This window comes from Varanus komodoensis, unplaced genomic scaffold (genome assembly GCF_004798865.1).
Source record: "Varanus komodoensis strain SLA01 unplaced genomic scaffold, ASM479886v1 scaffold3, whole genome shotgun sequence".
NCBI lineage: Eukaryota > Metazoa > Chordata > Lepidosauria > Squamata > Varanidae > Varanus > Varanus komodoensis.
Window position 1 is genome coordinate 28,182,894 of NW_025335761.1, and position 72,089 is coordinate 28,254,982.

A 72,089-nucleotide genomic window follows, 5' to 3' on the forward strand; every position below is an offset into this window, starting at 1 on the left:
TAATAAATTAACAGTTAAAATAACTTTTAAATAAAAAGGTCTTCACCTGGCACCAAATAATGACGGCGCCAGGCAGACCTCTCAAGTTGTGGGCTCTCCCTCACTGGAGACATTCAGAAAGCATTTGGATGTCATCTGAATGGGAAATGAAATGGGATGGTGTAATTTAGTGTCCTTCAACAGCAGAGGGTTGGACCCAATGGCCTTCTGGCTCCTTCCAGTCCTACTATTCTAAGATTCTATGTCTAAACTCTGTTTTAATTTTAAGTAGTAATTACAGGCACAGCAAGGAAGGATAAGAAATAAGAAATTGCCAGAAATAAGAGAGAAAAAGAAGGAGAGAGGGTGAGGGCAGACAGCGAACTCCAGCCAGAGAATGAAGAGAGCTTATCAGCACAACCTAAATAAATAGCATTTGTGGTGCAACTGTGGTGCAACTGTAGCCCAGGGAGAGGAGGGAAAGAAATTTGTCTTTCTTAACCCAACGGTTCAAAACTGAAACTTCAGAGGAGCAATCAAAAGTTCTCCCTCATGAAAGCATCCCACTGTGATTTGAACTCAATGAGGTTTGCTTATTTATATATTTGATTTTTATCCCACCCCGTTAGCCATAAATTTCCTTTCACCAATAACTTTTCTAGGCAAAGTATTCAAAAACTTCCCCTCTGAAAACTATTGCTGATTTGCACAGCTAGATGTAGTTTTCAAGCATACAGTACTTAAGTATTCTGATTTCGGCAGTTAAAGTGCTTCCTCTGTGTTACAGTACTTTTCCTTACAAGATACACTTCACCTCATAACTTCTCTGTTCAGCTGACCGCCATTTTGTTTCTTAGAATAGTAATTAGCCACCTCAGAAGTATGGGGTGGAAGTATAATACCTTTGGGGCATATTCTGGGTTTAGATTTCCTGTAGTTGAGTTTTCTAGCTGGTTCCTACATATGTTATCACAGCCTCCATATTTATCTTTCTAACAACACTTTGGGCTCCTTCTTTTATGGACAATGCAGGAGTCCTACCACAAGGCAGAAGGAGGTGGGTTTCTTAGTGGAGGCCGGGTATGGTGGCAAACATTGGAGGACAGAGCAATGTGTGCAATAGAGGTCGCCTTGCATCTCCAAGCTCACCTGTGCAGCGGGCATGCATTCTCTGTCATCACCATGTCGCAGTAAAGACAGCTGCTGATCACATGGACTTCTGCATGTGGAATGGAGCAGTGGAAGATTCCACCGTTGCCACAGGCAGCCTGACATCTTGGGCTGGTCCTGCAGTGGTGCTCACTGCTCTTACATACACCTTCCTTGGAAAAGCATGCCATGCTTAGATTAGAGTTTGTCCTGTTCAGGACATCTTTGTCTCTGCACATCTCTTCTTTTCCACTGGGCCTTGTACCTAAGGGAGAAATGGCTCAGGAGCTTGGTCCTTAACTTCTTGTTATTGAGGAGCCCTTGAGCGTTGTTCTCCATATTATTCTTCTCTACTTGCAATATTATTAAACTGAGAGCAAAGAAGTTGCTAGAAAATGGTGTGATATGTGGATTTTTGTAACCAAGGCAGACTCTGCCATTTGGAAAGGTGATATATATGGTGTTGCTTGATACATTTGTGAGGATCATTAAGATACAGCAGTGCATAATTATATGAGGTACAATACTGTGCATGTTTAGGAAGCAAAGATGTACAGCTCCTGGAAATGCTGGGAGCTATAGCCCTTTCTCCTGTCTAAGCATACATAGGCTTGCATTCTTGGTTTATTATTATAGACCATTTTATTATTCTAGGCCTTACACATTTCAGTCTGACCTTTGAGCTGGAATTTGGAATGCTGCCTCCTTACTGCTAGCATGGAAAGACCATGCTGGCGGCTCTCTGGGGTTGGGGAAGCAACCTCCAGAAGGGATTAAACAGGGTATGGAAGGGAGAGAGGAAAGGACTGGTAAAGCCAGGTTGGGTATCCTGCATGGGACCTCCAGCTGCCTTTGGTCCCCTCCTGAGGCACCCCAGTCAGATAGCTGAAAATACTCATCTAGCAAGAATGCAGAAGAGGTGCAGGGAAGCAAAGATCTGTAATGAATTCAGCAATCTCTCCACAAAAGATCCTAATTATTCTTTCAGAGAATTCAGGCTATCTCATGGCCCCCCACACAATGTTTAGAGGTCGTTGCCTTATTCCTTTAATTTTTGGTAGCAGAGATTCATGTTTTCTTTTGTAACCAACCTTTAAAATGTTTAGGGGGGCAGCATTTCTTATTTCATCCTTTTTAAAGTCCAAGATAAAGATGTACATCCATAAATATGATGCTTTATTAGCATGTCTGATATCACTGGGAGGGGGACTATCTTCCTTTATTGGCAATATGCCTTCAGTTACTCTGCAGCTTCCCCCACAACATAGTATATGCCATGCAGTTTGCCTGTAGTGATCCATGTGTTACATCTAGATGCCTTCATCAGTGGACTCCATAGTTTCCACTTTGTAATGTTGCCTGTACTGAATGGATTGAACTGAATGGATAGACAGATAATAGAAAGTTAGAAAACCATCTCTCCATCACAGTTTAAGGCTGGTAATATAGGAAGTAAACCTGCTTATTTTCCAGGTTACATGGTGTTTCAGCCTGGAAAAGGTGTTTTTTGGAGATTATATGGCATAGCTTGTGACCTACAAAAGTTGGAGAATTTTAGCTGTGATTGTGCATTTGAAATCTATCCTTCAATGTCTTCAGGCAGATTTGGGACACCAAATACATTTGGATTCATACTGCTAGCTCTCACTGCATATTGATTTACATGATCTTTACAAATAAAAGACAAGAAGACAGACTACAGTGCAAAATGCACTTGTTATTTATATTTAAACTCATTGTTGATCATTCTACATGTTTTATCCAAATGGCTACTGCAGTACATTCTATTCTGTTTCATGGAAACCATGAGATCCCCAAAGAGCGGCATTTTTCTCTGTATTGTGAAGATTGTGCCATATCTACAATAGTATACTGTATTTTTATATACTGTATTATGAAGATTGTACTGAATATACTCCATAGTTTTTATGGTGGTTATAAGCACTGCTGCAAATGTGAACATGCTGCCATTGCTTTCAAATGGACTGATACTGGGACTCAATGCAAAACTTAGCTCAACAGTCCAGTAATTAAATCTTAGTAGAGCCTTACAACGCTCTGGTGTGGGGCAAAGCAACTGCAAGGCCAGAGGGTTGTCAGGTGGTCTGTAGCTGGAAGAAACCAGCCAGGGTAAGTGGGCAGGGACATCTAGACAACCTAGCAGGGCTGGGCTGTGAGCCTGGAAGGCCAGGTGGGCCTCCAGGCCTAAGCAGACAGCACAGAGCTCTTGGTGAATATCACAGCCATTGTAAAGAGGATTTATAAGACGAACCAAGTAGCATGTAGGAAGTTGAGGGTGCCAAGCTTTTGTGATTGTCCCCCTCTATGAGGATTTGCTTCCTACCTTTGTGGATAAACTACAACCAATGAAGCACAGAGACTTAATCCCCCTTTAAAATAAAATTAGACATGTAATTCCTATACAGGACTGTTAATTATCTATTTTTTTCTCCCAGCTCTCATCTCTCCCAAAGTTAACTGTACTAGAAGTGGTACATCTGCTCATACACACATTTTGACGGCTAATGATTCCTAGCAACATCTGTTAGACTGTTACTGAGCAGTTGTGGCTTCTTTAAGGAGACTCGGGGGACTAGGCCTGCACCACTTCAATCTCGGTGCTGCTTTTTGGAAATCTTGAGAAATACGCCATTAGGAGTGATCTACGCGCACTGTCTTCACACACACATACCCAGGTTACCAGTAACCATTTCACTGGTTATTTTCAGAATTGTCAGCATCATCTCCCATTACATGCAGCTTTGGCTAATTTACATTTTTGTTTAACAACTTACCGTTAGTCACTGAATATAAAGATGGTAAGACACAAATTTTGTACTGAAATGGAGTAAACACTGAACCATGGATAAATACTTGACATAGAAGGAGGGAAACAGGGAAGGAGAGAGATGCAGGCAAGGCAAGGCAAGGCAAGGCAAGGCAAGGCAAGGCAAGGCAAGGCAAGGCAAGGCAAGGCAAGGCAAGGCAAGGCAAGGCAGCTCCAGGAATTGGTATTCATTTGTAAGATAATGTCTCAACAGTAACTCATAGCAGAGAAATAGATTTACAAGCAGGAGCGGAAAAAGACCAAATGTGCATACAAACAAGACAACATTTTGTGAAAACAGTCTCATAAAAGGTGGATGGTTGTGTACACAATGATTCAGTCAACCAATACTGCTCGGATTTGCTTCTCCAAACTGATAGAAATTCTCTTCTCCTATGAAATGTATTTAGTTATCCAAAACTTTTATACCCCACTTTTCCTCCAAGCAATTCTTAGCATTGCCCCATTTTGCCTTCATAACAAAGCTCGTGGGGGGGAGAGGTCAGAGTGAGAGATTTTGCTCAACCCAAGGTGGCTCAGGGGAGCAATCCGATGAAAGTTTAGAGAGAGAGAGAAGTCCTACAACTCCCAACATCCCTCATATAGCATGCTGACAGTTATAGGCTCTTTTTTCAAACTAAATGTACATAGGATTGCATCCATTGTGAGCCTTATGGATGAAAGTAATTTTTTTTTTCCTGGTTCTCTTTGCGATTGAGAATGACAGCCACTCTAAGCCTTCAGTTATCCAGATGATTCTCTTACATCGGCACTCTGCTGGTTTCCTTCTGTCCCTGTTGAATTTAAGAAAATTCCGTATGTCAAAAAGAAATCACATTAGCAATTTTGTGAGCTTCTTAACTAAAAATAGATAAAAAATAAAAAAGATTTCCTTGTAGAAATTATGCAGGATTCACTGTTTGTTGTTGTAGTAAATATTTAACTTCTTCACAGACTGTTTGTTCCATATTCTGCTTAGTTACAGATGGCAGCCCTGAAATACTCCCATAACAACTTCTCATTTATTTCCCATTCTTTTGTATATTGTTGCAAAGGTATTTTCCATGTTGATTTATCCTACTATAGTTTCCAAAATGGAAGTGCAAGACTATGGTCCTGAGGCAGCATCTGGAGGACCATGGGATTTTTTCAGAATGCCTGCTCCAATGTTGGGAAATAGCTGTAACTTCGGGAATTTGTTGCAGTGTTGGAAGCAACTCTTATCTTGGAGCTGGGACTTGTTTCAGAGTGTCCTGCCCCTTTACAGCCAGTGTGAAAAGAAACATTCCCACCATTTCTCCAAGGTCACAAAAGTGACTCCAAAGAAGGGGGTTAGTGCACATTCTGGGGGAAAGCAGGAGAGGACTGGTGGTACTAGGGGATCTGTTGGTGACACATAGGTACATGAGGGGGTGTCACAGAGGTGGGTAGAGACCTGTTCTCCTCTGCAGAGGAAGGCAAGATGTGTTCCAACAGAGCCAAGCTCAGGGAACCAAGGTTCAATATAGATGCCAGAAAGTACTTCCTGACAGTTAGGACCCCGAGGGTATGGAATGGGCTTCCATCGGGTGGTTGAAGTCCCATCAGTGAGGGTGTTCAAGGATAGGCTAGACATGCATATGGTAGGCATATCATGAGTGGAGTTGACTGGAGCCAGGGGTCAGACTAGATGACCCAGGAGACCCCCTTCTGACGTACTCTATGTTTCTGTGTTAGTGGAATATGACATACTCTGGCATCATGCCATCCTTTTGCCCACTTAAATGCTGCATTTAGGCTGCTGAAATTGGCTCTCTGGCTGTCTTGCAGGCCAGGAGGGGCATGGAAGTAGCCTTTGCTTCAATATTCTTCCTATTTTTGTAGCTCTTGCCATGTCCCAGGGAATGCATGAGCTGTTGAGGCAGCAACACCAAAGGACAGGCTGATTGATCAAGAAAGCAAGGCACATGGGGAGTGTGAGCCTAAATTCCAAGTGGAAGGCTGCTTATGGAAATTTTCCAAATATGTGGAAGGCTGATTCCACTTCTTGATTAATGGCTGCTTTGTTGGCATCATCCCTTCTTCGGTGACTGGTTTTTGTAGCATAAGTATGTTCTAGAGAAAGAGTGAACTGAAGAAATTCAGATGAAAATGATGTGCAGCTTATGGTAATTTTCTGTTTGCTAAGTTTAGGGAGAATATGTAATACTCTCTTTTCAAAAATTTCAAGTACGAAACAATATTGAAATTTTCTCTAGAGGAAGGAATCATCTTATAATCTAGAACATAATTGGCTATTTTGTCTTGTTCGTCTTACTAGTACATGACTGAACATATATAATATTTAGGAAGTGGATTTTTCCTGTCCTATTAGTTTTCATAGCATATTATATATAAAATTAAGAGGAATGGTCTATAAAGTTCCTGAAAAAGGCTAAAGTTAGTTGGAATGGTAATGGACCAGGCTACCATTGTTTGATATGAGACTTATGTCAGATACATGTATTTACTTTGGAACTGCATATCGCATCTGGCATTTGATGTGTCCTATTTCTCATTGCTCATTTCTTTTAATTTAATATATATTAATTAACTGCAGTTTTATAATTGCACCATTCCTCAACCAAATTTAAAGAAACAAAAATATGGATACTACTTCAGGTAGCTTAATGTTTTGAGGCTGCCATGCAGGAAAACATAAATAAGAGGAAGATGTATTTGAGGGATGTTTTTTACATAATTTCTGGCCCAGAGCTACACCCATTACAAGAAAGTACTTTATACTGAGTCAGACCATTGTTCCATCTAGCTCAATGTGGTTTATTTTGACTGGAAAAAAATGCTTCATGTTTTTCAGAGAGGAGATTTCCCCAACCCTACCTGGAGATGCTGAGGACGGAAAACTGGGGGTTTTAACATCAAAATCATGCAGTGCAACATGCAATTGCACCTTTCCCAAAACTAGGCAAAGCCCCTCTTTCTTGTGGGCCATAGCAGATTCCATTACTGTAGACTGCAACACTTTCCATTGGCAGACATTACCCTACACTACACTACAATGTTAGCAGTCAAAGAAAAATTGAAAGTTTTAAAGTATGTCTCTGAATTTTCTCCATGATGAATTTATTGTGCATTCACCATTTCCTACTCATGGTTGTTTCAAGGTTCTTTAGATGACATCTCTCAAGCAGACAAATGTGGTATTATTTAAGGAAAACAAATGAAAATGCGAATTCCACTTGCATATTTGTACTGTTCTGCTATACCACAGCGCCACTTAGAGGTTAGTTAGCAGAAAAGCAGGAAATGAAATCCTGTATTGCTTGTGTCTCAATTCTGCTGTTACTGAGAGTTACAAGATTAACAGCCTCTGTAACAACCCTCTTTATCAACATCTCTGGTATTCTAGAGAACCCTGGATGTACAGATTTTTATAGGTCTAGGGAGAAAGAAAAACAATGCTCAGTTTCTTGATTTTCTAACATTCGTAGCTGAGATCTTATGGAGAGGTTGCTAATTCCTTCTCTCCCCACAGATACTAATTAATTTGGACATAAGGAAAAAGCATCTAAGAACTCACATCATACAAGCAGTTCATCTGTAGTTTGTTAACTAAATTAAATGACAGCTAATCTGGTTACAGTCTCTATCCTGTGTATAATGTAATTATATGACTTGGCATGAAGTTAAGAGCTAAACGTTTTTCATCCTCCCACCAAGTTGTTCAATAAAAGTGATATTATACTATTAGATTAATAGGGCAATTATGGGAATCTACTTGAAGGTTTACTTAGAGATTCTGGTACAGAAAGTGAATGGAATAAATTAAAGGAAACTTTGAGGTGGGGAAAATTTGACTTAATGAGGAAAAATGGAGGTGATTTTTGGAGGTAGGGTGGGGAACTATGTGCTAAAATAATCTAGAATAAGATTCCCAGTCAGCAACAAAGCTCACTGGTTGTGACTGGACCTGTCACTAGGTCTCACCCTTACCTACTTTACCATTTAGCCGTGAGGATATTGGAGCATTTAGCAAGATCCAGAAAAGGAAAACAGAATGACGAAGAGGCTGACACCACTTCCCTGTGGACATGACTTCTGCAGTGAAGCCAATAAATGCAAAAATCCACAATCTCAAATGGAGGGCGTTTGTTCATAGGGTGACCATAAGTCAGATAGGACTTGATGTCACATAACAACAGCAAGGGAAAACATGCTAGATCTGTACAAAATGATGCATAATGTGAACAGCATGGATAGAGAGACTTTTTTCCCTCTTTCATGCTACTAGATCACATGAAGCTGTGGGGCAATCAGGGCAAATGAAAGGAAAGTACTTATTCACATGATTAAACAATGGAATTCACTTCCACAGGATCTAGTGATGACCAGCAATTGGGATTGTTTGAAAGGGGCATTGTAAAAACCCATGGAGGATACTAGTCACGGACACTAGTACAGATGGCTGCATGCTACTTTAGATGCAGTATTCCAGTGCACACCCCTTGCTAGAGAACATAGGCAGGAGGCTGCTCTTGTACTCATATCTCACTTGCAGTGTTCCTGCAGGCATCTGGCTGGCCATGGTGTGACCGTACCCAGAATGTTCAGCTGGGTAAAACCCAAGTCTGACTCAGCAGGGCTCTTCTGTTCTTATGACTGTTGTAAAGATATAGGAGGAGCCAGGAGAACTGCACATGCCAGCTTGAGCTCCCTGGAGTCTAAATGTGTGGCCGATAAATTATAGGCCAAGACCACTTAGGTATCAATGTCTTTATTTGTATCTTGCATCACAAGGTATGATGGAGGCATAACTACTGCAGTGAAGCCAACAAATGCAAGAATCCACAATCTCAAATGGAAAAATCACAGAAGAACCAGGAAGAAGAGGTGGGTCAGGAATCCAACTGAGTCGAAATTAAATGACATTAATGTAGCACGCACACTGAGGGGCCTCGGTGTGACTTGTGTGGAATTAATATTGCAGCCATGCAGGCATCTGTGTTTCTTATTAAGATATGGATAGACATTTGCACTTCTGAAATCCTCACATGCTGAATAAAATAGTAGATTCTTAATTTTGACCCTTTCTGCACTCAACCTTTCTCTAAATTGCTTGTTTTACATCAATGTGTCAGGAACCAAGTGTACACTCAATGTATATGGTAAAAGCAGTATTCATTAAATGGATCTAATTTATTTGGACATTTTAAAGGCCTTTGATATAGTCCTTTACAAGAAGGCTATTCAGGAAACTTGGCCTTAATGGGGTGAGAGATAAAGTCCTCTTGTGGATTAGAATATAGCTGCAGAGAGGGAAACAAAGAAGAGAGCACAAATGTTTAATTTTCAGCATGGAAGGAGGTTAATAATGGGGCACATGAAGGATCCCTGCTATAGCTGCACGTACTTAGTATACGTATTAACGGTCTGGGAAAGAGGCTGAACAGCGAGAGGGAAAATGGCAAGAGAATGAAGATGCATGCCATGTTTGGGAAGAGCTCAAGAACACATCCGGTTTGAGCATGGCGGCATAGATCTACAAATAACTCCTGTGAGAACAGCTTTGGTTCTGTGCTTGGGCGCATGCTTTGCATTTAAAACTTCCAAGGTTCAGTCTCTGACATCTTCAGGGCTGGAAAAGACCCAGTTGTAATTTGTAATTTGCTCACCAAGTTACAAATCCAACATTCTCATTTAGGACTAAGAGTCCATGTAATTACCAGATTGCAAAGTAATACCAATGTTGACTTTAGTTTGACACTATTTTCTTCAAGCTTTTTAAAAGTAAATGTCTCTCAAAGAAGTCTAGTATGATTGCAAAGGTAAGTGGAGGAATGAGGGGCAAAGTCATTATTTCCTTGGAAATGCTGCTATGTATGATATTTCTAGCATCTCTGGAGGAAATGAAGGCCTTCTCTACACACCCAGAGATGGGTGGTCCTCCTTTCTTTCTGTAGTACTCTGGGAAACCCATGGCATGATCAATGGTTTGAAAGTGCATGGAAAGAATAATACTTCCTCATCTCTTGGAGAGCCTTTTAACTTTCAAGATTTCTAGTTTGTTTCACTGAACAAAATGGTTTAATATGATTTAATAGTCTTCAGACCCCTTCATATTATTGCAAGTTTGCTAGTGATTCTTCCTCTGCCTCCAACATATAGAGAATATAAACTCACTTAGCTTGAATTATGAAAAAGAGAAGTTTTCTGGTTCCAGGTCAGGACTGTTTCAGAATTATGAACAGGCCAGACTTGATATGCTTGAGTTTTAGGAAGCAGAGTAGAAAACTTTCCTACTTGCAATGCTAGAAAAGTCCAGCTGCTGCTTTGCATAGACTCCCCTGAGCCAGGTGGCCCAGTGCTCTGATTGGTGTAAGGCAGCTTCCTGCTTTGAGAGAATACAGCTCTTTCCAGGTATTAGTTAACATGCATGGGGATCATGGAGATGTCAGATCTGCCCTTATTCATTAGATGCAATGCATAGCATACATACAGATGCATCCATGGAGTGCATAGGTTGGGGGATAAGCATGCCCCTGAAGTTCCATTGCTTCCACTTGCGTCCTTTTGCATGAATCCAATGTTGTGAAGGGCTGGGGGGGGGGGGGGAGGAAAGCCCCTTTCACACATTGGGACTCCCCTCTCCTTTCCCTACTGCAGGATCTGGAAACCCCATAAAACCCACTCTAGAAAATATGGGGCATTTCTGAATAGCATGCTGTTGGAAGGGAGCATTGCTCAAAATCAACCAAGAAGCCTTCTGTAATCCGATAGATGAATAATGATAGATGAGTATAAGAGAGATTCAAAAATAGATAGATGAATAGGTAGGTAGGTAGGTAGGTAGGTAGATAATGTTGAGAGTCATAATGGGGCATGCAAGAGGTGAAGAATCTAAAGCTGAAGCTAAATATGAAAGCCAGTAGGAGGATAGATACAGGGTTCTTGTGACCATTAATGATTAGCAAGATGGTATGCAGAAGCATTTTGAATGGAAACAAAAGGTTTAAGATGGAGAAAAGGTATCTAGACAGGGAAACATCACTATAGTCAGAATGAGAAATTATCAGTAGACTTCAACATCATATTACTGGATAACCACTTGCGCAAAGGACTTCACCTTGCTATCCTACCTTGTTCACAGGGGTGTCCGGACCAGCTTTGGGGTATGCATGAGGGATGGTAGGGAAGGAGACCATCATTGTTTTCTGTCCCGTGGGCAGTTGGCCAAAGATGGAGTTATTCTGCCCTTGAAATCTGTCAGGTCACAAAGAGCGCAAGGCTCCTGCTTTACCGACCAAGCCAACATAGCCTGCAAGCATTCTGCACTCCTGAGGAACTTGGCAACTGCTGCCTTGCAATGCTGTCTTGTAGCAGTCATGAAGCTGGAGAGGCTCATTTGCCTGTGACGCGGAGACACCACAAGATAATTACACTACAGTGGGTCCTTTATTCTCTACAGCATGCTTAGCATAATGGTTAATTCAGCCCCAGCATGATCCACGATCTAGTTAAGATAAATTTAATCCAGGTCTTTTTTTTCCTCCAGCCAAAGTAATCCCTTTAAAGCCAAATGCCATATATCTGTTTGCAACCTCCCCTACCAGTGTACCAGTGCCCTACCTTCCCTACCCTGTACCAGTGAACAAGGCTTACTAAAATCATGAGTGGGGCAGCTGCCAGTCTCCAACTTGAAGACAAGCTAAAAAGCTCCAAGCAAGGGCATTACATGCTAGTTCCAGCAGAGGGGCTGCAACAAAGCTCATTGGCTCCTTTCAGTTCAAAGGCAACAATAATTCGCAATATTGTTCAGGATGGAGCACATCCTCCATTCACCTCCATCCTCATCAGAGTCAAGTGTGGAGGGCAAGCATGCTTATTCTTCAGCAGTTTTTCTAAGTGCAGGGAAGGTGTCGCAAATGTCGGGGTAGAAGTGGAACTGTCCAACCTTTTAGCATTTTAATGTTATGCTGGTTGTGAGCGCAGAAGCTTGTTTGGAGGATGTTAAGGGATAATTAATCCATGTTAAAGTGATTTGAAAGGTGCACCTGTAGAAATTAATCTAATACAATTCTTGAGGGGGAAAGAATCTGGAATAAAGTAAATTAAAGCATGCATGCCTAATGTCTTCTAAAGACACATGTCTTTCTCTGCAAGTGGTGCAGAATGGTGTCCTCAAAAGACACAGGCACCGTCCAACATGCAGGTGCTTCTGTCTCTGGCCAGACCAATCAAATCCTGAAGGGCATCTCGTTGCAAGTGAGTAACTATTTCATAATGATACAGCCTTGGAAATAAGCCCACAAATGTCCCTACCCTTTAAGGGTGGATGAATCTGCCAGTTTTCCTTTCTCCTCTGTTCATTAAAAATGCTCTCAAGTTCTGTGAAGGACTTTGGGATTATTGGTTATTGGTAAATTCTTACCAAAAATAAACTGAAGCAAAATTGTCAGCCATCTGCATCAGCCTAATTCAATAGGCAGAACATTTCCCAGCATGAAGAGAACAAGGGATGTAAACCAGACTTTTCAGAACTAAACGCTCTAGGTGGGTCTGGATGGATAAATTAATCACTTTCCATTTTTAAAATCTCCAGTCCTTTATGCCCCAGAAATAGAGATTTTTGTAAGTTCTTATTAAAAGGAAACTGGATTCAATTTCAGTTTGGTTTGGCTAACTAAAAGCAGCTGAGAGATCCTTCCCTTCCACCATAGCCTGCTGCTTTCTTACACAAGGCACAGGGGAGAGATAGTACCTCCTCCACACCCTACTGCCTATTTGGTTTCTTCTCATGATAAGCACAGGAAAGTGAAGCACCCAGGCCTTCCTCCACCAACCCATTCACATGCCTACATGGAATTCCTTGCATGGAATTTCATTGTCACCTATGGCTTCCAAGTAAATGCTTAAAAAATCCCATCATCATAGCTATAAACTTTTCTATCTCAACATTCCTCAAGATGAAACCCACTGGTTATGGAAACAGTTCATTGCTTAGGTTACTTGCAGAATGCATATATAAATAGGTGGACAGATAGATTCCAGTACACTTTAAAGAGTGTAAATGTCATTCTCACTAGATCCCCTGAGACTTACAAGTACAAAGCCTACAGGGTCAGGCATTCAATCATAGCCATAATTATTTTTTCTCTGGATCTTTATATTTTTCTCTCTCTGCATATTATGGGAAGTTAATTTAGTCCACAGTAAACCCATACCACGACTAGCAGTGAACAACCCCTTGGTAACTACTAAGCAATGCAGAACTGAAAGCAAATATAAAAAGAAAAAACTTCAGTGAATCAGTAGAGATTTCTCTGCATATTTGCACCGTAGCCTTCAGAGTGTTACTGCTTCAGATGATTCATTGTATGTGCTGTTTGGATTGTTTTCCAGTTACTCCTGAGATTGTCTTTATTTGCATTGTTGACAGAATGACTTAGAAGCACTCAGGAAGGAGGGAGGAGGTCCAGCGCAAGGTTATTTTCTGTAAGTAAAGCCTTTTGGACCTGTTCCTTGGCAAAACATGTTTCAAGTGCACTTGGAGGGCATGTTGTACCTGGCGCAGAGATGGGGAGGGAATGGAATGGCTGGCTACCACTGGCCCACTCAGTAGTCCCAGTTAGGGATGGTCTTACTATGCTGGCTTTTGACAGATTCTCATTTCTTTCCCAATTTAATTCTCCGGCATTGAGAATTTCTGTTCAAATTAGCAAGATTTTTCTCCAGTTCTGGAATGCTTCTCTCAAATGCTCTCATATGATTGATTCTGGAAATTCGAACATGTTTCTTGCAGGAGCTACTGTGATCAGAGCAGACATCGACACACTGCATACCCAGAATGGGCCTGGTCTCTTTGAGTGTTTTCCATAAAATCCCTGGGGAAAGCTCAGGTTTCTTGTTTTCGTTTTTTCCTGAGTTCCCTGGCAGCGTAAGAAGCTCAGCCCCACATAGGAGCTTTCACCTGGATTCATTTTCTTTAGCTTTTCCTGATGTACATTTCCCTTATCCCCTGTCCAAGTAGATGACCTTCCTTTAAGTTCCTGTTAATACACTGGAAGCTTCCAAGCCTGCCCAGATGATTGTACCATCACGTGGATCTATAGTTCTAAATCTTCCTAGCTTCTAATGCCTTTTCAGGGTGGCAGCAAAAGCAACAAAGAATCTTGTGGCACCTTAAAGACTATAAAATTAAGTCTGTGTGGATGAGCGATCACTTCATCTGCTATATAACCTTGGGAGGGTTGTATCCCTGCAAGGTTACACAGCAGGATAAAAAGTAAGGATAAATACACTGTATAAATAAATCTAGCATTCCTAATAGTGATGAAGGCTCTTGAAGATACCGAATACGTTGTTGTGGCAGAATATTAACCTATTTGATACTTTAAAATGGAACTTGGATGAACCCCAACCTACTTCAACCTGCTTTCCTCCCGCACACCCACTTAATAAGAAACATCTGGGGGATATGGATAGGAAAAGTATTGGAAGCAGGAAAACCTAGGGATGAGTGGATCAGCTGGAGAACCTTATTTCCAGTTCCAAAATTCAACATCATCTTGCTGTGGAAGCCATCTACATTCGCATCATATTATGGCTTTTTCTGCCTGAGGCGTCCAACTGCCATTTTATTTATGTATTTATTTATTTTTCGATTTATGTCCTGCCTTTTTCCTACAAAGGGCTCAAGGCAGCTTACATCATTCTCCTCCTCCATCTTATCCCCACCACAACAACCCTGTGAGGTAGCTTGGGCCGAGAGTCTGTGACTGGCCCAAAGTTGGCTCCATGGCTGAGCGGGGACTAGAGCCCAGATCGTCCGAGTCCCAGTCCCATGCTCTTAACCACCACACCACACTGGCTCTTGAGTTTCTTTTTGGGATATGTTCAGCTCCTTTACATATGTCCCCTGCTACAGGTTTTTCTTTCTCTGATCCTCTTTCTGTTCCATCCTTCAGCCACAAAGTGACAGAACTGCACAAAAACACAAGGGTTTCATTCTGGCATCTTCTGCCATTTGCAGGTAATACCACGAATCCCCTCAATCTAATGTAAGGTGTGGAAATGGTTGCAAAGAATGGGAGAGGTCCTGGAGGACGATGACCTCATATAAAGCACCTGCAAACCATAATGAATGAGAAAGCATGAGTGCATGAAAGTCCTGGGTGTAAATTCATCCAGCATTCAAAGAGAACTCACAGCATCGTTCTGCACAATCAAATGTGTCAGAGAAAGTTGCCATATCTTCAAAGATGCCTAAAATGGATCCCCTTATTTGTTTCTATGCTCTAATCAACAAATTAAAATTGTAGAAAGTGCTCCAGCCAGATTCTGCAGTATATACTGTACCATTATGCGTGTGACCATTTAGAGGACTAATTTACATGATGCAGATATAAACTGCAGGCTTCTGTAAGGTAAACATCACCTTGGATTGAGTAGTCTCAAAAAGTGGCTTGCTTCTTGCCAAACCACTACCAAAACTTTGTTGTAGGCCATGGATCAAATGGCAGTAAATCATTCTGCTCAATTCATACATTCTGCTCAATCCATACTTTCTGTTCAATCTTGTAAGGAATTCTCCCAACTTCTCAAATGCCAAAGTAATTCATGGAGATCATTCTGCACCTTTGAACTGCTATGTAGAAACCTATCATCAGGAAAGTCTAGTTCACAGCCATCTGACAGTGGTGCAGGTTCTGGTACAATTCCCCATGGCTTCTTCCATGTTGCTCCAAAACCATTTCGGTGCACAAATTGCACGCATAGTTTTTTGTTACTTGATCGAGAGCAGAAATGCTGTGATGTGAAGTGATCCATGCTACCGAGTTCTTGTAGACATCTCAGGATGGTTTGGGAAGAAGCCACAGTGAAAAGGAGCTCACGCCACTGCGAGACAAATATGATCTGGTAAGAAGATCAAAGTAACAAGTGGTGACTGATCTGATACCAATAAAACATCTTCCTCTAAAGAGGCAATCTCACATGCATTCCATGGGACTTATGTCTGAGTAAATATGCATAGGATTGTAATTGAGTTTTATTCCTTATTCATAAGTAACCACAAAAGAAGCACAACTTGGTCCAAATTACATGATATGGTAAATGCATGTTTGCATTATTCATACCAAATTAAAATAACTGCCAATTATATAATGCACAGGCTAGAAAGCTGCTTCAGGAATGTCCAGTGGCTGCCTTCATATGTGTCCAGCCCTGTCCCCTGCCTGCCCAAACAGACGCTGCACTCATTCCAGATGCTGTACGTGACTTGAACTGGTAGAGATTGGAAGGGTTTAAGGGAAGGAATTTCAGTTTAAAAGTTCATCTTTTTATGTAGAGCCGCTCAGGATCAGTCGTTGGCTTCTCCTGCTAAAAAGGATTCCATAAGACATGCTGGGAAAGACCTGAAGCCTGAGGCTATGGAGAAGTGCCTCCACTCAGGATGAAGTCCAGCCTGATGATAGACAACTGCCTATGCATGTGTGCATTAAGGAGGCCCATGGAACCACTGAAATACAAATGGGCCTGCCACGAAAGGTTGCATTGTGAACTGCTCCTCTCTGGGGGATCTGGCCATGCCCTCTTCCAGGACAGTGTTTGCCACATATCTCATCAGTTTTCTATTTCTCTTTTCAATCAATAGTCAATACCAAGTGGCTATGAAGTAGGCTAAATTCCCATTTGCCTGATTTGGGAAGGTCGGTTGCTCACCAAAAGATACTTTCTCCAACATACCAACATTTCTCTTCCTCTGCATCTTCTGTTATTGCTCATATCTATATTTTTGTTGCACAGTTCCACTTCTGGACTGTTGTTCTTTTCTCCTTGTCCCCTTCCCATCTCTCTCTTTTTCCTTTCCCATCAGCCAGCAAAACATTTCTTCTCTACATGAGCAGTTCCACACGTTCAGGTCATCAATGCTCTTTCCTCTATTCCTTTCCTCTGGACAACAACATCCAAGCAAGTCTTGCCCTTTTCTGCCCTGGGAGGAGTTCATCCTCTCCAGGTTTGTATTCTCAATATGTTTCTACTTCTGTAAATCTCAAGAACTCCAAAAGTAAGTCTCCCTCTTCTTCCTGGGTGGTACCATTTTGTTTGCATAACAATTGCCACACACTCTCAAACTTGGCTATCAACAGGAAATTTTCATGAATTGGACTCTTATTATTTTGTGCATGTTATATTTGTAGAATGGTCTTTTATGCAGAATTGAAAAATAGTAATCCTGGAGAGGATATCTTCAATGAAGAATCATTATGGCTTTGTTAATGCCCCCACATTTATTTTTGTAGTAATTGTAGATATAGCCAAGAATTCGGATCGCACAGTTTCGCCTTTACTTATGTACCCTAAAATCAAGTTATTCCAGTTGTGGAAGATAACCCTTTGGAAGGTCATTACATACAATCCATTCTGAAAGAAGTTCCCCCTTCTTTCTGGATTTTAAATATCTTTTAAGCATAGTTGTGCTGCATTTTAGTGGCTCGTTGCTGCAGCTTTGGCCCTTTCTCATGTTTTCCTTAGATGTCTTGGAGCAAATTCACCCCTGGTGTTACATAAGCAATGGCAGAAACAGTTATGCTGAGGAGAATTTGGTCCAGTATTTTCCATCAAGATTAGAAAGCAAGTGAAGCAGCAAAAGACAATTAAGCTAGCAATGCACTTGCTATCTGAAGTATTCAAGCAATGTGAATGCTGGCATAATTCAGTTCTTACTCACTAGGCATGCAAATAAATCAACTTTAATGTCAATAAAGTCAGCAATGACAGATTTTATCACTAAGATATAACTAAGCACTAATGACTGGGAAGAAAGCAAGCAGCTCCCAGGAGCTGAAGTGGTATTTTATTTTGTCCTATGTGAAGCCAAGGGTAACTGAAAAGCCTGCCCTTTCCCCCCTCTATTATTAACTGCAAATCATTCTTGTCGTGTTAGAGAGCTGATTGTTTTTTCAAGTATTATTCACCATTAGACTGTGACTCACAATATGACCTCCTTCAGAGGTGCTAAAGTCCATTTCCAATTAGCCTCTGCTTATTACGGAGATTCACTTTTTGCACATTAGAGTCTTTTTATCATTCAACCCCCAAATATATATATATATATATATATATATATATATATATATATATATATCCATTCTATTTCTAAAGGGCTGCTTGACTTCTGTTCACATAACTGAATAGAAAAAGTTAGAAGACAAGCAAAAAGAAGTCATCAAAAAGTCCACAATAGTTATGGATGAACATATACAAGCCTGGATATTTGATGCACATGATAATGCTAATCCAATTCAAATTAGTTATGCTTAAACCCTATTAGCACCAATGGGGCTTAAGTGAATCATGAATGATTCGTCCTATCAAGCCTAACAGGACTTAAGCAAGCTAACCGTAGTTGGCCTGTGTGTTTCAGCAAAGAGGGCCCTCTGCACCTCTGAGCAATTTTCAGGATTGTCTTTTAGGTATTGCAGGAGTTCAGAAAGTGTTCCTGTGGGGTGTGCAGCCCTTCCCGCGGGGGGGGGGGGAGGAAAAGGGGGAAACTTTTCTGAGAATGCTGTCTTAACTGGTGCTATTGTTTCTGTTACAGAATCTTAATCCCTAAAGCATTTTAGGAAGCAGTGTTCAGAAAATCCAGCTTGCTTTGTAGGGTTCTCCATGAATGGGACTTCTCTGGCAAGAACAATAGAGCCTGTAAAGAGCGCAAGAGCAAACGTCTAGCATGCTGTAACACAGTGGGCAAGCAGCGAGCTGTACGTGAGGGCTACAATCCTCTTCTATCCATGTTCCCCAGCAACTGGTGCACCTAAGCAGCCTCCTTCTGATACTAGAGGCAGGGAATGGCAGCCACTAATAGCCTTATCCTCCTGGATTTGTCCTATTCCATACAGATTGGTAGACATCACTACCTCTTGTGGAAGCAAATTCATTATTTAACAATGACCTGGGTGAAGGAGTACTTCCACTTATCTCTCCTGAATTTTTCACTGATCAACTTTATGGTGTGATTTCAAGAACTAAGAGAGTAGGACAAAAATGTCTCCTTATTTATTTTCTTCACATCATGAACGATTTTGTATACCTCAGTGATTATCTTGTTTCTAAGGTAAATGGTGTCTACTGTTGGACCCCTTCCTCAAAGGAAGTGGATCCTGCCCCTTGATCATTTTGGATTCCCGCTTGCATACTTTTTTCTAGCTACCACAGTGTGTGATGTGTCCTTCTCCCTATTTATCTGCCCCTGCTGCTGAAAATGTCTAGGTAACCTTCCTGGGACATCAGGTTCTCTGAGAAAGAGAATGGGAGGAATGGCTAGGAGCCAGGATTCCTGGGCAAGTAGGTGGTTTGAGGTTTCTGGAAGGAGCAGGTGCAAGACCTCTTCAACATTACTGGGAAGGAGCTGGGTTTGCATGCATACATACAGGCTTGGCTTCTGGGGCAAAAGGATTGCACACCCCTTGTTGTTGTTAGGTACAAAGTTGCGTCCAACCTATTGCAACCTCATGGACAACATTCCTCCAGGACTTCCTGCCCTCCACCATCCCCCAGAGTCCACTTAAGCTCACACCGACTTCTTCAGTGACTCCATCTAGCCACCTCATTCTCTGCCGTTCCCTTCTTCTTTTGCCATCAATTGTTCCCAGCATTAGGCTCTTCTCCAGGGAGTCCTGCCTTCCCATTAGGTGGCCAAAGTATTTGAGTTTCATCTTCAGTATCTGGCCTTCTAAAGAGCAGTCAGGGTTGATCTCCTCTAGGACTGACCAGTTTGATCACCTGTAGTCCAAGGGACTCGCAGGAGTCTCCTCCAGCACCACAATTCAAAGGCCTCAATTCTTCGGTGCTCAGCCTTCCAGCTTTCACAGCCATACATTGCAACTGGGAAAACCATAGCCTTGACTATACCCACTTTTGTTGGCTGGGTGATGTCTCTGCTTTTTAGTATGCTATCTAGATTTGCCATAGCTTTCCTCCCCAGGAGCAACCAGCTTTTAATTTCTTGGCTGCAGTCACCGTCTGTGGTGATCTTGGAGCCCTGGTGTACAGCAAATGAGAGACCTATGTATTCTGAAAGTTTGTTCAGAGCTTGAATCAGCATCTATACCAGCTGCTGCTCCATCTAGATGGTGAACTGCCTGAGCTACACGTTGGAATATCTCCTTGGCAGTAAATGTTGTTCAGGTTCTGGCACAGGTCTGTCTACTCAGGCTGGCTACTGAATGGCTCCAACAGGAAGTTTTAGAAAGGCTTGCCACACAGGTTGGAACCTGGACTAGGCAGTGAAGTCTTCCTTGGTTCTTCCTTATTCTTATATGAGATCCTAGTGAACTTTCTGGTTCTCACATGCACTGACATTTGGTGAAGTCTCAGCATCAAAATATCTAGTTGACTGCCTTTCTCTGTATGCACCCAGCTGATCTCCGAGATCTTCAGAGAAGGCTTTATTGGTTGTTATGTGACCAACGCAATCCATTAAGTAATAGCAAGTCACCAGTAGTGGAACTTCTGCTCTAGAACACTCTCCCATGCAAGCTTCAAGCACCTTTTGAAAATCATAACTTTATTCTGTTTTATATGGCATTGCAGGTGCATGTCAGTGTGAATCACTTGAAGTTCTCATTACATTAGGTGCTATATATGTATTAAAATAAATAAAAAGTGGCAGCTCTTCTCACTTGAGAGCCAGTGGTGGTTTAGTTTCATACCTACTATTCCTCATGAAGATATATATTGCTTTTTTTAAAGATACCCAGAGACTTGCCAACTTTCCAATAAACCATATTGTCTTACCCTTTCCTTTTGGCATCAACTTGAAAATCCTAAACATATATTATTTCTTGCAGTGTTAGCTTGCATGTTCTAAATCAAGTAGGGGGACACTTTAAAAAATGCTATATTGCAATAGTGTCCTGCAAAAACCATTAGAGGTGAGGAAAATACACATCTGCCCAAATATGTGGAATGTATAAAAGGTATCTCTGTGTGTGAGTGTGTGTGTGTGTGTGTGTTTCTGCATTTCTCTCCTGCAAGAATGGCCTCGTCTCAATTTTGTCCTCACAATAACCCTGTGAGGTAGGTTAGGTTGAAAGTCAGGGACTGCCCTAAAGTCACCCAGTGATCTTCATGGCTAAGTGGGGACTAGAACATAATAGTCTAGCCACTGCACCACACTGTCAATGATCCAGCTGAGCATTAATATAAACATTAAAAAGCATTCTTAAATCTACTCTGATTTGACATTTGTGTGCTACTTCCTGTTTAAATTAGCACAGTTCCTGAGAACCTGAGATTCAATATATTGAATGTGGCAGAAACTGGAATTGATAGATTAACCCAGCCAGGCCCAGTGCTTTGGGGCTTGGATCTTGAAAGCCTGGGATTGAATCCTGGTGTGCTTAACCATGTTAGTGCTGAATTAGTTGCCAACAATGTTAGTCGCCACCTTTCTTTTCTGATTGGCTCCTGATCTTTAACAGAAATATTGAAAATACAAAATGGTCTTTTCTATTCTGGCAAGAACTATACCTATTGGATTTGGTTGATATAGGTGAGCATCTCAGTTCAGTTCATTCAGTATAAGTTTACCAAGTTGCACGTTCTTGCTCTTCAGGAGAGAAAGAATATGACATTCTAAAAATCCAAATGTGGAAGCAAGTGAAGCATACGTTCACTTATCTTTAGCATGTGCCTATGTTTTGTTGAAGTGCATCTATTCAATAACATAGACTTAATTTTCTCCATGTGCAAGAAAATTGTGTTGTACATTCAGGGGGTTAGCTTTTTTGTGCTAAAAACATCAAATGCTGCCCAAAGCAAAATCAAAATTAGCACAGTAGGTTGTTAAATACACCACATTTTATTGAAGTGGCTTCATGTTGAATTCACCCAGGGACAAGCTTCCACTCATCAATGGCATCCACCAAAGTTGTTGTTGTTGTTGTTGTTTTGTCAGTGGTAGACCTCAATGAATTCTTCCAGCATTGCAGACTTGATGATGGATTCATACATCTTATCTAAACTAGTTAAATATGTTTATTGATGCATTTTAATCACCTAGGCACATTTAAAACAAGCATTCTATTTGGGCTGTTGATGAAATTGTTGCTTTGGATAATCTGAAAGTGTATAATAATTCTTTTTTCCTGGTTCCAAGAGAAAAGGCCCCAATTTGGTACTGCGCATGTTGTGGGTTTTTATCCCAGTGGGATATGTTTTACAATGTCCGATTGCCACGTTTCAGTAGTTTTGGCTGACATTCAACAAATGTCTGAACAGCTAATAATGCACTTAGGCCTGTTAGTCCACCCATCTGTCTATCACATCTGCCCATTCCCATAAAAAGCTATTATTAAGTAACAGGCCATTTCTCAAACATTTGCTCTGTATTCATTGTCATCCTGCATGGCTTGGAGGTAAATAATATCTGTGTTCACAATAATGCTGAATTTTTAGTCATAATCTAGAGTAAATAAGCAACTTTCTGCCAATAAAAAATAAACAGACAGACCATTTTCTTTTAGTGCTTTGTTAATGACATTTTAATCCATCAAATCTGCATGTTTGCCAGCAAGTACTCAGTTGAAACAGTACAGCAGCACAACAAGCAAGGAGCCTTCCCGTTATCCATGGAAACTGAATAGAAAGCATAAGCATAGAAACCACTGTTTCCAAGGAAGCTAAGAAATTACTTTAATTAACATAAATTAGGATCTGTTTTCAAAACTGAGTTTTATAGATAGATGTTATTGTACAGATCTGGGACAGATTCTGATGAACAGAGTGGTGATTCTTATCAATCCTATTTTTGCTCATCGGGATTTGCAATATCATTGGTCCCCTTACATGAAACATAACTGTGGTTGATTATGCATACTGTCAAAAGCAAATGCAGTGGAGAAGGACAATTAAAGCTGAGACTGGAAACCAATAAAATCACCATTAGGAATTCTGCCCCTCTCTCTGCTGTGCACTTGTTTGTGTGGAGAAGGAGCAGCCTTGCTCCAAAATATCCAGGGGAAGGACACTAAAAGTGCTCTTTGCAGAAGGATGAGAAGTTTGTTTCAATTTGGTTGTGATAAGATTTTGCTGAAATTTGCAGAACTGACTCTATGCAGGGCAAAAGAACATATAGTTCGGTTTCACTGTATTTTAAAATCAAATGTGAGAGCAACCAAAGGAGCGACATTTGTAACTAGTCCTAGGGGCGTTATTTATCGATTTGATTTGTACTCCTCCTTTCTGCAAATTTGGCATTCAAGGTGGCTTATAAAACAATCCTACAGCTTTCAGGCAGCACCTAGAGGGCAATAGGATTATTTGGAGAACTTGCTTCAAGTTTGGAAAGCTGCTCCAACATCAGAAAAATGACTTGCATCAAAAACCACTGGTCTGGGAAGAACAGGCTCAGCTGCTTCTCCAAGTTGCAGAAGTGAAGTTGGAAATTAGTTTTAGGTGGCATATCAGGGGGCAGGGAGGGGAAGGGAGTGGTGTTGCCTAGGCATGGCAGATCCTGGTGACAGCTCAGCCTACTCCGGTTTTCTAGCTGAGTTGCAGCAAGGGAGAAGCACAAAGATGAGCTTCCCCACCAGACAAGAGGTCATTGTCCTTGTTCAGAGGTCCTGTGCATCCCCATAGTGCTGTGCCCTTAGAATGTGTAGCAATCCCATTCCTTTCCTTTCCAGTGCCCAAGTAGGGTTACTGCCTCTTTTCCCCCAACAGGCTCTTCATTATTGACAGCTGTCACCCTGACAGGTACACAAAGCTGGAAAGAGCATTACCTACTGAGTTTAGCTGGTGCAGGTGGGTGAAAATTTTCAGTTCCTTATTGCTAAGAATTGTAAGGAAATTCACAGAATTCTCCATATTTAGGGCAGAGAGAACTTTATTGTTGCTTAATGAATGTGAGAGAAGGATAATGGACAGATTGAGCCAAACCTAACGCTGACAGTGTACAACTGGCTGAAGGGGAGGGAGACAGAAACAGGCTGATATGTAAGGTACACCCATATCCAGACCTTCCAGAGATGTAGTATGAAGCTGGCTAGTTAATATTTATTTAGGGCTGAGAAGAAAAGTCTTCACCTCCACCCTTGCAGACACAGCTCAGCAATAACTCTGTAGAAGTACTCCACCCTCCTTCTATACCTTGCTATCCTTGTATAGGTCTGTGGTTCAGGTCTGGGATGCTCAGTCACTAGATGTGAGGTGTGGAGCAGGTTCCATGGAGACAAAGAAGTCCAAGGAATGCTACACTATCACTGGAAGGAGATGAAAGAGAGCTTCTGCAGACTTCGTGGTCTCCAGAACAAGGACAGAGCCTTCCCTTGATCCTGCTTGACATATTACTTAATACCACCAGGTCAGAGAGGGTGAGAATGAGAAAGACAGACCTGCTTTCCTGAGCCAGGAGTCTGACTGTCTTCTACTGTTCTTCAAAGGGGAAGAGTGATAATTACCAGGTTTCCATGTAATTGGCAGTGAAAAGCCCAGTCAATATTGGCACATATATGGGTGACGGAAGGGAGAAGTTCCCACCATGCTTGGTGTAAAATTTAATCTGACTCAACAGAGGAACCAGGCTAAGTCTGTTCTGTTTGACTCAAATATTCTGATATTAGCTGCATTCAGTGCAAAGAGTAGCTATGCTTTCTACCATGGTGACCTTCAAAGATAGAGAGAGATGCCTGCTACTTTGTGATTCTTAGATTCTGTCTTCTTTCCCAGTTCAACAAAGCAACAAAAACTTGTTCCTGAAGACCCAACCCAAGTGGCTTAAAAGATGCTAAACAACAGCTCTGGAAAAGACATTTTTCAACTACAGTCAGGAAAGAGTCCAGAGTGACGTTGCTTTGCCAGTGCTGGAGTGAAACTGGGATTCACTGATTGGGCAAGTCTGCTAGTAGTTCAGGTCCTATGAGCTTTTGGCTCTAAGGCCCAAGACATCTGGAAGAAAGGTATCAAATGAATACAAATGACATTGGAACATGAAAAGCAGAAGGAGAGCAGTGTCATTTAAAATGCATAAACACATAAAGCAACTGTTTCACTTTGTATCGGCTTCCCATATTCAGATATGTCACTGCTCAGTGCATCTGCCTTCCGAATCTTCCCCATAAGAGAGAAAAGGAGCAACTTTTCACAAATGGTGCTTGGTCTTCAATCCCTCCTGTCCCCGCACATTGCATGAGGACTGTATGCTTGTTATCAAATGCGAGATTTGACAAGCTGGAACCTGGGCTATTCTCATCATTCTCCACGGCTGCAGGCTTGCTCAGGCTGGTCAGAGTATCTTCCTTAGATGAGCCTTTTAAAAGCATATTTGCCCCATTGCAGGCTTGCCAGGCTGACAAGCCAGGGAAGCCAGAAATGCTTTTGTACTGCACCAAGGGCATCCTGTCCTTCCCCTTTCCCGTACCAAACAAACTGTTAAAAGAACAAGAGGCACTGTTAGAGAGATAACAAGACCAAAGAACTAGCAGCATGTGTTATGCATGATAGCAGCAGCAGTCCTGGTGCCAGTCCAAACTTCCGAGTATATATTGGACACTGTGAATTAGAGATTGAGAAAACAGATGCTGCTAAAGAAAGCTAATGTTTCTTAGTCCTTCAGTAAAAAGGAGTGGGTGCCCTTCCGTCTTCTGCAAAGGGTTATAAAGAGAATGGTTAAATAGATAAATGGGCCATTTCCCCTATGGCCGGGGCACCATCTCCTGTTTTGTATTCACCTTTCTTCTCCTGTCTCCTCAGCTCTGTCAACAAAAGCGGGTTGAGCCAATTCTTTCTCTTTTTGAACACAGCAAAAGGCTGCTTCACCTGCACATCAAATTGCTTGAAATCTCATCACTCCAAGACTTATCACCCAATCATTCACGGCTGAAGGTGTCGGGGCGGGGGGGAGCTACCCCCATGGAAAAGGATTGGCAATCATGTGGAAGGGCTACTTTATACGAGGTGGCAATGCGCGACATTTTAAGCAGAGTATAGGCAAAGGTTTGGAGGAGGGCAGCAGAGAAGGTCAGGGATTGGAAAACAAATGCAGCAATGGAGGACTGTGGTTGTCGTTTTCCCCTGGAGAACATACCGAGGGGGGACTTGATACGGCAAATGCCTGAGCAGCTATTCTGTAAAAGAGGGCAAAGAATGTGGGAAGAGCCCTGCTGGATCAGACCAAATCTCCATGTAGTCTAGTATTCTGTTCACAGAGGAGCCAACCAGCTGCCTGTGGGAAATTCCCAGGTAGAACATGAGTAGAAGACTTGTTCCTTGCTGCCCTGTCCTTGATCTAATGAGCTTAAGTTGTGGGGATGTGGGGTTTTGTTGAACCTTTAATATTAAACCTATTCATGGATTTCCCACCTTTGGGTTGCACTCTGAGCTACTCAGGACTATAGGCCTATTTAAGTCCAATGGTGAGTGCTTAAGTTGGTCCTATTAGGAGTCAGGCAAACTGGTGAGAATTGAGAACACTGGCTTGGTGGAAATATTTGTGTCTTTAAAGGATTTACAGCCATGCCTGACCCCAGTTCGTTCATGACTGAGTCGCACTCTCATCATGGAGGGATGAGACATGCCCTGTTCTCATGCTTCACAGAAGTGGGTTGTAGGCAGTAGCAGTCTGCAGCTAGAACATCAGGAAAAGGAATGGCACTCGTGGCGGCAGACAGGAGGGCCAGAGGCAAAGGTGGTGTCAGGAATGAGCAAGGATCAGATACTGACAAGCAGGTCCAGGAGCAAAGGTAAGATCAGATTCTGACAAGGCATGGCAGAGCCAATGGCAAGGTCAGAAGGCAGAACCAACAGGCAAAGAGCAGACACCAAGAGCACATGGCAGAGGCAAGGACCAGAGGCAAGCTGGGGTCAAGCGAGACTGGAAACAGGATCAGGCACAGCAGAGCCTCCACAGAGATCCATATCGTCAGCAAGCTGAGCCATTTTGCAGAGCCTCCCAGGCGTACCAGCTGTGCTGCAATCTTGCAAGCACCTACTTCATGCAGGCCCTTCCAGGGTGGAACATGCTCCTTGTCATGAGAGACAGCTCTGTTGTAGCAGCAGATCCTGACAAACAGCAGTACTTTTTCATATCTTTACTAAAGGCTGTGGCCCGTTGATCCCAAAGTGCTGGCCTTACTTCAACCTTCAACCTTCTGCCTCAATGTGGCAGATTACTGAAAACAGCTTATTTTCAGTAACATGATTGAGAACCTAAATCAGTGTCAGGAAATCTATATGTTAGTGCTAGGGGGAGGGGATGTGATCATATGAAAACAAGGCCAGCTGGCATTTTACAGTCAGTTGTTGTTTGATTTCCATAATTATTGTTGATTACGTTAACTGATAATTTCACTAAATTCTGTGATATAGTTAATTGGTCGAAGTCATTCAGATGCTCTTTTATCTGAATTTTTCTTAATTAACAAAGAACATTTAAATAAATTACCATAATATTGAAGGTCAGACAAATATTAGACACGGTTTCTTGCACTGTATGATAGAATTTTTTCAGTTGATCAGGAAATGCTGCTAATTCTGCTATACAGTTTCAAACGCAGGAAATGGTATTTAGTTTAAATCAAAATAGCATAATTTTTCCCAAGGTCTTCCTTTTCTCCTTATACTGTTGTCATCTGTACTGATTAATAAAACATTTAATTATATTATGTAATTAGACACCTATTTAGAGATTTGATGTAAACTTTTCACTTATAAGGAGAACTTGCTCACAGAGAGGTCTCCAAGCTTGCCTATCCAATGAAGTGAATGGGAAGCCCTGTATATGGAGGTAAAGCTTCTACTGAATGGAGCATTCGCTGCAGCTGTCCGTCTTATGCATTATGTGAATGGTTTCCTTTTTGATTTTTTTTCCGAAGTGGCACATGCATGTTTCTTCATTTGGATTCCCATTCTTTAGCTTGTGTCTCACATTAAAGAGTAGCAACACTGCTCCAGATATTTGGGAAAAGCAGAATATGTATGTGCCAAACATAAGCACAGCCTTCCACAGCTCTCATTTCTGCAAACTGTCCATCCTAGAAATTTGCTGCAGGGCTTTCTGCAACCTTGCCTGGGGAAAGAAAAGGGATATGCTTGTCCTGAATGCAGTGAAAGCATGTCCAGACTAGTCCCACTGCTCTAAAAGATAACCACTGTAAGCTACAATCAGTCTGTCTGCAAGGAGACAAAGAGACATTCAGGAGGAGAAATGCATGATAGACAGACAGCTTATCAATAGGTAATGTTAGTAAAGGTTCAGGTAGCCATCTCCTTCTGGATCAAACAGCAAGAAGAATTAAAGTTGTGTTCTTGATTGTTCGATGACAGGCTTTGACCAAAGAGAATGTGCAGGCAGGGCATACAATCTCTTCCAGTCTGAGGGTTGAATTCCATTCTGGAGAGACCTTCAAAAAGAAACTGGACAGCCATCTGAGTAGGATGGTGTAAACTGGTGCCCTGCACCAACAGGGAGTTGGACTTAATGGCCTTCAGGGCCCCCTCTGATTCTATGAGGCATGCGGGGTGGACGGCCGGCCAAAGAGGAGCTCTCTTGACTTCTGAAGCTGAAACAGAACCCCTGTGCTGCCCCTGTGCAACCAGTCCTTCCACTGCTGTGCAGGTTTCTGGATTTCCCTACTGCTCAGGAGGAAAGATTGCCCACAAATGACTACAGGAAGCACCGATGTTTCATTGAGTGGGCTCCCATGAGAGAGATGGCCAGAGAGATGTCGGCCATGTGCTAGGATTTCATGAGGCCAGTGCCTCAAAGCAAGAGGAAGCCAGCAGCTACTCCCCTGCTTGCTTATTTATTTATTTATCTTTTCATTAGATATATATCCCATTGTTTTTTCTTACAAATGCAAAGAGGCTTCGATTGTTCTCCCCCTGCTGCTGCCTGTCTTATCCCCACAACAACAACCCTGTGAGGTAGGTTGGGCTGAGCATCTGTGACTGGCACAAAGTCACCCAGCTGGCTCCACAGTCTATTGGGGAGCAGAAGCCAGATTGCCTGAGTCTCAGTCCCACGGTGTCAACAACTGCACCGCACAGGCTCTCTCTGTGGCAAGAGGTGGCATAAGGAAAGTGGCTGGTGGGGGCACTCTGGGGTGCCTGTGGGGGTGGCAGTGGACTGCCTGGGCTGGTTCTTCCAGCTCTGCCCTGTCAGCCTTGAGCTCACCTGGCTCTGGTGGGTGGGCTTCAGTACACCGGGGATCACCATTCTCCCCACAGAGACGGTAAGCAGAGATGCACCGATGGGGAGCCTGGCAGGAAAGGATGAGGACTGATCTCCTGATGCTGCTAACACTCATCAAGTGCTTTTCCTGGGAAGAAATAGAAAACCCCACTCATGTTGCTGCCTGGGAGCCTGTCCGAACCGCATGGGGGCATGTCGGAGAGCAGAGCTCCCAGGCTGATGCATGGGTAGCACAGCAAAACAGTTCAGTTGGAAAATGGTGAGCCAGAAGCATTACATCGTCTTCCTGTGTGAGAAAGCCCATTTTCAGCCATTTTCTTTTATTAATAAAAGATGAAAGAAAAAAGTGAATGCGGAGAAACAGAGACAGCAAGACAGTGAATGTTCTTTTTAAAATGTTGGGCTTTGTATTGTCTTTTTGCTGTGTCAGCCATATAACAAATAAGGTCTCAGGTCCCCAGAGAGGAGAGATTATATTTAAGTATTAATATCCTTGATATATTAATGTTTATGGCATTATGGCTCCTTCTCTCTCCATCTCTCCCGCTCTCTCTCTCTCTCTTTTCCAATATATATTTCCTTAATAATATCACTTTACAAGCCCAGAGTGCCAAATATTACCATCTGATAAAATAGATATTTTGCTAATTAGCATTTATTATTTCCATTTTCTCTCAACCACTTTATTTTTGGTGCTTTATTTTTTATTTTTAAATTGGATGCTTTCTTTGATTCTTGTCAGCCTTTCTTTAATGACATGCCTACAGTTCTTTTACTGACATAAAGATAAGAAGAAGCATTGCCACAATTCTACGAATAATTTAGGCAGTACAAATTAATTTCGTTTTGCCTCTAGGCTCTATTAGCAAACCCAGTAATTTTTGTTGTTGTTAATGGGTCATTCCACCCCCCACTTCCTTGACCACTGCAGTTTTAATCTTCAGATATAGTTGCAGGCAATCTCGGGCCCTTATTTAGCTCGCCAAATCTTTTGCCAGATCTTGCACATAATCACAGCTGCTGTTTCCCAGAGTCACCAATGAAAGGAACACCGCAATTGAGAATTAGAGCAGTTACTTGAGTCCCTGGGCTGTCAATAAGGGCTGCTTTATGTAAATGTCATAACAGAAATTTGCTTCAGTTCAGTTATGACCAGAATTTACCCAGGGGCAAAGATGCAGTGGACAAATACAGTGGATGTTCATTCATTTCTGACTGTGTATTATGATTCATTTTTGTGTTTTAAGATCATATTTGACATGTGCATGAAAAATGCATGCTTTCAGGAAAAGGTACACAAACAGTCTTTAGCAATAAGTGTGAGATTCAAAACAATTTCTTTATTTAGAATTTTTTTGTATGCCGTCCCATTCACATAAGCCTATGCGATCAATAACCCAGTAATAAATAACCCAGTACAAATAGTGCACATAAAATCCAGATTCACCCTGGCTGCAATTTAAAAAACCTATAAATGGTATTAAAAATTGTTAAAATATTGTTTAAATAAAAAGGTTTTAGCCTGGCACTGAAAAACAAATAACGATGGCACCAGGCAGACCTCTCTGGGGAGCGCATTCCATAGGTGGGGCGCCACTGCAGAGAAAGCCCTTCTCCGGGTACTAAGCCTCCTAATGTCTTTCACAGAGCGTTCCCGGAGGAGGGCCTCTGCTGCCAATCTCAGGGGCCTGGAGGGCAAATATGGCAAATATTTCAAAAATGTGCATAACTGATGTATAGATTTGGGAAGTGTGCAGGAAAAGATGCATTAATTTTTACAGAAAAAAAGAAAACAAAACTTGCACTCTGACTTCTGTGAGGGAATCTCACAGAACTGTGATCAGCTCAGCTTTGTTGATTTGCATATCCTTACTTATGTACTTATGTATCCTTACAACTTAGAGCAGCCTTCCCCAACCTGCTGGCCCCAGAGGCATTTGGACTTCAACTCCCAGAATTCCCATCCAGCAGGGCCATTGACAAGGAATTCTGGGTATTACAGTCCTAATGTGTCTGGAAGGCACAAGTCTGACTTTGAGTCTAGATGATTTTGAGTAGCAGCAAACTAGCACTGGGATCTGTCCCACTGGGAACCATAAAGAAGATATGGGATTTAAGAGCCCCGGTATTAAATTTATTTAGCAACAGAAATTTGCTCCAGAAAGAAGTTAAATGTACAGGCCCTTGGTATCACAAAATGTCCATATACTAAGCCTCTGAGTCATTCGCAAGCCATTTATGTCACTGTCTGATCATTACTTCTGCAGAAGAAAGGCACTGGAGATATGAGCAAGCATCGTGGCCAATGTTGGTTTTCCATTGTCATTGCAAACTGAATAGAGAACTCTTTTAAGCTCCGAGTGGGAAAACAGGTAGGGGGAAGGGAAGAATTTTGTAAGTAGAGAAGGCAGCCTTTGAACACAACATTTTTAAGGCAGAAATTCACTCTGATTGGGGAGTCTGGACTTCAGTGGCAAGCTGGTGTCCAATGAAGGCCCCTCAAGCCTAGAGAATACAGGAAGAAATGGACAGCATGGCTCAGATCAGGTCAGATCATGGCTTTGTTTCCCAGGGGTTCATTGCTTCCTCCTGCTTCCATCTCAGGTATGCACTTGCTTATGTAGCAGACAGATCCCAGCCTTCCCTTTGGAAGTCTTCTATCTCCTTTTTTAATCATCCTAGCATTGTACTGAGCTTACTTAGGATCGGGGCAGCAGAAACACAGTCAATGAAACTATAACCCATACATTAAAAATGCTTGAAGAAGGTGAAATAATTAACTTTTATACTTTTCCAGCACAGTATAAAGGATTATCATTTCCTTTCAGATCTGTATTACTTTCTCTGAAATGTACAATCCTATTTCTTAAAATATCGTGTTTTGTAAAATATTCACATACACGGAGCAGTTATACATAGGCTTGATGTTGGATTGGTTCACACAACAGCATGTTGCAGAATGCATGGATTTAGCATTGTATTTCCCAAGTTGGGACAGGGAAACAAAGTGCAGATATCTCCTCTCTCCAGCTCCTAGAATCATGGAGTTACTGGAGGGGGGCAATAAGGCCATCAGGTCCAATCCCCTGGCCAATGCAGAACTCCAAATTAAGGCTTTGCTAACAGACCAAGACCTCCCTAGATAATAGGTTTCATTGCCATATTGCTATAACAGTCAAGAAGTTTTTCTGGATGTCCCATTGGAATCTGGCTTCCTGTAACTTAAACCCATGATTCTGTGTCCCACAGTCTGTGATGATTAAGAAAAGATCCTAGACATCCTCTGTACACAGCCTTTCAAGTATTTTAAGAGCACTATAATATCTCCCCTCAGTCTTCTCTTTTCCAGGCTAAACTCATCTAATTCGTTCAGTCTTTTCTCACAGGACTTTGTCTCCTGTCTGTTTATTGACCCCCAGTGAGCATTTTCCAGATTGTCTGCATCTTTCTTGAACAGTGCTGCCCAGACCTGCATGAAGTACTCAAGCTGAGGCCTAACCAGTGCAGAATAGAGGGGAAATAGCACTTCATGTGCTTTGGAAGTGATACTTCTGCGTTTCCCTTTTTGCAGCCACATCACATTGTTGTCTCATATTCAGCTTGTGATCTACAAGAGTTCCAAGGAGTAATTAGGTGGATCTGCACATCTCAGTAAGCCACTCTGAATAATCCATGGTGGGTTGATTTTTCCTGAAGAAACCTGCAGTATGCCTAATATTATGTGGCTTGTTCTCACTCCCTTAAGAGCATGAGGAGAGTCATGCAAGGGTTCATCCAGTCCAGCATTCTGCTAACACTGAGGCCAACCAGTTGCCCATGGGAGATGTGCCAGCAGAACAGGAGTGAGAAAGTGCCCTCCTGCCAGAGTCTTCCAGCAGCTGGCATATATAGGCATGCTGCCACTGCTATTGGAAGTACCATACAGCCAATTATGCACTGGGGAACAACAATTTCCCTTTATCTGTCCTGAATCTCCTCTCAATCAAATTCACATGAGAAGCCCAGGTTCTAGTATTCAGGGAGAGAAAGAAAAATGTCACCCTCTTCACTTTCTCCATGCCATGCATAATTTTGTACATTTCCATCATGTCATCCTTACCTTTTCTCTAAGCTAAAATAAATGCTGTAAATTTTCTTCATAAGGGAGTTGCTGCAGCCCCTTGATCATTTTAGCTACCTGTTTCTGCACTTTTCCCAACTCTACAATATCCTTTCTAAGATGTGCTGACTAGAACCATGCATGGTATTTTAAGTACGGTTGCACCATACATTTGTACAAGGGGAACATAACCTTGGCAGTTTTATTTTCAATTCCTTCTGTAATTATGTTGAACATTGCATTTGCATTTTTTTAGAGCTGCTGCATGCTGAGCTGATACTTTAGTCCAGCTGTCCACTACAATACTGATTTCTTGGCAAGGCATAGTCAGGATTTCTTGCTCCAGTGTGCATCCCCTTCTGCTTGCTTACATTGAACTGCATTAGCCATTTTGAAGCCCATTCCCCCAGTCTGGAAAGACCATTTTGGAACTCTTCACGGATCCTTTTTTTTAATCACCCTAAATAATTTGATGTGGTCAGAAATCTTGGCCATTTCTAATTCCAGATCATGTACAGATAAGTTGAGAAGTGTTGGTCCCACTATAGGTCCCCGTGGGACCCCAATGTTTATATCTCTCCACTAAGAAAATTTACCATTTATTGCCTATATCCTGTTCTTCAACCCGTTTCTGATCCCTAAGAGAACCTCATTTCTTATTTCATGACCGGTAAGTTTGCTCAGGAGTCTTTTGGTGACAGCCTTGTGGAAGCCCTAGTAAATTATGTCCAACAGGTCAGCCCTGTCCATATGCTTCTTGTCACTTCCAAAGTAGTCTAAAGCTTAGTGAAACAGGACTTCCCACTTCAGAAGCTGTACACTGCTGCTGATGCTTCAGCAGGGCTTGTTGTGTCTATGCCTATTAATGTGGTACTTTCATAACACTGTAAGCCAATTTACCTGGCACAGACATTGAGCTAACATACTGTAATTTTCTGGTTCCCCCAGATCCCATTTTAAAAATCGGAGGTACATAGTACAGAATCTGAACTTAGTGACATGTTACATGCTTTTTTTAGATCAACAATTTTCACATATGAGCTTTTTAAGAACTTAGACTAATACGAACACTAACTGAGCTCAGTGATTTATTCAATTTCAGTTTGTCAATAAGGTTGAGAATTCCTTTTGTTTTGTTTTGTTTTGTTTTGTTTTGTTTTGCAACCACTATTGCCTCCATTCCTCAGACTCCCTTCCTGAGAAGGTCACATTAACAAGGGGAAGAATTTGCCGCACTTACTCCTTTGGCACACAACCACCCTTTGCAACTTTTCTGAGTTGCACTGCTGAGCCCTTTCCTTCTCTTACTGTTATTTCTCACCTGGTCTTTTGCAACTGTGCAGAAGTCAGCTGACAGGCAACCTCATCTTGTCAATTTCCTTGCATATTACCCTCCCTTCCCATTCCCTTTGACAGCTGAAACATGCAAGGAAATCGATTAGACAACATGCACTTGCACCATTGTGAAAGCTGAAATGGGAGGAGGAGGGGGAGGAGGAGTCCAATTGCGTATATGTTAAACACTGCGAGGGGATGGGGAAGGTGAGAAAAAAGTGATAAACCTCCAAAGCGCTGTATTTGCACTGGTGAAGGTTAATCACAGGTGAGAACATGAAATCTGAGCAGCGTAGAATTTTTCCCCCTTTGTCTGTTCTTACTAAGCAGCTCTATAGCCATTCATTCATATATCCTTGATAAAGTTGGTCTTCTGAATTTAGAGTACACAGCAATGAATTGTGGGAAAGAGCAATCCTACAACAATTATGGAACAATTCCTCCTTTAAGGTCTGACATCTGTTGACCATAGGGTTAAAACCTCCCTTTTTTCTTAAGCATTTCTTGGCATACAATGGGCCATGTTGGCTTTTTTATTAAATCTAGTTTTATTGGAATTGTTTTAGAAGTTTGAAATATTTTTACACTGTTGTATATTGGAATGTTAGACTGCTTTATTTGTTCTTTGGCATTTTATATTGCATTTTTATTGTATCTATATTTGTATTTCATATTGGGTTTTTTTTTAAAGAAAACGTTGTGAACTGCCAGAAAGATTCAACTATTGAGCAGAACAGAAAATGAATGAATGAATGAGAGAGTGAGTGAATGAATGAGAACAAGCCATGGATTCTCTTTGACGCTTGCTCCTCAAAAATAAGGCATTCCATGGAAACTGGTCTGGATTCAGACAATGCAGTGATAACCCCACCACAGCTGGCTGCTCATACTAGGTTGTTATATCATGCAAACTCAGTCATTATCTTAGCTTTGATCATGAATTATCATTTGGCCATGCCTGCCAAATAGAAATGAGTGAGAAACAAAAAATAAAGGAAAATGTAGTTGTCAGTATATTAGCAAAGCTGTAAATTAATTTTAGAAAGTATGGTGGGAGCAAAGTCAATTGATTGTCCTATCTTCCTACATGTTCACAGAGCTCTTGCATTTTCGGTCTGCATTCAGGGGGCAATTCTTCTGGAAAGTGATGCTTCAGGCCAGCCAGGGCAGTCCATGCATGGTAACAGGGCAGCATGAAACAAGGAGGGGGATCCTCAAGAACTACTGAGCCTCCATGATCAATGGATTGGGGCATAAGTGGGTTTTGGATTTCAGCCACAATAAACAAACAGACTTCTTCCAGCTGCTCCAAATGGAATATACCTAAAACAAATGCTACCATTAGCTGGCTAGTCTCAGAGGAAATGAACGATTATGGTAACTGAATAATTAGAAATGGGAATTTGTGAACATTTTTATTAACCTTCGATTAGTTTTAAAATGAGAAAATAAAATAAAGAGATACTCTTACTCCCAGAGGTTTCTCAGTGTATCAAACAAGATGCACACTGGCTGCAATGAAAAGAGGGAGAGCTGCTTGCTAAATATACAGAGTCATCAGGCTTCTGAGATCTCTCTCTCTCTCTCTCTTACACCCACACACACTACAATCTCAGTAAAATGTCCATAGGAAATTGTTCACTTTATGCCTCAAAACTAGTGTTTGAAATGCAAGACCTTTTTGGTATGCATGGATATCCCCAGTTAGGAAGAGCTTACTACCGTCTGTTAAATAAGGAATTCAATCTGCAAATTTCATCCACATCCAGAATTATTAGAGGAGACTCATGTCACTGTGTTTGCTGAGGACATGGCTCTGCTACAAACAGGAATGCAACAGAAATCTGCAATAAAGATACACAAGGCTGTGAAGGACACTAAAATAATGAAATCCCAACCCTAAGACCACCCCTGTTTTGAATTTAGGTGAGCCTAACATAGCCCTGGATTAGAGCAGTACACCGCCTACGCTTTCCCAGCTGGCCACACCTTTTCATGTATGAGGGAGTCAACTTCTCCCCAAGTATCAAAATTCTAGGCATGTGAACTTCCAGAATGGTTTCTTCCCACCCTCCTCAACATTCCAAAACTGCAACTGGCAAGTCTAGGGTAGGAGAGGGCAGACAGTGAATCTCCGGGTGTTTCGGACTTTACCACCTAGCATTGTTGACCATTGTCCAAGGTAGCAAGGTGGCTGCTGAGAACTGAGATCAGAACCATCTGGAGATCTACTTTCTGCCCATGCCCAATGTAGGGAACCCCACCCTTTCACTCGGGGTGTCTTGAATGCTCACCAGTGCTCCCACTGGCATCACATGCCTTCTTGCATAACTATGCTGTCATGCTGAATCTAGCTCAGGTGTTTAACCTGCAACTGTCACCTCCAGGCTAAGGTAGACAGTGGAAAGTAGGTGAAAAACAGCCAAAGTTCTGTCTTTCAAAGCAATTTTGGTCCATGTGACTTGGTCAAAACATGCGACTTGGCACTTGCGCAAACTCATGCAATCTCAACATTATGATTAGCTAGAAAAGCTTAAGCAGCCGAGCTGCTGACACTACTTCCAACCATACAATGCAGTGTGATTCCATATGCCTATGATAGTGAGTGCCACATCTGTCAGGAGTCATACACAATGCCACCCCACCTGAAGGCTGCAGTACACTGAGTGAACAGAATTAAGGTTTTTTTCCTGTTTTGTTTTGGTGCATATGGATCTAGAGTCTGATTTTAAATTTCAAAATGGACAAATGGACAAGTTAATAATGTGAGCGTAAAAACAATATCTGGATTCCCACATCAACATTTCCACAAGGCATTTATTGCAGTAAGGAATAGAAACAGGGTAAACTATAGAATTGCATCTTGTATTTAAAAGCTACTCTGGTGTAGTGGTTAGAAGGATGGACTGGGGCTTGGGAGATCCAGGTTCTGGTCCCACTCAGTCCTGAAACTCAGTGGGTTACTTTGGGATAGTTTCTGGCTTGGCAGAACCTACTTTGCAGGGTTGTTGTGAAGATAAAATGAAATGAGGAGGGCCATGCAAACCATCCCAAGATGGAAAAAAGTGGGATATAAATGTAAAGTGGTAGAAATAAATTAAGATGTCATTACTTTTAGGGTTTTTAAACCCATTTTGTCTGCCTTAGAGTCAGTGGTTTAAAATGTGAAATGAACAGAAATGTGTAACATTTTTCACACAGAGCACTCAAGCTCCTAAGATCACCTAATGCAATTCACCACGACAGGACACATTTGTTGAATACCATTAGATATGTCAATTCTCACCCCTGCCCAGTCTATTTCTGCTGTACTAAGTAAGCATGATAAAGACACTGACATTTTGTCATGGCCATTAAACTTTGTTTACTGATGGAGACAATGTCCCTGTCTATCAAAGAACAAAAAGCTGGATGAAAATGGGTGCAAAGTTAACAGGGTATGTGAACTGAATGTGAAATATCTTGATAGTGTTTGTGATGAACTCTTACAAGTGACCCCAATGCTGCTAATCAAATTGTTCCTTTAGTTTCAAATTGACTTCAGATAGCCATATGGATAGAACTACATTCAGTTAAAAGCTGCTCAGAGATATACCATAGATCTTTCCTACTGAATGCAAGCATGCATTTATAAAATATGTGAGGGATTTGCCTATCTGAAGCAGTAGCTAAGAGTTGTGTGCTGCTGGTGCTGGAACTGCAAACAGAAATTAGATGAATGAAGCTTTTTAGTGTGCAGTATTCCTTCTGAAAAGGATCCACCATTATTCCAGGCTGTGTTTAACCCCCTGAAGAGTATTGCTCCATTGTCTGCTGGATTGCTCAAGTTGCATTTGAGGTGCTCTTCCAATTCTGGTCAAAACCTGCCTCAGATTGTAGTGATGCTTTACCCTTAGCTAGGGTTTCTAATCTAGGGCAGGTCCCTTTGGGTGCTTCTACTTACAGTTTCTTGAAAACAGCACCCAAGAGAAACTGTTTGGTGGACTGAAGGTACCTTGCTCTGACCAACAATCCTCCATTCCCTGCATCAGTGAAAGAGGTGAGAGGGGACCGTGTGGAGAACTGGAGAAGATGTCAGGATACAACAACTGAAATGGACTGAACTGATTCTTGGATATCTATTTCCTCTCCAGTTGTTTGCATCACCTTCCACCCTGCTCCAGAGGCTTTCGACCTTCCTGGAACAGCTTGAGTGACTCAGAGAGAGACCCTCACTGCCCTCTTCCCCTCCCCCTCCCCACCCCACTCCACCCCCACCCCTACCCTCTCCTTCCCCTACCCCTCCCACTCCCCTCCCTCTCCTCCCCCTCTCCCCCTTGCTTTCCCTCTCCCTTCCATTCCTGGTAGCATCTGCTGGACCAAACAGCCTTCTGTGAAAGGAAGGACAACCATTCATATCTGGAATAAAATTTGAATACAGTTCCTTTGTCATTCCTTAGAAAAGTGAAAAGGTTTAATTCAAAAACTGTTTTTTAAAAGAGGTTTGGCTGTGGAGGGAAAAGTCAAACAAATGGTAGAGTAGATTATTATATTTGCCCTGAACTGTGATGCCTTCAGACCATGATTTCCCCATCTTTCAGTGTTAGGGTTGCCAGATGCCCCCATCCTAGAGGAATGTTCCTTCTTTCAGAATGTGACATTTTATTAAGAAGTAATGAGCATCCATTATTCAGACACCAGAGCTCTATAGTTATACACAGAGCTGGCCTTGACAGCCAGTTGAATTTCTATTTGCAAAACGGTGGCTCAGTGTTTATACATGTGTCTCCTTCCCATGACAGAACTTGGTGCTAAAATATACATTTCACAACTGCCTCAAGGTGTCAGGCAGTGCCGTGATCCTCTTATCATAATCCTCTCTGGCTGCCATTTTAAATGTTGCCCTTCCTACGCTGCACCATCCAACCACACACACTCAGGGCAGCCTTGATGAAAAGCTCCGCAACTCTGAGAGGAAATAAGATGCTAAGCATCTGCAGCAGCCCTGACGGGTGTTGGGAATACAAATGCATTGTGGCTCACCTCAGGATGTTCCGGCTCAGGGTACACCCAGCGAGAAGAAGTGGCTTTCTTGATTGCATGTGAAAGTTGTGCGGAGGAGAACAATGGATGCTGGGACAGCCGCACAGTCTAGGCCCTGTCAGGAATACTCATGAAAGTTCTCACTGAAAAACTCTGTTTCTCATAAACAGCTGCTTGGCGTCTCATAATGTATTCCAGGCATGGCTTTCCTTCTTGGCCCATCAACCTGCTGCACCTGCTCCCCTCAGCTTACTTCACCTGAACAGATCGTGACATGAGTAACAAAGCAGCGTGTTTGAGAGCCCTGCAGTCAGCGCAGCATCATTTCTCACAGTCCACATCTGCACCCGTATAAATCCTGGCCCTCCGTCAGAACAAATGGGATATCTCTGTGCCACCTCATCTATCGGTTGCCCTTCTGCCCACCCTCTTCAGGGGATCCACTGAAAAGCACCCTGTTGCCTTAGTTAGCGTAGGAGACAATCTTTTATTCATTTGAAATCATCAATACCCTGCTCTTTCTCTCTGTGGAGGTCAGAACAGCGTACACGAAGAGCAACAAAACAATGCGAGGAAGCAACTGCAAACAAACCCATCGAAAGAAAAATATTCTGAGGAAAATCAAGGCTAAAGCAGATTATTGGGTAAATAAGTGTTCCATGTTTTGGTGCCCTGAAAACTGTTAGATGGGAGATTTTACTTTTTAAATCTTAATATTAATATTAGGGTCCTCGTGAGCAGAGCATAATTTAATGCATTTTTGATCATCCATCCACTCAAGCAAATTTGCAATAAAACCATAATAAAAATAAAGGGCAAAAATTCCAGAGAGAATACAAACTAAAACAAAACCAGTGAAAGACATGCTTTACAAGAAAACAGAGGAAACTTTTGAAATCAAAGATCAACATCATTCACTAAAATCTCAGTGGTAGCAGTCAAGTTTTCATCAGACTTTTAAATGCCAATAATAATGTCTTCCACAACCAGGGAGCTAACTATAAGAAAGACCTGTCTTAGGTCTTCACCAACCTCACCTCTTTAGGATGCGAGACACATAACCTCAAATGATGAACAAAACTCCAAACAGGTTGAAACAAAATTTAGGACTGCATAGATAATGTTTCCAGTTAGGATTTACAGAGTTTTTTAAATGGGTGCAGCTACTCATACATTTAGGTTTTCATGATCCTCTACAATCAAATCTAAGGGGCTGGAGGTTTTGATACTCTAATCGGGCTGCACAAAAATGTCACAGAGCTGGTTGTGCTATAGCCAGGTTCCTGCCACCACCCCACCTATGCAGCGTTCATGAACAGCATAACTGAAGGAAGAATATCATAGTTGAAGGAGGAGGACAGAAAAACAATGGACAGTTATGTTTGAACATTAAAATAATCATAGCAGTACAGGCAAAGAACTGATTGGTCTCAACTATGAATTACACTGTCATCTTTTCAGGATCTGCCATCTTTTCAGACCAAACAGGTGAGATTCTGTTTATTTCATGTATTTATTTTGAAATTGGTACCCCAGTTTTCCACTTCAGAATGAAATGCCCCAGGCAGCTAATATCTTAGGACTAAAAACAATATTATAGTTCAAATTTCAGGAGACCCATACACATGTACATGGACACATCTAAAGGGAGGCATAAAAACAAAGATTAAAGGCTTGCCAACACAGAAGAGTCTTCAGATGATAATGGAAGAGAGGTGAAGATGGACTTGATGGCTCCTCCAGGGCAGGAAATTCCACATCTTGGATGCCACAATGGAGTAGGTTAGTTCCTTCAACAATAGTTCCCACAGTGGTGTGACAGGTTAGAAGTCCTAGCCATTGAGCAAGATAGCATTGGACATCCACTCCCTCAGTGACTCCACCTTCATATTCGCATCATTGCCAGCACCCGCTCCTTCTCAGCCCGTTCGACAGCATTGCCTCCCCCGTCTGTTCGTTAAGGAGAAACCAAGGAGGGCATGTACAGTGCCATTGGCTACTTCTTGTCCACTTCACACTGCTGTCTCGGTCAAAATGAGGGAAAGGTAAACAAGGAAATTGGATTAATGAAGGGAAGGATCAGGTCCAGTGGCCCCTGGCTTTAGCCCCACACCTCCCTGCTGGATGGTGAACCTTTAGCAGATGCCAGACTGTGCCAATCCTTGACACTGGCCCTCATCCATAAAACTTAGATATGACCCTCACAGAATAGGCTGGGATGGATTATCCTGCAGGTATCCTGATCACAAGCCATTTAAAGCTTTAAATATCATGGGTAGCGCAGACTGAAAATGAGTGCAGTTGATATAAAAGAAGAATTGTATGTTCCCAAAAAAGAAAAGTTCTGCCACTATATTCTGAACCCACAGAAGTTTCCAAAAACTCTTTGAAAACAGCCCCACATAATATGTATTACTATGTCTGATCATGAATTTTAGAGTTGCTACTGGTTAAGTTGTAATGAAATTAATGTTATGTTCATTATGTTCTTAAATCTTATGGACTTCAGTGGGCCTTCAGCAGACTTAACTTCTGGATTACGTTATCATGCAGCTCATTCAACTTATTTAAAGAACTGCCACGCTAGTCAGAAGTTTGAGGACTAAGCAAACTATGTCCACATATTAAGACAGAAAAACTTTGAATCCTGAACCAATACCCACATTTAAGAGATTCACATTCTGCATAGGATGAATTATACTATGGAATATGGTTCAAAATTCTCTAATGAAAATAAAGTGATTACTTTGTACCTTTAGATTTCATACAGGCAGATATGTGTAATTTACAGAAAAAATTTACTTCTTCTCTCTCTCTTATACAATCAGCCACAATCTTTTTTCTTTTCTTTTCTTTTTTCTTTTCTTCTTTCTTCTATATTCACTCGAAAAAAGAAAAAAGAAAAAAGAAACATCTTTGTATACTTGCAGCAGAGCCAAAATCCCTTTAAGGTCTGAGATCTTTGCAGTCATATTACAAATCTGTAACCCTAGCACAATTACAGCAGAGAAAAATAGTATCACCAAAGAGGATATGGTATGCATAGTACTTCATGTTACTGAATTAAATTTTCAAGGGAGCAGAAATCTAAGCAAAGTCCAAAAACAACCACCACCCAAAAAGCAAAGCAAAACAACTTTTCAATGGTTTTCTCCCTCAGCCACTTTTCTTCCAAATAACTAAAAGGACACTATTTTTTTAACTGATCTTCAGATTACTTTATTTTGTAATTTGGGAAGACGCTGAGTAACAGGCTGTAGAATCAGAGGCAGCTGGTTGAAACAGGTGTTACGGAAAATTATAATCCTACTTTGATTAATCCTGTTTGGTTGTGGGGTTTTGTTTTGTTTTTTAACAACCGCCCTCTGGTTATGCATGACAGGTATCCAAATAAGCAAATGTATAGGCTTCATAGTGACAATCCAAGCTATCGTCAGGAGAAACATCAGAAATGATTGAAATAAGTGAGCCAACGTAATTTACGGTTGATGGTGATAGGCCTGTCAAATGTCCTCTGAAATGCAAGCAATTTGGGGGTAGGGGAAACAAAGTGTATTTCTAAGCACAATCTTTATAAAGAAATATGCATTCCATTATGAAGCATCTCAGATTATGCTTCTAGTAGCAATGGAGCTTCTGCGCATGAATTTCAAGATACAGGACTAGTAAGAAATATGTTCAATTTGGCAAATAATAGAGGCATACATTGACTGGAAGATTTGACTCTGATCGTGGTTTGTGCTTCAGAAAATGGCACAGTTCTGCTTGGACCAGTACAGAGGATGTTCACTTTGACTCAGATACAGAACCTAAGTCGAGATTCAGACATGGGAGGCTCATGCCTCCCTGTGACTCTCATGTTAAGTTTAAAACAAAAACAAACAGTTGTAACTTTTTTCTGATGTTGGAATACACAATAGTCCCTTAGGAAAGGCATAGGCCTGCCAAATGCCAGGAAAGAGAAGCAGTGTTTTTTGTGTTAAACACACAGATTCACACAGTACATATGGAGGACTGCCAGCTAGAATTAGATGAAATTTTTAGATACCATTGTTTCTGCTGACTTAACTGAGACTGGCATGTTTCATTTTGGTACGTGAGAGAACTTTGTGCAAGATCAGCTTATCCGGGAAGGACATGCTCCCTGCCCCCATGTTCATGGTGGACCAATCTCCTGAAAATGACAGACAGTACAGAGGTGACCCTAAGGAATAAAACTCCAATGTTTTAGAGTTATAGGGGAAGATTTTTATGTGGAAGGGGAGCCCCCACTCTTTTGGCGGGAAAGATCGACCTATTGGCTTCCCCTTCTAAACCCCCCCTTGTTTGCCGGAAAGGTGCAATTCATATGAAAACTGCACACAATGTAGGCAAGATATCAGCAGATAAGGAATTTCAATGACTGAATACCAGCTTAAAGTTGATGTTGTTAAACAGTGAAATTCTTGGTGTTGGAGGAATGATCAAGAATAGTGATCCCAGAGCACAGTGATTGGCGGCGCTAGTAAAATGTGTCTTGTGAGAAGGTAGACCTTTCAGTAACTCAAGCCCACTCCTTTTCTTTCCCCTACCTCACCAGAGCACAGAGAACGTAAACAAAATACAGTTTAATGGGAGAGTGTGCAGCAAATGAAACACTCCTATTCATACTTAGTGTTGGTATGCTTGATTGTTTTACTTATTCCTGTATAAGTAAGTAAAGTTGGTTTGGGCTTGAGACACTCTGTGGGGGGGGGGGGGTTTGGGTTAAATATCATTCATACAATTTTCTCCTGGTGGTGCAGGGAACAGAACCTCCATTGACCCAAGTGGAGACATTCCTTTTTTTTTAACCTTGTCACATGGCGTGCAGTGTGAATTTCAGGGGGGAAAAACAGGTGAGGAAGGTTTTGACCCAGTATATATACCAAGGGGCAGAGAGGCTTCTACAGAATTTGGGGAGGGCACTCAGGTATAATTGATTACATGACCTTTTGCATCTCAACATTTCACAGTGGGACTAGGTTCATGGCTGGATCAGCAGCTCTTTCCACTGGAAAATTTCCAGGATCATTTGGAAATTCATTGGATACCATTAGTCTCCTGAGTCATCTAAATGGACTTTCCACCCAGCAGGAGAGAAGTAATGCTACAAGATCAAGTCTCACATGAAATGGTCTGATCATGACAGTGGTGTCAACCCCCAATTTTCAGACTAGTCATTCGTATGCTTCATGTATTTGGATGATAACCGACACATGGATGTCATGGGTTACATAGTCTCAGCATGGGTATTATAGTCACTCAGAACCACCATCCTGGGTGTCTCCAACACTGCACCTGAGACCACCTCTGCCAGCCCAGAAATCACTGGGTAGCGGGGTGCAGGGTGCACTGGAACCTGCCAGCCTGGATGAATGGTTGCATACTGCCCCAGCTACTGGATAAGAGAGCAGGAGTGAAGAACAAGGAAAACATCATTCTGGACCAGACCAAGGGTCCATCTAATTCAGCATTCTCTTCACACAGCAGCCAAACCAGCTGCCTATGGGAAAAGCACAAGCAGAACCTGCCTCCCATCCAGTTCCCCACAGGCACACTACCTCTGATACTGAGGACTGCAAAATCTATCAGGACTTGGAACCATAGTCTTATCCTCTATGAGCTGCATGCATAGCACTGTTAGATAGCCTGCGTTTGTTCAAAGTGTACAGCTATGGGACTTGGCTTGGATATACCTGGAAGCTGGTGCAATTCTCATGTGTTCTTTCTAAAAACCTTAAGTATCCCTTCAAATCACAGTCTGTTGTATTGCCCCCCAGTTACAAATTAATATATCTGCATCAATGGACTCCAAGATGAATGCTGTACAAAAAGCTGCTTCAGTGATACTAAAACCATCCGTTCTTGCCAGCTTTCCATTTTAATTGCATTAATTTATTTCTTTAGAATTGAACAGCATGTATATTTGGACACTATATACAGCAATTATCCAGATGGGCATAGATTGTGAGGTAAACTTAATCAGGGAAAAGAAGCAGATAGTATCTATCATCCACTGGAAAATTTCCTCCTCTCTAACTCTAAATGGGTTCTCATTCCTATTTGCACTTCAGATGGTTTTTAAAACCAACCTGAGAACACATATAGTTAAGTAAAACTAGAGCATTCTCTCACAACTTACTTCAGAAAGCATTCGAAAAGAAATTAGCTTTGATTTGATTTTAAAAATGAAGATTGCACTATTAAAATCATAGGCTCTAAGAACCAAAAGATGATCTAGTCCAGGTTCCTGATGTGAGGCATGATCATCTATTTATCAGCCTTCCTACAGAAGGTCATCTCAGTATGCATAAGATCAAACTACTCAAGCCCTTCTTTCCTTGTATGCCAGCTTTAAAAAGTAAGGAAAAGGTTCCCCTGCACATGCTAGTTGCGTCTGACTCTGGGGCTGGTGCTCATCTCCATTTGTAAGCCGAAGAGCCAGCATTGTCCAAAAATGCTTCTGTGGTCATGTGACTGGCATGACAAAATGCCAAGGCACACAGAACATTGTTATCTTCCCACAGAAGTGGTATCTATTGAGCTACTCACATTCGTATGCTTTCAAATTGCTAGATAGGCAGAAGCTGGTACAAAGCTGGGGGTGCTCACCCTGTTGTGTGGATTTGAACCTCCAACCTTCCAATTACAGTCCATTTGCAATGCTGAACAGGCGCAGAGTCCCAGCTTGAAGTTTGCTATGCTGTCCATGTCTAGACTTTATCATTTTCTCCTTTACAACATTTGAAAAATATGGCCCCCACCTCTACATCCCATTGACAGAAACACTTATCTATGCCTTGGGCACCTCTCACGTAGCCTAGCATAAACTTCAGCTTTCTGATATCTGCTACTTCAGCTGTGTTTCCTTGTGTCTGTTCAGAACTTTGTTTCGAAAATCAGCCAGCTACCTTGTCACTCAGTTTCCATAATTTACATTTATTTATTTAAAGTATTTATCGAACACCCCTGAGGCAGTGTACAGCAATAAAATGCATATAATAACTTCCATAATAAAATGTCAATGTGGTAATTAAAACAGCGGGAGTTTCACATAACAAGAAACACTAGGGTAACACATAACCTACAATACCATTGCAACCAGTCTTGGCAAAACTTTATTAGAGAAATCCTAACTTAACAGATCAGTCTTCAAGATCTTCCATAGGGATGTGGCCTGGTTAACCCTGGATGGAAACTTCTTCATTGGTTTGGGGACACTGCAGAAAAGGCCTTCCCATGTACTCTGTCACCTAACTTCCCTCACAGGTGGGCAAAGGACAAGGACCTCTCTTGCTGCTTAAGTCCAGGCAGGCACTCAGTGTGAAGGCAGTTCTTCACATAATTTAGTACCAAACTATTTAAGGCTTTAAAAATCAAAACAGCACAGGAAAGCAGGACAGAGAGGAGCAACTAACAGAGTGGAACAGCAGGACTGAACAAAAACATTTGGCCCTGTTTTACCTGATACTACCTGTTGGCAAGAGTATCTTTTGCATCTTTCTTTTTTTCTTTGGCTTGCCTTGCTGTATTTGAGTGCTTTGAATATTTGCTGCAGCTGGCTGCTGACAGCTTGAAGCTGGGGGAATACATTGTGGCTAGACTAGTCTATAACATCCCCTGTGATCTGGGAAAAGGCTTAGAAAGCCCAGCCCTGCCCTTCAGCACAACCCTGAAGGCACCAAAGAGGTTGCCCCATTAGGGAAGTCATGTGGATGGACCCCAGCCCTGCCCCCTGGGAGTAGGAAGGTTAGCAGATCTCTGGGTGAGCACCAGGCCTGTGACTTTGACACTCTGGGTTGGGGGAAGCTGAGGCAAGAGGGATTCCCAGCTGAGTGGGTGTCAGGGAGGAAAAAAGATAGGCACAGAGATTAAAACGTTTTCCAGACAATAGGGAGTGGGATGTAATCACTCAGGCTGATCCTATGTATTTAACTGCCCTAATTGCTCATCACTGCCCTTTATTGTTTTATTCTAGCAAGTTGGTTCATAGGCATTGGAAGGCTGAATTATTACTTTCTGCCTTGGACAATCCACTTTTCCTTCATTGTATTCTTCTTTTCATTCCCCACTCCTTTCCCTTTCTTTTCTTTATGCTAAAGTTAGGGATGGGGTGCAAGATCACAGGGAGAGCAATATAGAGGGAGGAAGTGCCCTTTTAATGGCTGTCATGGGTAATGGGTGATATGGCATGAAGGGAAGAAAATCAATGGTGTGGAGGAAGACTTAGCTGGCTGCAATTGTTTTCCTGCTTTGATCCCCTCCGTGTCCTGCAGGCTCCTGATGGACTGGCCGCTGCACTTTCAGACCTGGCTGTGGTGTTGGTGAATGCCAGGGTGGTTCACAACAAGACCTCATTCATCCATGGCTGGATCATGAATAAGGGAGCTGAACCAACATGTGTCATGGAAACCTGAGTAGTGAATCACCCCAGCTTTGCTCACCTGGTTAACTGATGTAGCATCAGGCTAGAGGGCCAGGGGTGGGGGTGTTGCAATGATCCATAGAAGTTCAGTCTCATTCACTAGGAAACCTTATGTCTCTTGCATTGCCCCTAAAGGACAGATTAAGGATGCTGTTGGTGTACTGCCCACCTTGCTACCTGTAGACATCCTGGATGAGTTGACAGAGGCAGTTTCAGAACTGGTGCTTGAGAAACCTTGGATTTCTGTCATGGGGAACTTCAACATACCTTAACAGGACCAGACCAGAACGCCATGGCTTCCATGTTGTGAGCCATCCCGAGGCTTTGTTGTGATGGGAGCGGCATAGAAATGTTTTAAATAAATAAAATAAATAAAAATAAAATAATCAGCCCAGGGCTGTCTCAATTTGACAATTCATAAAGCAAGGCACACCCTTGATTTGGCCTTTGCCTCTGGGCATGAATGGGTTCTCTGGAAATGGGGAGGAATAGCTATCACGCCATTGTCATAGTCTTGGTGAAATTTGGGTTGCAGTGCCAGTGGTTCTGCCAGGTCTGGAAAACCTATTAAAATAGTCTGCCCCCAGAGTCTTATGGAATTTGAGAAACTTCTGAAAGCCCTGGTGGATTTTTCAGTACCCATAGCTGGACATTCTGTTGAGGCCCTTGGCACAATATGGAATAGTGAGGTGCAAAGGTCCCATTTACATTGTCACTCCGGCATGTCTTTTCAACACTGTGGAAAAAGTACAGAAAATGGCTCATGCACTGTTGGCATAAGCCCCATGAGGGTAATAGTACATGCATAAGCATGCATAATTATGCCTAGCGCATGATAGGAAGACAACAAAGAAGGCCTGCTCTGCCATTTCCACTGCATCTTCTAGCAACTGTCCAGCTGCACTTTTCTGGGTAGTTCAGGGCTTCATCTAACCCACCAAACCTTCAGAGACCTACTATGATGAGTTTGCAAGATAGTTTGAGGAAAAAATAATTTACCTTTATGTTGATTTGATCATCACTATTGATACAATATCTGTTAAGGTGTCCAGAGCATCATCTTATTCTATTCTGAGGATGTGAACAATATGCTGGCACCTGTACAAACCACCACATGTTCTCTTGATTGCTGTCCTTCATGGCTTATTCAGCAAGCTGTGAGAGACTGATTAGATGGATCGGGGAATGGAAACCCATCATCGTATGATAGTGTGGCCCCTACTGCCTTGAAGGAAGCCTGAAACTACTCCTTGAAATCCCTCCCTAGACCCCTCTATCATCTGGTCACAAATATCCCATTTCTAAATAATCTGAACCCATCCCAGTCTGGATTCAAGCTTGCCTTTGAGATGGAATTGGCCTTGGGGTTGGTTCAGGTTCCATCTTTGTTACTCACTAGCTCAGTTTTGGCTGGTATGCAAGTTGTGCTCTTTCCTGGATAGGGATAATTTAATCATAGTGATCCATGCATTTGTACCCTCATGATTGCTATATGTTTTTTCCAACTTATGCTGACCCTATGAAAGAACACCCTCCCAAATGTCTTATCCATGACATCCATACATAGCTGTCCTAAATTCAAGGCTGTGGGTTCCTTTAGTGAGTCAATCCATCTCTTATTTGGGCTTCCTTTTCTTCCTTTTCAGCTTTCCCTAGCATGATTGTCTTCTCCAGTGAAACTTGAAAGAATGACAGCCTCATGTTGTCATTTTTGCTTCTAGGAAAAGCTTTGGCTTGATTTGAACCAGGACCTGTTTGCTCATCTTTCATCAGTACTGGGTATTCACAAAGCACTCCTCCAACACCATGTTTTAAAAGCATCAGTGTTCTTCCTTTCACCTTCCTTCAGTGTCGAGCTTTCCCACCCACACATAGTAATCGGGAGAGGGCTCTTGTTTTTCCTCTTTTGGTGCTCTCTTCTATTGCTTTGCACTGGTTCTGACTAGTCTATTGTAACGTGCTCTGCATGGGGCTGCCATTGCACCTGGTTCAGAAGGTACAGTTAGTGCAGAATGCAGCAGCTTGTGTGCTCTCATAATACCTGGTCCCAAAGAACTGCATGGGTTGCCTATTAGCTCCTAAGCCATGATCATGATTATGTGATTGTCATACAACTTGGCACCAGCATCCCTGGCAGACTGCTTTTCCTTATGTACACTCAATCAACCATTAAGATCATTGAAGGAGGCCTTGATCATCATTCCAAACTTAATGAAATGTTGTTGTCTGCTACCAAAACAGTGGGCTTCTCAAATGGTGCCTACCCTGTGGAAAAAACTCCCTTGTACATTCTGGGAAACAGAAAAGTTGGCATCTTTCAGATGCCTTCTGAAAACACACCTGTTCATGCACACTTTCCCTGACCTGTAATTAAATTAAATATGCTGTTCCATTTGACTGCTTCTCTACTATGTGATATGTGGAATAATTTTAAAATTGTATTTTAAATGTGATTTTAGCATTGATATGGAACTAACAGGATTTTTAAAAGATCTTTTAGCTGTATAGTACTAATAAAATAAAATACCTAAAGTTGGGCTTGGAAATACATTGGCAACCAGTACAACTGACAAATGTATGATCTGATCTCCTTGCCACTGCCAAGACTCATGCAGCCACATTCTGCAATGGTGTGTTCCTGGACCATCTTCAAAATCAGCTCAGTGTGGAGGGCATTACTGTAGCCTAGCCTGGACACCATCAGTGCTTGGATAACTGAGGCCAAGGTCTGTTCTCTCCACATATAACTGCAGCTAACATACTAGCCCAAGCTGGTAAAACACATTCCTGGATATTACAACCTCCTGGGTCTCCTCCAATTAAAGCATAGTCCAGAGAGGCTCCCAGATTATACACTTGGCCTTGTGGGAAGCAATTATTTTCCACCAGGTTTGTGGTTTATTATATTCTAAACTAGAGAAAGAAATTGTGAAGCCCTTGATAGCTCGCTGTGATGAATTTGCACAGCACTTTAAAGATAAAGACTTTCAGATTTGTCATGAATTGGATGCCAGAATTAACACAGTTTCACCAGCAGAGGCATCCAGGAGCACCATCTGGTCCAGTTTTATTGGATGGGATTCAGTTATTAAGATCCAAGGATGTGGAGAAGGTCTTTGGTTGAGTCTTGCCCCTCATGGCTCATCACAACAATTAAGGAAGGGATTTCTACATGAGTCCAGGAGACTGTAAACACCTCTTTGAGAGGGGGAATGGTGCTAGCTTCTCTAAAAGAGGGTGTCATTAAGCTAAGCCTGAAAAAGCCCAACCTTGACTCAGAGAAGGTTAATAATTACTGGCTCATGGCCAACATCTCCTTCCTGGGCAAGGTGCTCGATCAGGTTGTGTCTGAATAGCACTAGGCACTCTGGAATGAAACAGATCATCTAGATCCATTTCAATCAAGCTTCTTGCTTGAATCCTTGGCTGCTCTGTGGGATAACCTTTGCTGGGAGAAAGATTGGGGATCAAGACCCTGTTGATTCTCCTGGACCTTTTAGCAGTTTTCGATACCATCAGCCCTGGTATCTTTCTGGATTGGCTGGCTGGGCTAGGATTAGGAGGCACTGCATTGCAGTGGTTCTGCTCCTACTTGACTGGCTGATTCCAGAAGGTAGTGCTGGGGAATTATTGCTCTGTGCCATGGCAGATATGCCATGGGATACTTCTGATGCTACTTTATCCCCTATGCCAGCCTTTCCCAACCTTGTGCCTTCCAAACACATTTGGACCACAGCACCCAGCATTCCCAGACAACGGCCCTGTTGGATGGGAATTCTGGGAGTTGCAATCCAAATGCCTCTGAATGCCACCAGGTTGTGGAATACTGCTGTATGCTATTTAACATTGCATGAAACTGCTGGGTGAGGATACCTGGAGTTAACATGCAGATGGTACTCAGCTCTTCCTCTTTTTCATCAAGCCCAGGTAATGCACTGGCCACTCTGAATCAGCATCTGATCATGGAAATGGATGGGATGAGGGTTGGCAAACTGCAGCTCAATCCAGACAAGACGAAGATGCTGTTACTAAGCAGTTCATCTGTCCAACTGGTGATATTCAGCCTGTTCTGGGTGGAGTTGCACTCCCCCTAAAGGACAAGGCTTGTCATTTGGGGTGCTTCTGGACTCAGAGTTGTCACTGGAGGCACAAGTGGACTTGGTGGCAAAGAACATCTTCTATCAGCTTAAGCTGGTATACCAGCTATGACCCCATCTGTACAGAGAGAGCCTAGCTACAGTTATCCATAACCTCTGGTAACCTCTTGTTTGGACTACTGCAATGTGCTATACGTGGAGCTGCCTTTGGATACAGTCCAGAAACTTCAGCTGATCAAAAACAGGGCAGCAAGACTGTAAATGGGGACTGGAACGTGAGTGCATGTTATGTCAGGCCTCTTCCAGCTGCATTGGCTGCCAGTTGAAGCCTGGGCCCAATTCAAAGTGCCAGTACTAATGCCCAAAGCCCTAAATGCCCGGGGCCAGGTTATCTGAAGGATCACTTCATCCCAGTGAAATGTACCTACCCAGACTCTGAGGTTATCTTGTCTGGGAGCCCCTTCCAAAGGACATGAGGTTGGTGGCCACCAGGAGAAGGGCCTTTTCGTTTGTGGCACCCTGGCGGTGGAAAGAGCTCCTCAAAGAAGTGAGTCTGGCACTTACTTGTATGCTTTTCAGCATCAGGTGAAGACTTTTTAAAGTTTGTTTTTAATATTGCTTTTTCTTTTATACTGCTGTTATGCTTCTATGATGATACAATCAAAATTTAAAGTTTTTGTGTGTCTGTTTAATGTTTGTTAACCACCTAAAGAGCCTCGGCTACCGGGCAGTATAAAATAAACAGACAAATACATAAATTAAATACTTTCCCTATTTGCCTCTGTCTCTGTTCTGCCATTTCCTTTGTGGCTTTCCTGGTTTCAGCGTTTAGGCTGTAAATTAACTGGAGCAGACACGTCCTCTTGTATTCTGACATGCTCATGGATGGTAATAAGTATATTATCTGTGCTTAACCTATCTCACTAGATTGTAAGATACTTCCATGCAGACCATCTTTGCAGGGCAGACAGGACAGGTAAAAACTATGCTAGGCAATTCAATTCACAGCATAGCATTGGATTTGAACGTGACAAGCCTGGGTGTTAGTACTGGATGTTCGAACAGATCATCTGATTCCCCTTCTAGGTTATCCCCCATTTCCCCCACCCCCCAAGCTCAGGTCCATCCTACCCAGCTGCTGCATCAGTGGATCAATTATTGCTTTAAAGCATGCACAAAAATGATGCACAGTCTTGTAAATAACCCTTCTTAATATACGCTGCTTTGTGGTAGGGAAGTTTGCAGATAGAGTTTCCTAATGCATGCCTTTTTGTACACAATGTTTCATCGAGAAACAGCACTGCAAAATTCTGCAAAAAGAGAAAATGCATGATAACTGAGTTCCAATTTGGGAAGTGTGAAATAGGTCAGTTCATACTGAAACGTGTACCAAATGAATTTCATCCCATATGTAGTTTGAGTTCCCATCCAGTTAAATGGGAATAATAATGCTTAGCCTCATGGTTGTCATGCGAATGAACACAATGAAATATTGTTGAACACATCACAAATTAAAGGTAACAAATAATAATTGCAAGATATATACATATAAATATTATATATATAAATATATATATATCTATCCCAGGTACAAGAAGTTCTGCCATGGAACATAATGAGCTGTTCAGCTCCCTGCATTCACAGAATTATTACCAAAGAAATCCAGCCACTAAGTTGAAGGGAGAAAACTTTAAATTATCCAGGGTAATTTACCTGTTATCAATTCCCAAGTATAGAAAATAATTCTGTTCTTCATTTCTAGCAGTGTACAGTTCATGCATTTAATATATGTGCAGCAAAGCAGAGACCATGAAATAACAGATTCATTTGTGCTTGCTCCCATTTGCAAAGTTAAATTAAGATTTTTTTTTTTTTTTTTGGTAGCTGTATCAGACTAACTATATAGTAAAATCATTTTTGAAAGGCAAGGGAATTCAGTAGAATCTGAATATTATAGCCTTACTGGAAAGCATAGTTAAGTGATCCTGTATATTAATTTGTACTCTTCCATCTACTCAACAAGAGAGCTGATTGACTGAACTGATTGATTTCGACCTAATTATCCCAAACTAATGAATGCGTTCTCTGTAGTCCTTTGTGATTGAACCAAATGCAAATGTTATTCTTCTTTATCTGTTATGTATGTATGTATGTATATATGTATTTATTTTCCCTGATAGTATGGAAGATAGGTAGATGGGAACAGTGGCCACTTACAACAATAACATTCAGGTATGGCCTTCAAAATATCTGGTATTTGGCATTATATATATATATCTCCTTTCTTCCTTTTTCAAGAAACTCAAGGCAGCTTGCATAATTCTCCTGCTCCTTTCAATATCTGGCTAACCCCTCCCTTGCACCTGCATTACATACCAGGTTGGATCCTACTAAAGCAGGGGTCTCAAACTCGCGGCCCGCGGGCCAATTGCCGGGATGGGCGGGGCACGGGGGAGGGGCCCTGCGGCCTTCAAAGCGCCAGCGGCACCCGGGCCAGCCGTGGGATGAGCGGCCCACCACCACCACGGTGGTGGAATACTTGATGCGGCCCAGCCTCACCAGACTCTACTTCCAGCGGCCCCCAGGTCAGTTGAGTTTGAGACCCCTGTACTAAAGGCCCATGTAGATTGGCATCCTATGTCCTTAATAATGAGCCATATGCTTCTAAAAAGCTGAAAAGCAGGGCATGAGGGTAAGGACCTTCTTTCACTGCTGATCCCAGCAGCACCTTATTTAATAGGTTACTGCCACTGAATAAGAAGGTTCATCCACATAATCATCACACTTGCCATCAACTGACCTATTCTCTAGGAATTTTTCTAATCTTTTAAAGCCATCTAGCCAGTGGAACGAATCCCCCAAGTTAAATGTGAAGATCAGATTTCCTTTTGTTTAACTTGACTTGAAGGACAATCAATTTCACTGGAGTTCTAGTACTATGAGGGGGGGGGGGGGGAGAGAGAGAGAGAGAGAAAGTGACTTCCCTTGGTCTACTTTCTTTGCAGCTCATGTCATTTTTAACCTTCCATCCCTCCTCTGATTCCTGATTGGCGGAATATGTTCCTCCCATAGTTCCATTCCCTCCCATAATTCTATTCCCTTGCTGGACAGTCAGCACTGGCTCCAACCCTGTGGTTCCTTTCTATGCTTGACATCTGGGGTCATTCCTACCAGAGTAGCCTCAAGCCCATAAATACAGGCCTTTTAACAGATGCCACAGCTTGGAGAAGGGCTGCTTTGACAAGGGCAACAAGGTGAATAAAGAAGGGGAAAAATCAACTTCTAAAAAACTTATCCCTATATTCCATGCCTTACTTACTTTTCCAGACAATTTACACATTCAAAGTGGCATGAAGTGCTGAAACTTATAAATGGGTACTAAAAATGGGGAGTGGAAGGACAAGCCATATTCATCAAAGATAGAATTCTGTTCTTAGCTTGGGCTCTTATTTGCATGCTTGGTAATGAGATGAGAATCAGTTTAAAAATAAAATTGAACTTTTCCCAGACTATTAAAGTTGCTATTATTTCAGCCAGTGCCTTGTGAATCAAAACTTTCTTAATACCCTTTTAAAATTGATCACCCTCCAAAAAAAAACTGCAAAGGCTCAGCTAAAAGAGATGCCATGGTCCACTGACCACATTAAATCCAAGCGTGAAGCTTTTAAATGGATTTTAAATGTATCATCCATATAATGTTTATTACAGTTCACACTAAATCCCTCTGATACTTCAATGCATTTTACTGAACAAGAATAGTGTGTGCTGTGAGTCTCTGGCTATAATTTATATATTTGATACAAAATCCTGTTACAAATGGTCTTTCAAAATGTGACATTCAACAAAATGTATCCTGTAGCATGTGAAAGAACAGACTTCCATTAGACTCTCATTACTGATCATGCGTTACTACCTTTATGACGTTGTCACTTTAGTTCATATCCATCAGTTTCAAAATCAGAAAATGAAAACAAGATTCATATCAAAATGCAACTGATAAAAACAAAATAAGTTTCCACACCTTCTATTCTCTCCCTAATTTCTCCAAGATTTTATCACTCCAATTCTCTAAACTCTGTCCAATCCCAACTCAGCTTAAAATCAAGGTTTTTCATTTGAGTTCTGAGAATGGCTTTCAGATCCCAAACTTCATTAGCAGATGGCACTTGAATCTCTGGATATGATTCAGGAAATTAATAAAACACGCACATTATCAGTGCAACTTTCACATGTCTTCTCAGACATAGGTCCCCTCTATGGTTGCCTATTGTCGGCTGCTTCCTTGTCTTTTGCACAATTCTTTATTTTGGAAATGAGTTCAGGACCATGGATAGCTCCCATAAAGCTGCAAAGGATGAGGAACCCCTCCAGTCTCTGCTGTATGCTTGCTATTTTCCCTCCACCTTTTTCTGCTTTGCCTGTGCCCACACCTGAAATGTGGGTCCCAGAGCTTCTCCAAAACTGAATTTAGCCCTCTAGCTGAAAGGCGTTTAACATTCCTTTTGTATTAATATCAACATCTGAGTTAGGAAGGAGGTGATAGACGTTAACTTGGCTTCAGTGAAAGAGCCAACATGATGGCATCACAATTCCCAATACATTTAGATGTGGAATGACATGTAAAAGTTGTAAATAAATTCAGACATGTGTTTGTTCGGGGGTGGCAGTCAAACTAGCCAGTAAAACAGGAGAAGCTGGTGCAGCACACATGTTCCCCCCTGGAACGAGCCCTATTGAAATCAGCAGGACTTACATCTAAGCAGGCGTGAATAGGAAATGTGGTTAAATCCTGAAAGTGGAACAGGTTCCTGCCAAAGCTGGTGCTGCCAGCCCTGGCCCAACTTCTGTCCACTTGAATAGCAGCAGAGTAGCCTGAAGTAATTCATCTGAGTGTTGTTCTGCCAGGTGCAAAAGCATTTCTTAAAGCAAAGGACAGGGTAGAAGGTTCACCTCTCCCACCAAATATTAAATGCAGGATTTCAATGGCCTGCAACTATCTTACATTGCTGTAACCTGCAGAAATGCAGAGGTTCAAGCTGCCAGGCTCTTATTAACCTCAGCCTATTCCATCAGGCTTTGTCTAAAGCATTATCTCCATTAAACAAATGGTATATCTTCAGAGTCAGCAAAAACATGTTACTGGGCTCTCATCTTCTGAGAATTATTTTGGGAGCCCTGAACAAATTTTAGATTGAATGTTGCCTTTTTTTTCTTTCACATACTGCTAAGTCATAGCAGTATTCTCTGATTTCAACTTGCTTCCCCCACCATTGACATTGAATGGAAGCTTTTCTTTTCTTTTTCTTTTTTACAGCTTAACATGCAGAATGAATGATAAGACTCCCCAACAAGTTTAAGGATCTGCGATGCCTTGCAATCTAAATGAGCTAACTAGCTAGTATACCTCCGAAAAAGAAGCACTTTCAGAAATGTGCTGGGGAATCTCATCTTTTAAAAGCTTTCTTAGTTAGATGCAGAACTTATGGATGGATGCCTTGTAGGAGGTGGTGATTGAAAGCTTAAGCTCCTTCCCCCACTTTTATTGGTTTCTACTGTTTGCCTCGATGAATTTTAATGCGAACAACACAAATTTAAACCTCTGTTATTCAAAATAACTCTTTTGTCACTCCTCACTGATTGCAGCTCATCTCTCCCTGCCATCTGCTAAACCTATGGCTAAAGAAGCAAAGCTAGGCTAGCAGGTACCAATACAAGTGAGGTATAAACTTTTACCAGGTTACCTTGGCTCCAGTTCTGCTGGTGTCATAAACAATGACCTTTTGCAGAGCATTCATTCATAGGCTTTACATAAGATAGAAATGACTAGATTGGGCATAGCAACTAAGTGTTCTATGGGATAAGGAGTAGCAGCATAGGATGCTGCTGTGAATCAGACCGCAGGTGTTTCTGACATAGTAGAGTTGAGCCTGACTCCACAGATTCCAGACAGTTTCAGGTAGGAATTTTTCCAGCCATACCTGGAGTGCTGATAATTGAAGCTGGGGCCTTTTGCATGCAATGCATGTATCACAGAGCCACCAAATCTGCTGGGAACAATAACAATCTGGTCCTGGCTATTACAGAAGGGGTTGTCACACTGTCCTTAGAGGTCACTTTCTCCCATGTAAACCAAGCCAAGATAATGGCCAGAGGCCCATGTCTGGGTCCTTTTCCTTTGGAAATGAGAATGCCAGTGACCCAAATTAATAACAATCTTGTTATTTAGCTGGGACTTCTTAGATCTTTAAATTCATAAATTGCTGTTCACCTGGACTGGCACTGATAAACTCTGGTTCCTCTGTTCATTTTGATTGCTTTTAAATCTTTGTTAGTTGCTCTAAGAGTCCATTGGCTGGGCAAGTCATTTCCCAAATAAATAAAGAAAATGGCACTGTGATTACTCACCCTGCTAGTGCCTATTCAGTTATATCTCCTATGTCACTTTGATCTTTGTGTCCTATTTCTGTTCAGGTTGGTTACAGAGACTGTAACCAACAGAGTTCATCTTGCAGACATCAAGTATTCTCTCCTATTGGTGTTATGTCCCATGTGTAAAAATTCCTTACAAAGCCTAAACAGCACTGGCTTGTATGGAATACAGAAGCATACCAATTTTTTCCATTTAAGTACTAGATTTATTTCAAAAAGTGTATTTGTATTTCTGCATTTGCCAAAGCAAATGGCTACAGATATTTGATCAACACATTCAGAAAACACCAATTATTTCCTCTTGCAACACTAATTTGGAATGTTGTGCAGATGCTGTTCATCAGATCCCTGCATTTCAAGACCTTTAGGTGAAATGTTGCGAAAAATAAAGCCTATACAAGTGTAATTGGATTCAGGCACTTGACTTCCTACTAAAAACAAACCTCTGAACTTTCATGCCCTTTCACTGAGATGGCTGCTGTTGCCATCCAGGATACAATTGTAATAACTGATAAATTAATAAAGCTGGAATTGTAAGAGAATCACAAAATTGCTCCTGGACTCGGAGGTATCAGTTGTCAAAAATAATAAACCCAGATTTATTACTACAGACAGGTACAGACATTAGAAAACCTAATTTGATGTCCTTAACTGCCAGTTTCATTAGCACGGGTATTCAGGATGTTTTTCTTCTTGGACTTGTTGAAACGCATTCATGCGCATTACCTGTTTTTCTATGAAGCTAGAACTTCACACTGGGGACACATTCAGATACTTGGTGGGCAAGGACCACTGTGATCACGGAAATCTCAGCTGCAGCAGGGATAATAATCTAGTGCTATGTAGTGATGTACAAATATATTATGCTTAATCTCATTCAGGTTGCCTATTTCCCACTGTTAGGTTCATTATAGCCCAGTTCTGTGCTTGCCTTCCTTTCCACACAATAATTAGTATGTATTTTTGTGCATGCTTCTCAAAATGTGTGCATATATGTATGCATTGCTAAATGCACATTTTTCTATACCTACAACATCAAGAAAAGCAGAATTGTGCACATTTCAGAAATGTACAGCTGGTCAAATGTACAGATTTGCTCATTTTTCAAAGTGCACATATTGTCAACTGCATTTTTGTTTGTTTTGAAGCTGTATGGAAACCTACAGATTCCTGACCACAAATTGCACTCCATTTTTCACACCAGGAACTATGAATTTGAGAAGTTTCTCATTAAAATGTGAGCCCGCGCTTGTTTCTTATGCAAGTGCTAGGCCAAAGGTAAGAGAAATAACACTTTTAAATGGTTTCGAGTGTTGAATAACAGTGTGAAATCATTAGTTCCTTTCTGATTTTCTTTGCTGACGCTACCTTTCTTTCTTGGTAGTGGCAGCAGGAGTCACTGTTCACCCCCACCTTGAAATTCACCCCCATATAGGGTTCTATGAATTTGTTTAAAATGCATTTCTGTTTTATGGTTTTTCAGGTGTATTCCTTTCTTTTGTCTGCTCACAGATGGCATTAGATGTTTGGTGACAGAATTCTGTTCTACTTGCGTTAATTCTTTGATGTACTAATGAAAACTTGTGTGCATGCACAAATGGCCTAATGCACATTAGTGCTAATGTACACACAAGAATGCACATGCATGTGGCCAGAGTACATCAGTTAATGTAAATTTGCATAAATTTCCCCAAAATAAAAAAAAAATGTTCAGATTCCTTTAAAATCCATATTTGCATGCTTCAGCCAATGAGTAGGGCAATGAACAATGTTGATTGTTTTCATTCCTCTTCATATTTTTGTGCAATTACATTTGTGTACAAATCCAGATAAGTATTTTTAAAAAAAATAAAATAAAACTAGTCTGCAAGTCCAAAGAATATGCACAACTCAAGAGAAGTTTGTTTTATGTTGAATTCATAAGTTGGATACACAGAACTCTGAAATTGTTTAATCCATTTTGCATTCTCTGACATGCCTGAAAACCTGGAATAGGATACTGTATCCAGTCCTGGGAACCAGAATTTAACAAAAAATGCAGAAAAATTAGAAAGGGTCCAAAGAGGGACAACAAAAAAGATTCAGGATGCAGAAACTTTCCTATGAAGAGAGACTGAGAAAACTGGGCGTATTCAGTCCTGAGAAGAGAAGGCTGAAGGGAAACATGATATAACTCTACAAGTACCTCAAAGGCTGTCACAAAGAGGAAGATCATGATCTCTTCTCACTGATACCAGAGTGTAGGACACAGAATAAGCAAGTCAAGCTGTGACAACCCACGTCAGGAAAAGTTTCCTCTCTGTCAGAGCAATATAACAGTGAAACCAGTTGCCTAGAGAGGTCATGGGCTCTCCCATACTAGAAACTGGACAGTCATCTGAGTGGGATGGTGTAAACTGGTGACCTGCAACAGCAGAAGCTGGAGCTGATATCCTTCTAGGCCCCTTCAAACTCTACTTTTCTATGATTCTAAGCTGGATAAGAGGAAGGCCCTTAGTTAAAGCTGTAATTGCATACTTTGCAACTGGTAGGCACCAGGTTGGGAAGGCAGCCCTAAGTTCAATAAATATGGCCTTATTCAACCCACTTACTTGTGTCTCACTCTCGGCTTTTGTATCCCTGTCTTCAAGTACAAAAGGAACTGTTTGCATAAAACATGGACTCATTTGAGCAAAGATAAATAAAGGAAACTAGAATTGGTTCTCAAAATGAACCTACTATCATTATTGACATGACGATAAAGGTGGATCAATACAAATACAAAGTGTGGCTGATTATACAGGAAGAAATTTTGCTGCACTGCAAATTAAAAACATTTAACTTCATCATATAACCATACAGGCAATACAAAGCAGCCCAAAATGAGACACTGCACAAGTTCCAAATACAACTAAGGCCTTGCAATTGTACAAACGGATTTTAATCAACCCAAAATATATAGAATCATTGCTAATGCAATAGAGCAGCCAGTAATTTCAGAGGACAGAAATCACTGAACAATCTATATTTTGTATAGGAGCAGAAATTCTCTTCAAGGACCAATCATTCACCATCTCACACAATAAAGCATTGCTGCCTTTTGCTAATTACTTACTTTCAACAGGCAACTGATACAATACTTTTCCTTTAATGACCTTTTATACCCTTATATAAAAATGAGAAATCATTTCAATCACTGAGTCTTTGATTGGCATGTGAATACAGTACTAAAAGTACTTCGTTCTCCTAAAACAAGAAGACTTTCTAAAATTGATTAAGCTTCCTATGTTCAAAGGAGTTATTTGTGAAGAAACAACGCATAGCAAACAGGAGCAGTTGTTGGGTTGTATGCTGTTAATGCCGGGTTGGTAGAAAAAGAAAGAGAAGCTTTACTTGATGCTAGCACATTACTTTTAAGTTCTGTGAATATTTTCACAACTAAACTATAGAACAGAATCAAGATTGGGGACTTGGGGATGGGCAGGATAAGGTCTGCTCTTGTATCATCCTCCTCACTGGAAACTTCCATCCAGATGCAAAAGTGGGCATTTGTGTTTACATCATGGTGGGGATGAAAAGGAAGTCATCATTCCTCACATATTATGGTCCCAAGCTTCATGGCTACTATCAGCTGTTGTAAAAAATGCGAAGAGCTTTAAGTTCAGCATATCACATCACGCATAGTTTGGGACAGAGTGATCTAATGCATTGAAACATAGCAACAAGTGCAACGTTCTTCATGCACAGGAACGAGATGGGGATATGTCAATACTGCATATATGAAAAGGATCTTGGAGTTGTAGTCAGTCACAAGTGGAATAAATGCCTGCAGAAGGATGCAACTGTGAAAGGGGCAAATTCAATTTTAAGTTGAAACAGCAAAAGTATAGCTTGGACATCATGAGAAGTGATAGCTCCACTCTGCTCTGCTCCGTGTTGGTCAAAGTTCAGATCAAATACTATACTCAGTTCTGGACATTAGACTTTAATAAGGATTCAAATAATCTGAGACAAGTTCCAAAAAGACTACAAAAATGATCAGGGACTAGAAACTACATCCTATAGAAAGACTGAAGGAGCTGGAAAGGTAAAGGAAGACTGAAGGCATCAGAGTGGTGTGGGGCTAGAATTTGGGTCTAGGGACCTGGGAGATCTGGGTACTAGTCCTCACGTGGCCATGGAGCTCATTGAGTCACTTTGGGCCCATCACTTGCCCTCCTAGTCTAACCTACCTCACAGGGTTGTTATTGTGAGGATAATGGCGGGGGTGGGGGCAGGTGAGTCATCTTGGATTCATCAGGAGCTGGGAAAAGCAGGAATATAAAGATAACAGCACTGATAATATTTAGTCCTGAGCAGAAAGAATGAGCACATGTGATATCATTTTAAAGTACTGGAAGGGTATCACTCAGCAACAACCTCTTTCATCCAGCACTGTAGGCCATAAAATAATAGGCTTAAATTACATAATGGCAGGTTTTGGCTGAATCTCAGGAAATGATCCTTAATGATCCATGCAGTAGGACAAGGGAGCTGGTGGACTCTGTCACTGGAGGCATGCCAGCAAAGCTGCACAACACCTAACAGGAATGCTTCAACTTTAAACTAGATTCCTGCACTGCAAAGGGCTTGGACTCAATGGCTTGAATGGCTCCTTCCAACTTCATGAAGCTATGATTCTTTAAGAGTCCCTTAAACTATGATTGAGATTTCCTTGATTCAATTCTAATCACCTCTGCAAACTCCTTAGTAATCTTAAGAAAATTATTCCAGTCTTAGCACCCCCTCTCCGAACACACAATTCTGCAAAATGAGGGTTATAATCATGGCCTACTTCACAGAGCTTTTGCAAGGGTTAGAAGAAGATAATTTACATGAAAGTATTGGAACAATTTTAATAAATATTAACAGTGGAATCCTATGCATGTAGGTATTTCTATGTTTGATGGAGCTTAATGTCAGGAACTGTGTTTATTATTAGCTAAACTACAATTTCATGGTCCCTGGGAGGGTCATAGGATGGTGTGGGTCTTACATTTTATTGTAGAGAGGAAGTCCATTGGCACAGAAAGAAACCTGACCTGAGAAGCCCCCTTCTTGTGGGTGAAGAAACTTCCACTGCCCTCATTGTTCAAACAGTGCTATCCTGGACATCTGTAGCTGTAAAAAGGGGTGTCCTAAGGCTGGATCAAAGGGAGCATTGCTTCTATGGCTCCCACATTCTCCTGTTTCCCTGACATGCTCCCAAGATGGGGGAAAGTATGCCAGCATTGGAATTTTCATACTTCTGTTTGCTTCAGCTGTCCACCTTTTTGACCTGCTGGTGTAGCCCTGCCACACTGAATGTGAGATTTCACAATTCCTCTGAAGTAGATTCTGTCTCCCCACCTTTTTTAGAGCTCTCTGTTTTTTATTGTTGTAGTTTTTGTAGCAACAATAACAACAATCTTTGGGTTCAGATCCCAGTTCAGCCATGATTACTGTCTCTCATACCCACCTCTCATACAGGGATACACTGGGAAAACCTTGAAGCTAATTGGAAGAAGGTGGGATTCGTACAGATGCATTCTCTCAGCTGCAAGTATCTGCTGAGAGAAGAAACACCAGAAGTTAATTTAGGAGGAAGCAGAAGATGCGGTTACAGGTAATGACTTAGCAGAGGGCCAAGAAGAGGTGAGGCATGCAGTGAGTATGAAAGGCTATCAGTTTCCACTGCCGTTTTTCAACACTATCAGCTTATTAATTTCCCATTCGCTCACCACTTGTGAGTCATGAATAGCATGACTAGATCATTAGAAACATGACAGGATCCAAATCACTCATACAAACTACCTCTTCTCCAAGCCTTCCTAGATGCCCACTGACATTATGGCCCTTCCAGTGTCCCGGTTACATTGACAGTTGCAAAAATGTTTGAGTAAGGATGGAGAACCACTTGCCCACAGATGATGTTAGACTGCATCATTCCTTCATGCTATCTATGCTCACTGTGGCTGATGGGACCTAATTCCAGCAACAGCTAGAGGGCCAGAGGTTCTCCACTCCTGTGTTAGAAACAGAAAGTATATCCTCGCACTCCCCTGGGATACTGACACAAGAATGACTCAGGTGCTGAGGACTATAATTTCCTTGGCTCATCAGATGTTCTGGCCCACTGGAAGGACTATAGTTCTCAGAGCCCCTGGAATAGGAATTGCTGACTGCTGTCATCACTGTGATCCACACTCTGGGAATCGATGGAGGGCATTGTTGCCACAGCAGCCATATAAAGGGAAGGGAAAGTAATGGGTGGGTGGGTGGGCTGGTGAGCAAGGTGTACAATTATGATCAGCAAAAATGAGGACTAACAGGACCAGATTTGCACAAGCTGATTTATACATATACATGCAAATTTTGAAAGAATTAATATTGAGGATGCCACTGAATGTAGTAATTAGTCAGTCAGATGGTTGAAACTCATCAATTTGCAATTCCTTTGTGGTGAGACTGGATAAATATATTATGATTGTTAGAACATTTAGAATTGTTTGTGAGCTACAGAAAATACATGGTCTACATCCGAACAGCCTCCTTTCTGTGCATGCACTGATTTGGTTTAACCCACGAATGATCTGGTGAATCTATCACTGCTTTTCTCATCGCTGTTGCCACTGCAATTGAGGCTGTGCAGGGATCAGGGCTCTTCTTCCTTCCATGTTGTGGTGGTCACTGAGTCACCATTGCATAACATCACAATGCAGGAAGGCCACACAAAACAACCAATTAGAAACATGGAGATACATGACATCATGCTGCAATAGGCAATTCCAAATGACTGCTCCCAGGATGCATTTTGATACTGTGCTTTCTCAAAAGCTCTTATAGATAGAATGAGATCTTATATTAAAGGAAACCTTGCCAGAACTTACATGGGCAACTCTGTTACTTTTTCAATAAATAATGAATTTAAGTTAGGCTAGGTTCAGCCATTGTAAATTACTATAAGTTTTAAAAGAGTAAAATACATCTCACCACACTGAGGAGGACTTTGGCCAAAGCACCACTGTTCCTGGACCAAGCAGTCTGCTGTCTAGATGTAAGTGCTAGACAACTTCAAAGCTCCAATCATCTTTCTCATGACATCTTTATAGAATCATAGAATAGTAGAGTTAGAAGAGGCCAGAAGTCCACCTGGTTCAACCCCCTGCTGTTGCGGAACACTAAATACCACCACCCCATTTAGGTGACTGTCCAAACACTTTTTGCATGTCTTCAGCGAGGGAGAGCCCACAACTTCCCCAGGTCATAGGTTCCATTGTTGTACTACTCTGACAAGAACTTCCTGGTGTCTGGTCTAAATCTGGTTGCTTTTAACTTAAATCTGTTATTCTGTGTCCTGCACTCTGGAATGAACAAGAAGAGATCTTGTGCTTCCCGTTTGGGACAGCCTTTAACGTACTTGTAGAGTGCTATCCTATTGCCTCTCAGTCTTCTCTTCTTGAGGCTGAACATGCCTATTCCAATCACTCTTTCCTCATAGGGCTTTCCCACCAGTCCCTGAATCATCCTTGTTGCCCTCCTCTGTACCCTAATCTAGCTCTTCTGCATCTTTTTAAAAATTAGGTGTCAGAACTGGACACAGTACTCCACGTGAGTACCCTACAAAAGCTGAACAAACCTTCAAACAGAGGATGACTTGACTAAAGGATTGTCCTTTGATAGGGCATCAACTAGAGGACAGACCTCTGTAAAAGAGGACACATAGCCACTTATGAAAGAGTGAGCTGAGGTTAGACAGAAGAGTTCTTTTCCATCCTGGGTTTCTTCTCTGAGTTAGCAAAATTTCTGTAAGTCACAATGGCTTGGAATGGAGATAAGCTTTGCAATCACTGAGTTCAGATCCTAAGCCAAGGAATTATAAACTCTGGCAATGCTACAAGACAGAAGCATTGGAGACAAGGGGAGGAATAACCAGGGAGCAGCAAGCCAAAGCAGAAACAGGGGCCAACAGAAAAGGGGTGGGAAAGCAGCAGAGAATGGGCAAGGGAAGTAATTATCCTGTAAACATTCAGACACTGAAGTTTCATTAAGCACAGGCAAACAGGGGGAGGAAGACATTTTCATAATATCTTTAATTAGGATTTTCAACAAATGGCATTTCAACTACCGATCCATTTCAACATGTGAGACATGACTAAGGTTCTGACCCTGCTGTACCAACTGGAAGGATTTTTAGAATAGCAGAAAATTTTAATTATTAAAAGGTTACGTGGGTGGTTCTGCTCTGTTTGCCCATAACGGTCTCAATATGTTGCAATTGTCTCAGTCCTCCAACAGCAAACCATGCCTCTCGCACACTGAACCCAAGTGTTTTCAAACAGCCAGCTAATTGGAAAATTGTAATAGAGTGTAAAGCATTTCCATGGCCCTGTATGAGCCAAGAAAGCACTAACATCTCCCTCAGTGCTTCTCAATGTGTTATATTTAATCTACTTCGGCCGTTGGCATAAACCAGTTCTATCAAACATGCACATTTCCGAAAATCCACCTATGTAATATTAAAGATGCAACCCTATGCATGTTTAGACAGGAAAGTTCCTATCATTCCCAGTATTTTCCAGGCAGGTATATATGGTGTGCCCAAGATCTTACAACTGCCACATCAGAGTGCAGTCCCATTCATCTTGAGACAGGGAAGGACCTTCAATGTCAACATTCCTCAGCCACCATGGCTGGCTGAAGAATGCTGCAAGTTATAGAAACTTCTTCAGTCTAAAAAAGCACAGGTTTCCATCCCAACAGAGTACATTTTATATAGATGCACTCTTCTTTAGGTATGTCATACATGTTAAAAGCAGTTTCCAATTCTTCAGCTACTGGTCCTTCCATAGCCAAGTCAGCAACATCCACCAACAGAAAGGCAGTACCATCAGGACTGGGAAAAACTCAAGATTTGTAGGACTGAATGCAAATAATTACTTCCCTAGATCATAGTATTCCTGCTCAAGTGAAAGCTTGTGGACATAAAATGGGTGCAAAGACTTTCAATGTGCTTACGTGTTCCAGCTCCACTTTGCTTGTGCTGTCTAAAATTGTGAAGAGAGTCTCATCAAGTTCTGCATTTTTTCAACCACTCTCATTCAGTTGAATAGAAAAGGGGAAGAACCTCCTTCTGAAAAATAATTCAAAGGTGAAGAAAACTTGGGTGGAATTATTGTAGGATGGGTGCAGGAATCTTGTGGTTATTTCAATTACTTTGCACGGATGTTGTGAAGCTCTTGTCATTCCTTTCACAATCTCCTTCTGTCCAGTGGTGGAGAGCCACCCTGTGACTTACGTTCCAGTTGAAGCCTGTGGGGGCTGATCATGAATTAAGTCACCCTGGAGCGTTTTCTGATCAAGAACACTGGGCTGCCAAGAAGACCACAGAACAACAGACAGTTGAGGAACAGAAAGAAGAAACACGGCACCTTCAATGCATCACAAAAATGACGTAAACTCAGAACACCATCAAAAGAATTTCTAAAGTGCTCTGAGTGTGAAGCAGAAAAATAGAAGCTTCCTTTCAGGAAGGACTTCCTGAAAATGTTGGGGAGACTGAAGTACCATATTCTGGTAGAACACAAAATAACAAAATATTTGCTGGATATTTTTTTCCTGCAAAATATCTTAGTCTTCCCATTCACTGAGTGAATTGGGGATTGGAGTCTTCCTCCATTTTTTAATTGTTGAATTCCTCACATATTTTTGGGCTGATCTAGCTTTTTTCCTTTCTTTCCAAGTTCAGAGATTTGTCCTTTTAAAAATATCAGGGCCAATCATCTTTGAACTACTTATAGATTATCTCTGAGAGCAGCTTCCTCACCTTTGTTCCCATCCTTATCAAATTCAACTGACCTTGAAAGCTGAGTCATGTCGATCTGTTTAATCAAGAATTGGCAAATATTATAAATGACGTGGGCCCTGAACATATTAAATCTATCCCATTGACATCTTATTCACCTTGCTATGCATGAGAGCACAGGGGCTTGGAAAGGGCCTTAAGAAACTGCACAAACAATGGACAGCCTTTGTTACTTCTGCTCATTTTGCCGCATTGTGTACAGAGCAATAATATTGACTTGCTTACGGAGAGTATAACGAAAGGCCCCTTTCCACTCCAATTTCTTTAGAGATTTCTTTTAACTCTTTCTGTTTGGATGCTTCTGAATTTGAATGGACCCCAAGTTCCCTGCAGAAATCTTAGCAAGCAAGGATTGTGGCCCCTGCTTAGCCTAGTTCCATGCTTGTCACAAGTGCCGTGCTATAATCCCCCTTTTCATAACCCCTTTTGTTCCCCTGAAAAAGACATTTGTTTTATGCCCCTTTCTCAGTGACATTGAGAATTTTGATGTGTGGAGCTTCAGGGTGCTCCTTACTTCAAGGAAGCAGCTGAGTGGTGGCATTTTATCTTACCATTTTTATACCGAGTTACTCCAGCATTTGAACTGAAAGGCATCCTAGAAAACTTAATCAGGACTTCTTCCTTGGGCTTTCCAGTGCTGCTGCCTGCTGAGCTCCTAAAAACTGAGAAAGGAGTTGTTGTTGCTGTACATCCTATTATTTTTATTATTAAAGACCTATAACAATGAACAGGATGAAGAAGCCCATTCTCAGCCATCTCCTTATAGTAGAGCAAGCCCATAAGCATGGGGCTTGTAAGCCATCCTGAGTCAATAATGGAAAGGACGGGATAAAAATGTTTTAAATAGATAAAATAAGTGCACTGAGATATTTATATAAATTCTTGGCCCTTTGCACAATTTTCAAGTGCAAGTCCCCCACCACCACATTCCTCCCCCAATAAATGGCTGAAAATAATTAATGGCAGAAAATTTGCCAGGCTGCTTTTTATCATCCAGTCCCCAGCCAAGTTGACCCTGTTACTGTACTAGAGATTGGAGAGAGCAAATCTAAATCACACAATCCAACTGCATATTCTCCCTGAAAATCCATAGCTGTTGTGGGGCAGATAGCTCTTCACCTGGTCTCAGAAGGAGGCAGGTATGCAGTGCAGGTGTGCAGAGTTACATTGCATCCCAATGGTGGCATGGAGAAGGCTTGGCCAGGCTATTTAAGCAGGCCCTGCTCAGACTTAGAGATGTACTTGCCATCTTCCCTCCTGCCATGAGTCCATGTGGATGGCACTGGTCATTTCAGGGCCAGAGAGGTTTTGTGCTTTGCTTTTACCAAACGGTTGGATTGGGAGTCATCTTTCTTCAGGTATTTCATTGAGGTGCCAGGGGTGTTGGCACTGATAGTACCTTTCCGTAGGTCAGAATTCATGCAAACAAGAATGGACAGAGTGGGCATGGCACAAAGGAACTGTATTAGCTGTCACTAGCAGAGATGCCTTGAAAATGAAAGAGATGTCTAGGAACAGCCATTAGTGGCAGAAAAAGCAACCCTTGGGCAGTAAGCCTGGAGACACAGACTGGGCCTCAGGTGGACACCCTGAAAACACATAGGTGTAGCAGCAGGACCTTTTGGCTGCCTTTTACTTCTGGACTGGATTCACCTTGCCCTTCTTAGATAATCTTGGTAGGACCAGCACAACTTAGACCAGCATAGAAGATTTTGTATTGCAATTTAATCAAAGTGTGACCTGTAGTTTTCCCAAGTGCTGGTCTGCCATCTCTTCACTTCTGAGTTTGGTCACAAAGAACCATTATTCTGGTAAGTGGGATGTGCAGAGAAACTTGGGCATATTGAAAGTACTCTTCTTAAATATCCCTGGTGATGAAACAGGGATAGAGATACAAATATGATGCTCAGAGCGCTGTTGAATCTTTTATTTCATTTTGGGTTTAGAATGCTAAAGCTTAATGTACTCCAAATGATCACATGCCTAAGAAGGATTGAAAAAGCAGTCTCTGAACCCTGCAAAATGCAACTTGCTATATTTGATGAGCCCATGCTATGAAACAAGAAATGCTCAAGTGATTTGCCTTCATTAAAACCACATCTCATGGCATCCCTTAATATTTCAGTTTCAGTGAAGAGTGTTACCTTCTTCTGTGAGGAGATGGTGTTTCAGTTAAGCAGTGTGTACTGTTTGATCACTTTTCATTCAAAAGTAATGGCGAACTTTTTGCAACTGCTTGATGAGCCTGTTTATCAAGATTTATTAACTGGAAAAATACACAGTAGGCGGGATTAATTGTCGGGCAGTTACTATGGGCAGGAATTGAGCTTTCTTTTGTTAGGCATCCTTGCTTTGGCAGAGCTAAAGCCTAAGCTATTCAAATATTTCCTATTGTCTAAAAATAAAGCGTGTCATAACGAGTGTTGTTTTTTTAAGAAGATTATTTCTATCAGGCCATGTTTTTATTCAAGTAATAAATGCTAATTCTAGCACAGCAAAGCCTGATTAATCAAAACAGATTAATAGGGATCTCTTTGTTTTCCTTTCCCCCATATACACAGCAGAAGCTGACTGCTGTTGCCTGCATAGCTCAGACTGCCAAAAGCCTGACTTCAGTATGTTTGGTTAAGGTAAATACAGGCATCAGAGCCTCTGCAGAGGCCCCACAGTGCTTCCAGACAGAAGCCCCCAAAGGTGCTGGGCACCCACTCTGCCTTTCCTCCTTGGCAAACATTTCCCTCTGGCATCCATAGTATCCACTGGATATAGATTAGCATAAGCCATACTGATGCTCTTGCCCCAGACAAAGTCAGAAGGAGCACTGGCCCCGTACCAGTCCCACCCTCAAAGGCCCTGCCTGCACCCACACCATCCCGACATGCCTGCATGGAGCTGAGGATTGGAAGGGAATTTCTAAGCACACTGATCCAAACATGGATCACACGAATCCCTCCAAGTCTTCCTGCTCAACAAAGACGGTCTTGGGTGGAGCTGGAGGGCATGTGCAGTGGGGTGGGGGACACTCTGTGGAAGGCTGGTGCACATGACTACACTCCTTCCATCAGTCTTTTCATTTGTTAAGATTAACGGGCCACTTAGCCACAGATGTCTTGAGCGAGGTGTCCCTTCCCAAACGAGGCAAGCACTTCAATAGTTATTAAAAGAGTCTTTATTCCATACAGCGGCAAGGTATACACAAACTCCAAAACACGCACTCCAGGTGGAAAGTTGACCCCTCGCCCTGCCCCTATTCACCCAAAGCTTTGCTTATGAACCCTTCAGGGCTGGTCTCTGGAGGTGGGTGTGCTATGGAAGCAAGCATGTTGATGCCCTTCCCATGGAGTTTCCAATTGGCCCAGCTGGCAAATGTGTCTACAGGCCTGTGCATCCATGTCTCCAGGGGTGTCAAGTTCTCCCGAGAACCCCTCCCCAGCCTGTTCTCCACCTGCTTCTTGCCCACAGGCAGGAGTGGGAGGGGGCTCAGTGGTTGCCCTTGAAGTGCTTTGATCCAGCACTAGCTCAGGCTGGCTCACCAGGAGAATTTGGGCAACTGGGACCTTGCTAGCCTCAACAACTCCAATATCAGAATGAGAACTCTGAGCCACTATTGGGTCAACCATCCACTCCCCCTCTTCTGAGTCAAAGCCACCATTTCCACCAGAGCCCTCCATCT